At 37.4% G+C, this 72,089-nt stretch overlaps 3 protein-coding genes and 4 long non-coding RNA genes across 10 annotated transcripts in view; 1 reads left to right on the top strand and 6 right to left on the bottom strand.

Annotated features, from left to right (window-relative positions):
• The window catches only part of LOC144658383 (uncharacterized), a 2,543-nt gene extending 2,119 nt beyond the window's left edge, over nt 1-424 (top strand). For 2 of the 4 annotated variants that reach the window (XR_013571680.1, XR_013571678.1), the window contains one exon: nt 166-418. This is a non-coding gene — a long non-coding RNA (uncharacterized LOC144658383). Of the gene's footprint in view, nt 1-165 lie in introns of all 4 variants that reach the window. The other 2 variants (XR_013571681.1, XR_013571679.1) reach the window with 2 other exon arrangements.
• LOC144658398 (uncharacterized) overlaps nt 1-1,853 on the bottom strand; it is a 12,625-nt gene extending 10,772 nt beyond the window's left edge. Inside the window, exon 1 of the long non-coding RNA XR_013571690.1 lies at nt 1,687-1,853. This is a non-coding gene — a long non-coding RNA (uncharacterized LOC144658398). The remainder of the gene's footprint in view (nt 1-1,686) is intronic.
• A 4,333-nt stretch (nt 1,854-6,186) lies between these two features.
• On the bottom strand, nt 6,187-13,867 carry LOC144657969 (uncharacterized). The gene is made up of 8 exons (XM_078518300.1): nt 13,607-13,867; nt 13,200-13,299; nt 12,740-12,790; nt 10,953-11,075; nt 10,517-10,642; nt 8,212-8,334; nt 7,414-7,536; nt 6,187-6,572 (listed from the first exon to the last, which is right to left on the bottom strand). Exons 1-8 carry the CDS (start codon nt 13,865-13,867, stop codon nt 6,187-6,189), a joined length of 1,293 nt encoding a protein of 430 aa, XP_078374426.1.
• An 18,859-nt stretch (nt 13,868-32,726) lies between these two features.
• LOC144658407 (uncharacterized) lies at nt 32,727-37,297 on the bottom strand. The gene is made up of 2 exons (XR_013571699.1): nt 35,466-37,297; nt 32,727-34,132 (listed from the first exon to the last, which is right to left on the bottom strand). It is a non-coding gene; the product is annotated as an uncharacterized LOC144658407 (long non-coding RNA).
• A 2,088-nt stretch (nt 37,298-39,385) lies between these two features.
• LOC144658145 (uncharacterized) lies at nt 39,386-61,812 on the bottom strand. Its single transcript, XM_078518493.1, has 15 exons — nt 61,589-61,812; nt 59,728-59,981; nt 58,555-58,669; nt 58,299-58,421; nt 57,981-58,106; nt 57,752-57,874; nt 57,134-57,259; nt 56,916-57,038; nt 56,593-56,718; nt 56,387-56,509; nt 44,359-44,481; nt 42,711-42,833; nt 41,844-41,966; nt 41,502-41,624; nt 39,386-39,711 (listed from the first exon to the last, which is right to left on the bottom strand). The coding sequence occupies exons 1-15, from the start codon at nt 61,692-61,694 to the stop codon at nt 39,491-39,493; spliced, it is 2,058 nt and encodes a 685-aa protein (XP_078374619.1). The 5' UTR covers nt 61,695-61,812; the 3' UTR covers nt 39,386-39,490.
• LOC144658386 (uncharacterized) lies at nt 45,508-47,961 on the bottom strand. The gene is made up of 3 exons (XR_013571685.1): nt 47,887-47,961; nt 45,843-45,965; nt 45,508-45,624 (listed from the first exon to the last, which is right to left on the bottom strand). It is a non-coding gene; the product is annotated as an uncharacterized LOC144658386 (long non-coding RNA).
• A 3,898-nt stretch (nt 61,813-65,710) lies between the features above and the next one.
• LOC144656408 (uncharacterized) lies at nt 65,711-69,785 on the bottom strand. Its single transcript, XM_078516629.1, has 4 exons — nt 69,693-69,785; nt 68,254-68,516; nt 67,337-67,457; nt 65,711-65,901 (listed from the first exon to the last, which is right to left on the bottom strand). Exons 1-4 carry the CDS (start codon nt 69,772-69,774, stop codon nt 65,711-65,713), a joined length of 657 nt encoding a protein of 218 aa, XP_078372755.1. The 5' UTR covers nt 69,775-69,785.
• Between the last annotated feature and the right edge of the window lie 2,304 nt (nt 69,786-72,089).

Here is a 72,089-nt window from a genome sequence, read left to right as displayed (position 1 = left end):
GTACAGAAAAATACAAGCACCATTGAACATTTGCAAGACCATTACAGCATTGCAATAACATTAACACAATGATAAGTGATGAGTGTCAAAAGTACATGTAGTTTGAAAAGCTTTGATTTATACTTAGTAACTTGTTTTAATGTCTGTTTTATTGATTTAAAATAGGATTTACATTGAAGAGGACAGGGATGCACTAAATCTACCATCAAGATAAGTCTCTGAAACAAACTTACCACACTTGACTGCCATAAAGGAATTTTATATGGAACTAGCTGAGCTCTTTATTCTTTTGAAAACCTCACCTGGCCATATACAGCCTATAGTGTTAGAAGATACTTAGTTTTCTCTTTATGTACTTAACTTTCTCTTTTTAAAACATCTGGTGTTGAAAAGGTTTCTACTTGACTTTTCCATTACTGGTTATAATAATAATTAAATCATTGAATATTGTTGAATCTAGATGTTTATTTATTTCTAATACTTATCACCGAGGCTGACGATGTATACTTTTAAGTCTGTTCTCCCAGTGGAATACATAATGGGTTGTCCTAACTCCCGAAATGCCAGAAACCCGAAATGCCAGAAATCCAGATAAGAAAGCCCGGAATCCTAAAACCCGGAATGACCTTTTTGCGTACGCCTTTTTCAAGATAAATACGTGGAAATATGTTATATTTTTGGGAAATTGGAAGTTTGTTACGAGTTGCCATTTACGTTGCGAGTTATTGAATCAAATTGTCAATTTCGATACAAAGTTCTCAACTTCGGCCCAGCTGAAATTCGCAATTCGCTAGTTGAGGAGAAACAAAACATGTTGTTTCAAAGTCATGGCGATATCTGAACTCCATAATTTTAAAGGAAACAAGTTGCGGCGGGAATATTCCAGCGATTCTTGCCGCTCAAGTTGAAAATCGAAAATCACAGTCCGGCTGTATTTTATTTACTGCGCCTCAGCGGTATTATTAAATTTGCTGTGCATTTTCGTTGTTAGTTTTAAAATTTGTTTCTTTTCACACTTTCTTCAATAATCATCTTTAAAACTGGTTCCTTGTTTCTCAGATTTTGCCAAGGTACATCGACAAAATTTTAAAAACTCAAAATCACAGCGCGCTGTAATCACAACATTACAGGATAATATACTAGCATTCCGCTGAAGTAATTACAGTTGATGCCGCTTGACTGATCCCCTCATGATTTTCGTTTGTTTTTTTTACAGGTTCTGGCCCTGTAAAAGTGCCCGTTAATTTTTAGGTTTTCAGATCTTCAGAATAAGTTCTGTGAAAAGCTCCAAAACAAAATTATTTTTCACAGGTTTTCTTATGTAGGAACTGCATTCACATGTTTTTACAGGTTTTGACCCTGTGAAACGTTCCCTGTTCACAGGTTTTGAGATTTTAGACCCTGTGAAAAACCCTGTGAAAAAGCTCCCCAAACGCTATTCTTTTTCACAGGGTTTTTCATAGGTTTTTTCACAGGTTGTATTTCACAGGGTTTTTCATAGGTTTTTTCACAGGTTTTGACCCTCTGAAACGTTCCCTGTTCACAGGTTTTCAAAATTTCACAACCTGTGAAAAACCTGTGAAGAAACATGTGAAAACTTGTAGTTCACAGGTTTCTTCACAGGGTAATTCACAGGTTTTTCACAGGTTTTTCACAGGTTCTCATCCAATAGTGATATAAGCTTACCTTGGAAAGAAACTTGGCTAAAACAGGCGTATTGATTGGAGATCCGGTGAAAGAAGGCTCCATGCAGCTAATTTGGAAGTTATAAGGTCTTAAAGAGAGGAAAATTGCCCTTTTTAGCGAGATAAAAGGCCTCTCAATGATCGATCCTCGAACCGTTGAACCGAGCGCCAAAAAGTACCAGAGAGGACGCCGAGATTAATTTTCGTTCGCGCCAGTGCTTCTCGGCCTTACCTCTCGACCAGGTCAAACACGGCAAACGACCAATTTTACCGCCGTTCGCGTGCAAAATTTCCTTGTCTATAATATAAAGAAAACCAAAACGCATGTCTCGAAAAATATATAAGCCAAACTGTTGGACGCTAGCGTTTTCCCCCTACTGCTCCAGATTGTTTAAAATATTGTTAGACGAAGTCATAGTCGCCTTCGTTTTCTGCATCAAAAGGTTTTTATTTATAATCTGTTTACTTTTTGACATTAGTAAAAGATTTGTAACTAAGAGCTTTTTTAATGAGTTATGTTAAAACTGATATCAGTCGCTTAATTTCGTCTTGCGCTTCGTTCATCTAGATAATTAGTAAATAATAAAAACCCATTCAGGCGGTTGCATATTGGAGGATAATGCCCTTGGCTGAAAAAATGAACAGTTGACTAAGCTTCAAAGGCAACTGTGAAATTTTGAGGATAATCTTTCAGGCAAGGAGTATTATCCTCCAGCAAGCCAGAAGGGGAAATATTTATTTTATACTTTCTTAAATCCCTCCGATTTCTTCTTCGTCGTTTGATTTCGTACCACGTGATGCGTTCTGTCTAACTAATGAATGCACGCGAAAGTTATTTGGTGGGTCTTTAAAAGCTCATGTTTACATGTTTTCAAACAGCCCCCTTTGTCAATTTCCAGGGTATTTACATGTTTCCAAACAGGCCCCCTTTGTCGATTTCCAGGGTATTTACATGTTTCCAAACAGGCCTCCTTTGTCAATTTCCATGTTTTTTACATGTTTCCAAACAGGCCCCCTTTGTTAATTTCCATGGTTTTTACATGTTTCCAAACAGGCCCCCTTTGTCAATTTCCATGGTTTTTACATGTTTCCAACCAGGCCCCCTTTGTCAATTTCCATGGTTTTTACATGTTTCCAAATAGGCCCCCTTTGTCAATTTCCATGGTTTTTACATGTTTCCGAACGGCGCCCCTTTGTCAATTTTCCATGTTCTTTACATGATTTAGTAAAGAAATTTACATGTTTTTTAGAAAGAAAGAAACTGTAAAAGTGGTTAATACATTTGACATGTTTTTTACATGTTCTTACAATTAGCGTTGTAATAAAGGACCATGTAAATCACTTTTTACAATACATTTACATAATCCGTTGAAGACTGTAAATTTCATGTAAATTTTGTTTTACAAAACTCCAACATGTAAATTTTAATTTACAAAGAATGTAAATAATATTTACATTTTGTAAATTGTAATTTACATGTGCATGTAAATTTTCAACTTTTCCAGTGATTTCAGGGTAATTATTCCAACAGGTCGAGAAAATTTCTCAGTCAGTGTCGATATTATAAAATCATTTCACAAAGGGCAATTGTTCCGAGTAACGCGTCACGCAAGGAATGCATGGTTTTATCGTTTTCTATTGCCGTGAACCAATCAGAGTTTATTTTTTTCATTGACAGTTTGACGAAGTGTAATCGAGCACGCGGTGTGAATTGACTTGTGATTTTCTTTGGTCCGGGTCAGTGTTGTAGGGAATTTTCCGATATTAACCGTTGTTGGAATCATTCCTTTTACTGTGGTTTATCTGTGATACAATCACAGCAAATCATCCCCAAAGCAACGCCTAAACAACTTCTGTATGTTTGCAATCTTCCATGTGACAGAAACCTCAATTTTATGTCACAAACTGTTGAGATTGACACATTTTTCCGCATTCTAATCGTGCTGGAAGAACATATTTTTTAACTTCCGGTGTTGCGACATACTGCTGTGATTGACACATTTTTTTACATTCTGATCGTTCTTGGTGGAAGAACAAAATTTCAACTTCCGCTTTGAGTTGGCTGTTTATAAACGTGGCGTGCACGCGTTATACGCAATCCGCTGGTCACTGTTAAGATTAGGGTTGCGGGCGCCATTTTGGGCCCGCAAATACAATAGTTATCTTACATAATTATTATGCATATTCAGAGAGCATTTTGTCTGCTGCTATTTATCTAGCAAAAAATTGTTATTTACATTTAAAAACTGAATTCGTTACTGAACTTGCTTAAACAGATTGTTCCCAAAACAATCATCATTGCCATTTCATTCATCATCATCATCATCATCATCACCATCATCATTATCATCATCAGTTGCTTAAGGATAACATGTGACTTCTCGCACCTGATAAAACAACTGTCCGTTACAGAGCGCGCTATGATCAACGAATGTAACATAGATCGTACGGCCACCAAATGCACTTGCTTACTAAAATGGTTAGTAAGCAGATTAACGCTTCATGTCAAATACGTAGGGAAAAATTCGAAATCAAACTCATGAAATTTGCCTCAAATGGTTAATTCTAATTCATGTTCTAACCCTAGATATATGCCAATTTGAATATTCTCGTTGAAGTTAAAGAAAGAAAACGTAAACAAAGTACACAATCGTAAGTGCCACGTTCTTAATTTGTAAATGTGCAATAATATTTAATTTTTTGCCCATACATTGGATAGCATATATGAAAGCATGACTGCATTATTGTACGTGACAGGTCTTTGACATTAAAACCGGTGTAATAACATTCCGGTGGAAAATAGATGCGTTTTCAAATTTACCCAGGTTAGTGTGGTTAGTGTGCCAATTTTGAGTGATGAATGAGCGAATCAGTGCTTCAGCCAAATCAGCCAATAAGCTTATCAGGTCACCAACCAATCATCCAAAAATTTAACAAATGTTATGTGATAAACAATATAGGTAATGAACATTTATTCGTTTGTCTCAGGATAGAATCGCTTTGAGATGTTGATCGCGTCGTTTCGACTGCAAAACTGTTAGTCTTCATCAGGCCATGAGGTCGATTGATTACGCGTCGCTATTTATGCACGTTGGTTCGCTGTGATTTGTGCATTTCGATCCTCATTATTATTCCGAATAACAGATGATGTTCCCTCAGAGGTCTATAGGTCAATATAGTTATTGAATTTAGTTAATGTACTTGCACAGTGATTTGCGACTGCTTGTTCAGAGTACATTACATTTAAATGACGTCATTCTACACGCGTTAAAGTTAATTAAGCTTGTATTACAATTATACACCTGATTGAAGAAACGTTGGCAAACCATAATCGATGCGACCCAAATGTTTACCGAGAAATCGGGGGAAACGTAATCATCGTCTGTGACAACATGAAAATTTTAATAAGACAGGTTCCATAATAATGCGCTTAAAGATCCCAGAGAAAGAAAATTTCTTGATTTCAAATAAATTGAAAAGTAATAAGCTTAACAGTGCTGTCTTCCCAGAATCCCATTCGGTTTTATCGTTCATGGTTTTTGCTTTTCACAGCGTCGACATTTCTTCAATTTGGTGTACCGTATTTACTCGAGTTAGCGCCGCGGCGCTTATTAAATTTTTGGCGCCTCAAGTGCGACCCTTATTCGAGGGCGAGGCTTATTTAAAATTTGGAGGCCGCAAATAATTTAATTTTTTTTTATTTATTGAAAATTGCGTCTTCTGATTTTCAGTATTCGCCTCTTGCTGAAGAGTGAAGTAGCACTAATTGTCAAGTTCGCGGCCTTCACAACATTTACAGAACTACGTATTGTAAGAATGTTGGATAAAAACTAGTGGGCGAGCGGTAAAACAATTTTTCTTTTAAATGCATAACGTCGCTTTTGATGGAAAGAAATGTCCAAGTTTGTTTTAGAGTTGCTTTGTAGTGCTGTTTTTAGTCAAACGTAATTTCTCAAACAAGCACCGCATCGTGACTGCGGCACTTATTCGGGGGCGGCGCTTATTAACTTTTTTTGTCCCAAATGCGGCGCTTATTCGAGTAAATACGGTATACATATTGGCCGTTAGTCACCCGCTCCCATCGACGTTTTCGTTTCTCAAATTTGACAAGAGAATTATTTTTTTAAATTTTGATCTGTCAACTATGCGTCTAAAAATTTTTAACATAACATTGCCAGTTTACTGACAAGATTCACTAAAATTAAAGGAAAAACCGATTTGTTTACAAGGCTAAAACACTATAAGAATATTTTAAAAATCGAACGTTCTCGACTGATGTCATCAGGGTATGTTGCCCGGTATCACCCTGATGTTGACAGCATGTCGAAAACGTTCAGTTCGAATAATATTATTGATATTTGTTTAGCCTTGTATAGAAATATAATTACTACCTAACAGAAAGAATAACCTATAACTGAGAGGTAATTAGATGGAGTAAAATAACACTTTTAAAGAAAGGATACCATGTCTAGCGTTCGGTTGCAAATTCGTTCAAACTCAGTTACTTTTTGCAAATACACCCTTTCCAATCCGTGCAGCTCCTGTCGTACCACTGTGCACCTGTATTTCTTATTGCGACACAATTTTCCCAATTTAAGCCGGTTGGCTCGTTAGAATCCCAGTGTGTGTATCCTGTCAATTGACTTCCGTCAGACCACTTCCAAACACCTTCAGTCTCAGCATCCGTCAGTCCAATCCAATAATCCCCACCAATTAGTAGAAAATTCTGTCTAATGAACTCGTTTTCGTCTGCTGATTCAATCTTTACCAACTGGGCACTCTCACTTTTGCAATGTGTGTCTGCGTCACTCCAACGTCTTGCTTGGGTGAACTGGGCATAACATGATCCTTGAAAAGCGATCCACGGGGATTGACATTGCACAAGGGCTTTGAACAAACAAAGTTAATTTGCGTTACTATTTAGTAAATCACCTTTTGAAAAATAATGAACGTTCCGCAATCCTGGTCGATAATAGCGCAACATAATAGCGCAATATAAGTCATTAACTTTTTTTATTAGTAATATTAAGTTCCATCAGTACGCCAAATTTTGCAGGATGATTAGATGACCAGCTGAAGGATTTTTCTTTTAAAACTTGCGCAAACCAAACCATTTTGGTGTGTGTGTGTGTGTGTGTGTGTGTGTGTGTGTGTGTGTGTGTGTGTGTGTGTGTGTGTGTGTGTGTGTGTGTGTGTGTGTGTGTATGTGTGTGTGTGTGTGTGGGGGGGGAGTAGATTTTTATTCTTTTGATAACTCGGGACTGTAGTATTGTATTGTATTCTTCGGACTGTAGTATCGAAAGTGACTAAAGTTTATGCTCAACTAAACTTTGCCAATATTTCCTGAATACGAACCTCGCGATCCAACAATATGTCTTTTCGTAACCAATGCAAAACGTTTCCATGGAATTTCCAAACATATACAGTCATACACAAGTTAACTTTAACAATGGAATTACATGATCCCTACGCAGCGAATATCAAAAGTTTCCAACTGTATAAAAAGGCCAAATTGAATATAAATTTCCCTTACTGCAACCCAAGGGTAAACAATTAGGAAACTTATGCAAACTATGACGGCAATGTAATTGAGGGCGTTATTAAACAAAACTCTAAGGTACATAAACGCTAAGTAAAAAACCTTATAAAACTAAGAAACTCGTTGGTATCAGTGAGCATGCCATTCTAAGAGAGCACTTCCTCTTCTTTCACAAAGCACCAAACTAACCTTGACATGTTTTACCATCGCCAATAAATCCAGGGTTGCATGTACACTGGAATGAACCCACATCATTACTGCAATCAGCGTCAGAAGAACAGTCGTGTGAATTCAGGGTGCACTCGTCGATATCTATATGTAATTAATGATGATTGACAGAATTAAATATTTGAAAATTGTGTTTTCACTAACTGTTAAGCTTAAAATCGCAATATTCAGTTTTAAACGGAGTTTGTATGAAACCCAATACATAACTCAAAACACTTCTTTTTTAGCAGTGAAATGTTTAACCTTGGCAGGCAGTGCTATCCTCGATGTAACCGTCGCGACAAGTGCATTGGAATGAACCGTCAGTGTTAGTACAAGGAGGTCCAGCTCCCAGTTGGCTTGTTAGTTCAATTGCTTAGAGCGCTGCACCGGTATCGCAGAGGTCAGGGTTCGAAACCCGGAAAGCGTGATTTTTTCGGGCTTTATTTTCGCAACTGCTTAAGTTGTGCTCATTATTGCGAGGATCTTATTTTTATTTATTGTTCAAATTTTATAGTAACGTACCGTTATAATGAACTGAGTATTAAATTTGCCCTTCGAGGGAAACAAATAACTTGGTCGCTTAAACACACAACAACCAAGCCACCACCAGAAATGACATCTGACATAAAGTGCAAGAGTTCAGTTGGCATTTGCGCTCCAGTTGGGAGGGCAACACCGCTCGCTTTAAACTCAGTAGGGGGGGGGGGGGGGGAAGAGGGTTATTACTATTTAAAATAATGCATGCAAATTGGCATTGATAAATTTTCTAATTTATACCTTGACATGTTTTCCCATCGCCAGTGAATCCTGGTCTACATGTACACTGGAATGATCCCACATCATTACTGCAATCAGCGTCAGGAGAACAGTCATGTGTATTCGCGGTGCATTCGTCGATATCTATATGTAATTAATGATGATTGACAGAATTAAATATTTGAAAATTGTGTTTTCACTAACTGTTAAGCTTAAAATCGCAATATTCAGTTTTGAACGGAGTTTGTATGAAACCCAATACATAACTCAAAACACTTATCTTTTAGCAGTGAAATGTTTAACCTTGGCAGGCAGTGCCATCCTCGCTGTTGTATCACCCATAATGTAATAAAAACCATTAATGTAATACCAACCATAAATGTAATAAAAATTGACCATAAATGTAATAACTTTTAACCATAAATGTAATAACTTTTAACCATAAATGTAATAAACTGCTACGACTTCCAAGTAAGGGGCAACAAACTTTTCGAGAAATTGACTATTCGATTATACCCCTGAATGCCTGGCTCAAGCTCTTTGTGACCCCTTAGAACGGAAGGACTTTAGGAAATGTAAAAGACTGTTTTCCACATATGTTAAAGTTATTTTAATCATTGTTAATCATCAATAACAGGTTATGATTGCAGTGCAAACCTGACTCTTTACACAATTTCTTTGATTATTAAGCTGCCGCTATTGTGTTAACGTTGTATGTAATAAAACGAGTTTTGTTTTATAGAATGTTGTTTAGTATTTTACCCTTGTATTGCCCATATGCCTCAAGGGATGTCTAACATAGCTTCTCTGTTTTTAAAAACGTACCAGTACTACAATAGTCTAGAACTTTGACCACCTGCCCCACCCAACAACGTGTAAAAAAGCAGTTCCAGCCCGAGGCTCTATGTCTGTTGATTATTCTGGTTCCAATAGGGAACATCCAACCCCCTTCCCCACCCTACCACCTTGCGTGACATTAGCTTGAAGGCCGAATAACGTCGGCATGGACGCATGGACGCGCGTAAGCGGAGAGCACAATTTTGCAAATCCGGGAGGATATATAGGAAAACATAAGACAAAATAAACAGGCGTATTCCTTGTAATGTGATGTTTGACTGAATTCGTCTTTACTCAGAGAGACCTGCAAGCTCCTTCAAATGGATGGAATGCCATAAACCCCCAGTACTTCAAACGCTCTGGTATATAGACTTTTTAATCATACTTTGGGTACTTTCTAAATGTTCGCAGACCATAATTATAGCTTCTTGGGTTTTGGTCTCTGGGTTAAAATACTAACTTGATGAACGAGTCCCGTGTCCTAAAGTAAGAAGTGCACAAAGAGAATGACAAGTTTTTGGCCCCTTACTTGCAAGTCGTAGCCAGTTTATTATGGTTGTTCAGTTTATTATGGGCAAATTTCATTACATTTATGGTTAGTGGGTTTATTACATCTGTGGTTAAAAGTTATTACATTTATGGTTAGTATTACATTTATGGTCAATTTTTATTACATCTATGGTTGGTATTACATTTATGGTTTTTATTACATTTATGGGTGATACAGCTGTAACCGTCGCGACAAGTGCATTGGAATGAGCGGTCAGTGTTAGTACAAGAAGGTCCAGCTCCCAGTTGGCTTGTTAGCTCAAATGCTTAGAGCGCTGCACCGTTATCGCAGAGGTCAGGGTTCGAGTCCCGGCAAGCGTGATTTTTTTCAGGCTTAATTTTTGCAACAGCTTAAGTTGTGCTCATAACTGCGAGGATCTTCTCTTTATTTAGTGTTCAAATTTTATAGTAACGTACCATTATAATGAACTGAATATTTTATTTGCCCTTCGAGGGAAACAAATAATTTGGTCGCTTAAACACACAACAACCAAGCCACCACCAGAAATGACATCTGACATAAAGTGCAAGAGTTCAGATGGAATTTGCGCTCCAGTTGGGAGGACAACTCCACTCACTTTAAACTCAGTAGGGGTAGGGGGGAGGGAGGGTTATGACTTTTTGAAATAATTGATGCAAATTGGCATTTAGAAATTTTCTAATCTATACCTCGACATGTTTTGCCATCGCCAGTGAATCCTGCTTTACATGTACACTGGAATGATCCCACAAGATTGCTGCAGTCCCCGTCAGGAGAACAGTCGTGTGTATTCGCGGTACATTCGAAAAAATAAAAAATGATTGACAAAAATTAATATTTGCAAATTGTGTTTTAACTAGCTGTCAAGACTAAAAGCGCAATATTCAGTTTTCATCGGAGATTGTTTGAATTATGAGATGTAACTCAAAATACTTGTCTTTAATCAGTGAACAAACTAACCTTGGCAGGCAGTGCCATCCCCGCTGTAACCGTCGCGACAAGTGCATTGAAATGAACCATCAGTGTTAGTACAATCTGCTGACTGGTCACAGTTATTTGTCGCAGCAATGGAACACTCATTTATATCTGCACAAAGGGAACAAATTTGGTATTCATGGAAGGGAAGAGTGCTCAAATTGTATAGTAATCATTATAATGAACTAAGTGTCTTTTATGCCCTTCGAGGGAAACAAATAACTTGGGCTAAAACACACAACAACCAAGCGACCAGAAGAAAAGACATCTGACATAAAGTATAAGAGTTCAGTTGACATTTGCGCTCCACTTGGGAGGGCAACAGTGCTCGCTTTAAACTCAGTAGGGGGGAGGGGAGTAGGGTTATTCCTTTTTGAAAGAATTTATGCAAATTTCCATTAAGAAATTATTTCATCTATACCTTGACATGTTTTACCATCGCCATTGAATCCTGGTCTACATGTACACTCGAATGATCCCACAAGATTGCTGCAGTCGGCGTTAGAAGAACAATCGTCTGTATTCTCAGTACATTCGTCTATATCTACATGAAATTAATGATGATTGACATAATTAAATATTTGCATATTGTGTTAGCTAGCTGTTGAGCCTAAAATCGTAATATTTAGTTTTGAACGGAGTTTGTATGAAACCCCATACATAACTCAAAACACTTTTCTTTTAGCAGTGAAATTTTTAACCTTGGCAGGCAGTGCCATCTCCCTGTAACCGTCGCGACAAGTGCATTGGAATGAGCCGTCAGTGTTAGTACAAGAAGGTCCAGCTCTCCCAGTTGGCTTGTTAGCTCAATTGGTTAGAGCGCTGCACCGGTATCGCAGAGGTCATGGGTCCGAGTCTTGGCAAGCCTGATTTTTTCAGGCTAAATTTTCGCAACTGCTTAAGTTGTGCTCATAACTGCGAGGATCTTCTCTTTATTTAGTGTTCAAATTTTATAGTAACGTACCATTATAATGAACTGAGTATTTTATTTGCCCTTTCGAGGGAAACAAATAATTTGGTCGCTTAAACACACAACGTACACTGGAATGATTCCACAAGATTGCTGCAGTCGGCGTCAGGAGAACAGTCGTGTGTATTCGCGGTACATTCGTCCATATCTACATGTAAAATTCATCAGAAACCGAATCGGGACTCGCAAGAGAATTTGATTTTTGATGTTATTCGGCATTAAAAAATACGAAATAAACTAATTTTACAAACAACATCAACAAGGGTAATTTTGTAAACAATATATTCAAACTTAAAGGAGCGGTGTCCCGGCTGTGTTTAGTCGTTTTCAATCAAATTTTGCCAAATACTCGCTATGAATCTTAATGTTAGCGAAAAACTAATTTCTATGGATCTAAATGACAAAAACCTTACCTCAGGAACTTATTTTAATTTAAATGTTATCGAATTTTCCTTTCTATCATACCGCGTGTTACTTATTTTATTTACTGTGGTAGACCAGCCCTCGGCTACTATGTCCAATGTAGGAAAATCGTCATAACCGCAGGTTTTTGCACGGGTTTCTCGAATAGATAAATCCGTAAGAATTTCTAAGTTATGTCAGTTCTAGTGTAGACTTCACTGCGTCAACATTGGGCCATAGTTTTTTTCTCTACACTCGTGGTTACCTACTCTATCGAGTCTAATTCAGTGCATGTGCAAACCAAAGTAAGTAATGTATTCCTTATTGTTAGATTTATTCTTAGTTTCCCTTGTTATTTGTTTTTTGTTAATTGTCATAAACTCCTATCCAAAATTAGCCGCCATATAAGACTTTATCGTTTGTAAGCTTTCTATAAGCAGTATAAGATTAGTATATGCGCAGATTATGTTACGTTTCTTCATTTGGACGTTATTGTGAATGTTAGCTATAATTATATATCTCGCGAATTGTTTAGCTATTATATTTCAGTTCGAACCGACATACGGTTTACGGCAATCATTTCAACAACACTAGCACGTGGTTTGAATCAATCATCTTTGTATCGCTCTCAATTGAACCTGTATGGAACATTGAACTCTGTCTATTAAACTCTGTAGTTGTCGTAGTCAGAATTTCTTGTCGAGTTCGTTTACGTCACGCACTTCTCTACCCCGTGTGATTAAGTTGGATTTTTGGTTTGGCATTCTGTCCTTGTGAATTACACTGTACACACAGTATATATCAAGGAAATTGTAGAGGTATAAACCTTAAGTTACCGTTTGGTAGGGGCGTGCTCTCTGGTTGGCTTGGAGTTGAACTTGGGGACTCTGAAAGAAGAAATATGAAGAAATAGTAGGTGATTTAATTTTACCGCGTAAATGTATTCCCTGGCTACATTGTGAAATTGCAAAGCAATGTTGAGAGTTAAACGAGAGAGGAAGATATCGAAGTGGCAAGAATGGTACTGACAAACCATAGAGCAAGAGGGAAAATAGAAGCATATATTTAAAGATTGAAAGTAATTATTAAACATCAATATCTAAAAGTGGCGTGCAACCAATTGCTTAACACGGAATTCTCAGAATAAAGACCAAATTTCGCAAAGGAAAACTTTCTAACCACAAAATACTGTTTCTTAGCATACGACCGGAATTTAAAGTACCAAACTCCAAAGTAATATGGTTCAGAAATAGTAATCTGCATGTGCCACTGCAAAACATTTAGTTGTAACGGTACCTTGGGGTTTTTGTGTGTTACTTATGCACCGGTATCCTTTATCGGTGAATCCATTTTGACATAACAGATCAGGATGGCAGGGACTCTTCAAACATGCGTTCTAAAGCGGAGCAAAATAAAGTCATAATATAATAAACTAACGTAGCAATAACACAATTCGTTTTTTGATTGGCTTCTAAGCGTGATTAAATTAACAATAAGTTTTGAAGGCCAGGATCTCTTTTGAATTCCGTCCCTTAGCTTGACTTTCCACCGGTTTTGAACCTTTGCGCGATCAGAAAGAATATAAGGACTGCCTGGCTGTTAAACCTGTCTTGTGGAGTACAAATATCGTGAAATATTTAACATTTTCCGAGCGTTATCTGTACTGCACTAAGCTGGATAACATCTTACTTAATCAAACTAACCTCAGTCGGTCGATAAGTGAATCCATTTCGACGTACGAGTGCCTCTGGGTGCATTTCATGATCAGAATCACTCAATTCACAGATGTAACCACCGTCCACGTGCGAAGCTCCAACATTGAAAGAGACACAGTTATGTTCTATAAAGCACCTTGCGTCACATGCGCTTTCTCTCTTCACAGTTAAATTGTTAAACACGTGACCCTGAAGAGAATATCCTTCTATAGTCGCCTTGAATTTCAAAATACGGCATTCTTCTGTCATGGAGAAAAGGAGCATTTATTAATTAGAGTAAATTTATATGTAATATAAATTTAAGTTAATGTGACAACCACGAAAAGAGATCAGAGAAGTAATAAGACCACGTCATTCAAATACGCAGATCTGTCACGCAATATGCTGCAAGGCTAACGCTTTTGCGTTACATTCAAAGGTCAAATTCACCTCTGTATCAGTATGATGTGCTAGTAGTTTTACTTCAAATTCTCTGAGCTCCTAAAAGGGTTCTTACATTAATTATTATATTTCAATAGAACGCGAAAGCATTAGCATTTTTCCAATACTTTTATTTCAATAGAACGCGAAAGCATTAATTGTTGTGATATCATTCGATTGTTTTCGCTTCAACATCGCCCTATCAGTACTTAAAGTTATCCTGGTTTCTACCCACGAACTACGTTGCAGTTTTACACAATTTATTACGTTGTTCGAAGATAAATATGCCGCTGATCATATGTCGAAGGCCTCGTGTTCAAACGACAGTTCAACAAGAGCACGAACCTCACAAGAATATCAACTCAAAAACTACGAAAGTTTCTCAGCTTATAGATTATTTTATGAAGACTCTGTAAATGTAAACAGTTTTTTGTTTTCATTAAATACAGGGAATTTGAGGAATTTAAGAGTGCCATTGTGACTGCTATTCTGACCAAAATCGGTTATAACTGAAAGGGGATTTGATCAGTTGTAGCAAGAATTTAATCCAAGACAAAAACTCAAATAACATGACTTTTAACAGGAGTATGTCACGGGAAATATAAAAGTGACGATATTTTTGCAACAAAACTTAAAACTTTGATTTGTAGTGAATACATTAACTTGTCACGCAAGAAGCATCGAACATTTTTTTTATGACGTACTCGTAATTACAACTATTTGAAGCCTTCCGTGTTTAGTAGAACAAAGATAAATGCTACAGGAGCCATTCTATCTACAATGAATGCATGTTTGTGTTCCAAGCGTCCAACTTGTTCAAAATATGCCACATTTTTCGCAACTTCTTCCCTGATTGATTCTTACATTGCGTGAGTTTATTATTCACGTTGTAGTAGTGAGTCCACCCCTGTTCCTAGTACTGGTCACTTCGATCTTTCGTTTATCGTCTATCATGTTTTAGGAATGCTATTGTGGATCAATTTAGGTTTCTGGGAAACTGCTCACCTACCACTCCCCAAACCTAACATTAACCCTTACTTATCGCTTTGGGCAAAATGTTAGGTTTGGGGAGGGGTAGGTGAGCAGTTTCCCAGAAACCTAAATTGATCCGCTATTTTTTTGCAGCCTCGCGCTGTATCGACAGCTGTCCTCAAATTGTCACTATCAATGCTACCCTGTTTTTTTTTTCTTCACGCCTAATTTAATTAATTTTTTTATGCTGCTTAGTTTCTGGAGTAGCCAACCGAGAAGAAAAAAATGCTTTCGAATAAATTGCACTAAAATTGTAAATGTTGTTTCTTTTAGTTAAATAGGTATACTCTTAAATAAAATATAATCACACTATGATGGCTTTCTTAAAATTGATTTAAAAAGGTGATTTTGTCATTTTCAACAATGGAGAAGTCAACATTTTTATATTTCAATAGAACGCGAAAGCATTAAATCTGAAATCTAAATTTGATCTTACGATAAGTGTAATGTGGTTATAATAAAAAAAAAAGGACGTATGCATCGTTGTAAACAATTTGCACAAGGCTTAAGAAGCTAAAAAACTAAATACCATGCAAGTACGTTCTTTTTTAACATTGACGTTATTTTTCTCTCGAGTTGTTAACCCTTTTAAGTGCTCGTGATCATTCATGAACACAATCCAACAAATATAGTATTGTGCTTAATTAAAAGAACGTTTTTGACCCCTTAACAAAACAATTGTCACAAAAATAAAGCTTGGGTAGGCAAATAGTTACAGACAATTTTGATGATATTTGGTATTTGCAGTACCTATCGCTTGTGACTGAAATATTTTCTCCAGACGTAATCTAGTTTCATTGCAAAGAAAAACTACCTAGTGCATCTTGATCCATCTGAATGAAACTGAATGTCAACGCGCTAGAAACTAACTTTGAAAGTTTAAGTTTTTTGATATTACCATCAAAAAAAGCTAAAAAAAAGGTTTAAACTATACGTATCATACCATCTTGTGCCAACGCCCACGAATGAAATAGCCAGGAGCAAAACAGACGTACAATCAATATTACAGTTGGCATATTTAGCCTGTGAAACAAACGAAGGACTGATAGACGCGACGAAACGCTCTTCAGCATACAAAGTCTTTCCAAAATTTGACGCTTCACCCTTATACTACCTTTTTTAAATAATTAATTGTTTTGTTTGTTAACACGAACGATCGTTGCTAAAAACAAAGTCGATCGAATGAAACCCTCTACGATTATGATAAGAATTACATTTATTTATCATTTAAATTTAAGAATACTGAAATATGTGATTGAATCAGATGTTAAGTCACAGTTAAACAGTTACGCCTATTTCTTGATGTCATTTTTCCATGATTTGTTTCAACAGTCTGTATTATTATTATTTTTTTTTAAGTTTAATATCTCAAACTTTCGGCGGTATATTTTGAATTCAAAGTTATTCAAGTAGTAGTAGTGAGTCCACCCCTGTTCCGAATAATGGTCACTTCGATCTTTTGTTTATCGTCTATTATATTTTTAGAATGCTAATTTGTTTTTTTGCAACCTCGCACTGTTTCGACAGCTGTCAGCAAATTGTTTTTCTTCCGCTATAGCTAGTCACTATCAATGCTACCCTGTTTTTCCTCACGCCTACTAAAAACAGAATGTCTTATATTGCCTTTTGTTACGCTGCTTGGTTTCTGGAGTAGCCAACCGACAAGAAAAAATGCTTTCGAATAAATTGTGCTAAAATTGTAAATGTTTCTTTTTTAGCTTGATAGGTATATTCTTAAATAAAATCTAATCACACTACGATGGCTGTCTTAAATTGATTTATGAAGGGTGATTTTGATTTGTTTTCAATATCAGAGAAGTCGATATTTATATATTTCAATAGAACTCGAGAGTATTAATTTTGAAATCTAAATCTGACAACGAGGTTGAATCTGACCTTACGGTACGTGTAATGTGGTTATTATAAAAAAATACAGTTTTCACTCGGTAACAGAAGGTTTGTCAAAAAAAGAAGAAATATAAAGCTTAGGCAGGTGAAAAGTTACAGACAATTTTGATGATATTTTGTACTTGCAGTACCTATCGCTTGTGACTGGAATATTTGCTCCAGACGTAATCCAGTTTCATTGCAAAGAAAAACTACCTACTGCATCTTATCTGGATGAAACTGAGTGCACTAGAAACTAACTTTGAAAGTTTAAGCTGTTTTGAAATATTGCCATCAAATAAAGTTAACTAAATAAAAAATGTTTAAACTATCCGTATCATACCATCTTTTGCCAAAGCCCACAAATGAAATAGCAAGAAGAACAACAGGCGTACAATCAATATAATAGTAGGCATATTTAGCCTGCGAAACAAACGAAAGACAGAGGCGACGAAACGCTCTTCAGCACACAATTTCTTTCTAAAATTCGCCGCTTCACCATAATAGCTACCTTTTAATTTTTAATTAATTGTTTTGTTTGTTAACACGAACGATAGTTGCTTAAGGTGGCTCAACTAAATTTTCAAGGGGTAACACCGCTCAAGTTTGATAATTAACTACGTCGCCATTAACAATGCTATCGAAAAACGATCACCACAGTTGTATTAGATAAAGATGAATTTTTTTTATGATCAGTGTTATATTGACATCAGAGTTGCCATAGCGACGAAATAACGTCATTACGTCTTTTACTTTCGCTCGTATTACTCGGCCCACCAGGAGATTTTTACGAAAATCGCTCAAAGGAGCTTGTACCTATCATAGCTGCCTCGATGTTGGCAAAGTTTTACAAATTCTATGAGAGCGTTTTCGAAATATTTGGGGATGAAGTTTTCGGGGCTATAAAAACAGTCAAAAACATACTTACGAGAAAATGAGGTAATATCTAAAGAAAACGACGCGCCTGTGAATTGCAATTTCATCTTATGGTAGTTTGATCTCGTTTAAAATCGTGTGTAAAACAGTGGTGGGGATTGCTTTGGTCGATTGCGAGAAAAAAAGAATTTGATGAGCGTGCGTTCTGGTGCTCTTGTTGCCATTTTCGTTTATTATTTGGTCTATGCCTACAAAAGTGATAATAAATTAAAAACCGCTCGATGATTTTTTTTTAAAATTTGACAAACTCGAGGTTTGTCATCTATTGATAAAGCTTGAAAGTTTCAAGCTCATTGAAAACATTTAAGGCAGTAAAATTGGGCCTCCAATGCACTGATTTTTTCTCGCAGATTTCATGTTTACAAGCGAGTGTCCTCATTATTCACGGATATTGTTTTCAAGTTTCATATCTTCGTGCACCACTCCAGTAAAATAATTCATTTGCATTAAACAGGACGCTCGATTGCTTTCCGAAACATTTTCCGAAGCATGCTTACATAGTTACTGACAATTTCGATGATATTTTGTATTTTAAAGTACCTATCGCTTGTGACTGGAATATTTGCTCCAGAAGTAATCCACTATCCAGCATCGTTGTAAACAATTTACACAAGGCTTAAGAAGCTAAAAATCTAAAAATCTAAAAACCATGCAAGTACGTTCTTTTTTTAACATTAACGTTATTTTTCTCTCAAGTTGTTAACCCTTTTAAGTGCTCGTGATCATTCATGAACACAATCCAACAAATATAGTATTGTGCTTAATTAAAAGAACGTGTTTGACCCCGTAACAAAAAAATTGTCACAAAAATAAAGCTTGGGTAGGTAAATAGTTACAGACAATTTTGATGATATTTGGTATTTGCAGTACCTATCGCTTGTGACTGGAATATTTGCTCCAGACGTAATCTAGTTTCATTGCAAAGAAAAACCACCTATAGCATCTTGATCCATCTGAATGAAACTGAATGTCAACGCGCTAAAAACTAACTTTGAAAGTTTAAGTTTTTTGATATTACCATCAAAAGAAGCTAAAAAAAAAATGTTTAAACTATACGTATCATACCATCTTGTGCCAAAGCCCACGAATGAAATAGCCAGGAGCAAAACAGACGTACAATCAATATTACAGTTGGCATATTTAGCCTGTGAAACAAACGAAGGACTGATAGACGCGACGAAACGCTCTTCAGCATACAAAGTCTTTCCAAAATTTGACGCTTCACCCTTATACTACCTTTTAATTTTTAATTAATTGTTTTGTTTGTTAACACGAACGATCGTTGCTAAAAACAAAGTCGATCGAATGAAACCTCTACGATTATGATAAGAATTACATTTATTTATCATTTAAATTTAAAATACTGAAATATGTGATTGAATCAAATGCGAAGTCACAGTTAAACAGTTACGCCTCTTTCTTGATGTCATTTTTCCATGATTTGTTTCAACACTCCACTGTATAAGTTTTTTTTTTAAGTTTAATATCTCAAACTCTCGGCGGTAAGTTTGAAATCAAAGTTATTTAAGTAGTAGTAGTGAGTCCATCCCTGTTCCGAACAATGGTCACTTCGATCTTTTTTTTAGCGTCTATTATGTTTTCAGAATGCTAATTTGTTTTTTGCAACCTCGCACTGTTTCGACAGCTGTCCGCAAATTGTTTTTCTTCCGCTAGTCACTATCAATGCTACCCTGTTTTTTCCTCACGCCTACTAAAAACAGAATGTCTTATATTGCCTTTTGCTACGCTGCTTGGTTTCTGGAGTAGCCAACCGACAAGAAAAAAATGCTTTCGAATGAATTGTGCTAAAATTGTAAATTTTTCTTTTTTAGTTTGATAGGTATATTCTTAAATAAAATCTAATCACACTACGATGGCTGTCTTAAATTAATTTATGAAGGGTGATTTTGATATGTTTTCAATATAAGAGAAGTATATATTTATATATTTCAATAGAACTCGAAAGTATTTATTTTGAAATCTAAATCTGACAACGAGGTTTAATCTGACCTTATGGTACGTGTAATGTGGTTATTATAAAAAAAATACAGTTTTAACTCGGTAACAGAAGATTTGTCAAAAAAAAGAAGAAAATTTAAAGCTTGGGCAGGTAAATATTTACAGACAATTTTGATGATATTTTGTACTTGCAGTACCTATCGCTTGCGACTGGAATATTTGCTCCAGACGTAATCCAGTTTCATTGCAAAGAAAGACTACCTACTGCATCTTATTTGAATGAAACTGAGTGCACTAGAAACTAACTTTGAAAGTTTAAGCTGTTTTGAAATATTGCCATCAAATAAAGTTAACTAAATAAAAAATGTTTAAACTATCCGTATCATATCATACCATATTTTGCCAAAGTACACAAATGAAATAGCAAGAAGAACAACAGACGTACAATCAATATAATAGTAGCCATATTTAGCCTGCGAAACAAACGAAAGACAGAGGCGACGAAACGCTCTTCAGTACACAATTTCTTTATAAAATTCGCCGCTTCACCATGATGGCTACCTTTTAATTTTTAATTAATTGTTTTGTTTGTTAACACGAACGATAGTTGCTTAAAACAAAGTCGATGGAATGAAACCCTCTACGATTATGATAAGAAGTTTATCATCATGATTTTAATTTAAGAATACTGAAATATTTGATTGAATTAGACGTTATGTCACAGTTAAACAGTTACGCCTATTTCGTGATGAATTTTCCATGATTTGTTTCAACAGTCTGTATTAGTTTTTCTAAAAGTTTAATTTCACAAACTCTCGGTGGCATATTTTAAATTTAAAGTTATGCCAATTTGATTTTTGCTACCTCGTGCTGCTTAAACAGCTGTCCGCAAATTGTTTTTTTTTTCCGATAGTCACTGTCAATGCTACTCTGTTTTTTTTTCTTCACGCCTACTGAAAACAGAATGTATTATCAAATTAAGTTAACTAAATAAATGTTTAAACTAAAAAGGACATATGCATCGTTGTAAACAATTTGCACAAGTCTTAAGAAGCTAAAAATCTTAAAACCATGCAAGTACGTTCTTTTTTTAACATTAAGGTTATTTTTCTCTCAAGTTGTCAACCCTTTTAAGTACACGTGATCATTCATGAACACAATCCAACTAATATAGTATTGTGCTTAATTAAAAGAACGTTCTTGACCCCGTAACAAAAAAAAAATGTCACAAAAATAAAGCTTGGGTACGTAAATAGTTACAGACAATTTTGATGATATTTGGTATTTGCAGTACCTATCGCTTGTGACTGGAATATTTGCTCCAGACGTAATATAGTTTCATTGCAAAGAAAAACTACCTAGTGCATCTTGATCCATCTGAATGAAACTTAATGTCAACAAGCTAGAAACTAACTTTGAAAGTTTAAGTTTTTTGATATTACCATCAAAAAAAGCTAAAAAAAATAAATGTTTAAACTATACGTATCATACCATCTTGAAATAGCCAGGAGCAAAACAGACGTACAATCAATATTGCAGTTGGCATATTTAGCCTGCGAAACACACGAAGGACTGATAGAGGCGACGAAACGCTCTTCAGCATACAAAGTCTTTCCAAAATTTGACGCTTCACCCTTATACTACCTTTTAATTTTTAATTAATTATTTTGTTTGTTAACACGAACGATCGTTGCTAAAAACAAAGACGATGGAATGAAACCCTCTACGATTATGATAAGAATTACATTTGTTTATAATTTTAATTTGAATATAATGAAATTTTTGATTGAATCAGATCTTATATCACAGTTAAACAGTTACGCCCATTTCGTAATGATTTTTCCATGATTTGTTTCAACAGTCTGTATTAGCTTTTTTTAAGTTTATTATCTCAAACTCCAGGCGGTATTTATTTTTTAATTTAAAGTTGTTCACGTAGTAGAAGTGAGTCCCCCGTGTTCCTAGTCTCCGATTCGATCTTTCGTTTATGTTTTTAGAATGCTTCTTTGTTTTTTGCAACCTCGCGCTGTTTCGACAGCTGTCCGCAAATTGTCATTATTAATGCTAACATGTTTTTTTCCTCACGCATACTTAAAACAGATTGCTTATATTGCCTTTTGTTATGCTGCTTGGTTTCTGGAGTACAAGAAAAACATGCTTTCGAATAAATTGGGCTTAAATTATAAATTTAATTGTTAAATTGTTTTTTTTTTTAGTTTAATATGCATACTCTTAAATGAATATATATTTACAATACGATGGCTGTCTTAAAATTGATTTATAAAAGGTGATTTTGTCATTTTCAATATCAGAGAAGTCAATATTTTTATATTTCAATAGAACGCGAAAGCATTAAATCTGAAATCTAAATTTGATCTTACTGTAAGTGTAATGTGTTATATTGAAAATTACAGATGCATCGTTGTAAACAATTTGCACAAGATTTAAGAAGCTAAACAAATAAGTACCATGCAAGTACGTTCTTTTTTTACCATTTACATTATTTTTTTTCCTCAATTGTTAACACGTTTATGTGCTCGTGATCACTTATCGACACAATTCAACAAATACGGTATTGTGCTTAATTAAAATAACGTTTTTAACTTCGTAACAGAAAATTTCTCAAAAAAAGAAAAATAAAGCTCGGGCAGGTGAATAGTTACAGACAATTTTGATGATATTTGGTATTTGTAGTACCTATCACTTGTGATTGAAATATTTGCTTTAGACGTGATCCAGTTTTTTTTTTTTTTTTTTGCAAAGAAAAACTACCTGATGCATCTTGATCCATCTGAATGAAACTGAATGTCAACGCATTAGAAACTAACCGGCTTTAAAAGTTTAAGCTGTTTTGAAACATTACCATCAAATAAAGTTAACTAAGTAAATTTTTAAACTACCCGTATCATACCATCTTTTGCCAAAGCCCCCGAATGAGATAGCCAGCAGAACAAAAAATGTACAATCAATATAATAGTAGGCATATTTAGCCTGTGAAACAAGCAAAGGACTGAAAAACGGGACGAAACGCTCTTCAGAACACAAAGTCTTTCCAAAATTCGCCGCTTCACCATAATAGCTACCTTTTAATTTTTAAATTAATCCTTTTGTTTGTTAACACGAACAATCGTTGCTAAAAACAAAGACGATAGAATGAAACCCTCTACTATTATGATAAGAATTATATTTATTTATCATTTTAATTTGAGAATACTAAAATATTTGATTGAATCAGATCTTATGTCACAGTTAAACAGTTGCGCTTATTTCGTGATGATTTTCCTATGATTAATTTTAACAGTCTGTATCAGTTTTTTTTTTTAATTTAATATCTTAAACTATCGGCGGAATATTTTAAATTGAAAATTAATCACGTTTATTTTTCGTACACAAACAATTGGTAATGATCAACAGTACAATCCTGCTTTGGAAAATAATACATAAATATGCCTATTATGTTTTTATCAAGCAAAATCGCTCAGAAATATGTTTTTATCTTTTCATCTATATTCATAAGAAATCTGCTTTTTATTAAAGCAGTAACTTATTTGCAAGCAGTTTCTTCACATAAAGTGATAGATGAGTCACAATAAAAGCCGGTTAAGAAATATTTGCAATTTCTTTATACACAGAAATCAATTCCTGGATTCAAAAAAGCCAAAGATCGTTTAACTCGGCTAGGTTTCAGAACGCCACAGAAACTCACAAAAATTCTGATTGGGAAATCAGCGAAGCCAAGATTCTTCGATCTAAAATGGAAACATGGATGCGCTCTCTGTGATTTACAAGTCGCAAAAAAGCCTGGATGAATATAGACATCCTTTATGAAAGAATTTGTGCCGGCAGTTGAAGTCCATCAAAGTTTGCAATTCTTCGACATTCTGCAGATTCACAACCTTGGATCTTCTCAATAATTATACAAAACCATCTCTCCTTAACCTTTCCCGGCATACTTTATATCACTCGTATTTTTATTATACTTAATGCTTTGCTATCCGGAAACGAAACACTATTTACTATTGAAATAGCTGCTTGTTGAACTTGTATTAACAATTAATTTTGGTCTAGTTTTTAGTTGATGGTTATTTGGAGGGGGGATGGATATGTTAATAAATGTCAGTAATAAATGCTTGTATTTTACCGTTTCAAAATGTGTACCTTTGATTGTTTACTATGACTGTTACGTAATACGATTATAAAGTAAAAATGAACTTCGTAAACAACTAGTACCTCGAAAGCTACATCAATCAAAACAGAGCCTATTACTTTTAAGGGCTTCCTGAGAAGAAGCGGGTTAATAAAGTGGAGGGCTTTGTAGAGTGAGGGCTCATTTAAAATCATGAAAAAACAAATAATTGGTCTTTTTGATGTTTTAATGCTGTTTAGTAACACAGTTTCGCAAAATAGCAGCAACAATTGACGATAAACTATTTAAAAAAGCACAGTGCGGGTTATTAAAAACATTGAGCACAAGGAGAGGAGCTTATAACGAGATGGAGGTGAAGGGGGGCGGCTGAATAGAACTTTTACGGTAGTTGGAAAATTGCCTGTCTTAACAGGGGGTTGCTGTACTGCCTTTCACTTGTGCAAAACGCTCAAAGCGTAGAAGGGCTCCTTGGGGTACTTCAATAACATTTTCTGGGAGGGGTGCTGTTAGCAAGTATTTTATTTCATATTTTATTTTAACCCCAGGATATTTAGGGGAGTTGAGGTTAGCAAATTAAATATGTTAAGTATTTTATTTAAACAAACGTTATCGACAGTTCTCACAGCTTTCTCAGTGTGATTGTCCATATTTCCGATTTTAATGTGCTTGTTTATATCCTTTGGTAGATGTAGCCACCCAATCCACCCTTTACCCCTAAATCCCCCCCTCCCCCCCCCCCCCTGTCCTGAGTTGTAGTCTCATCGTCCTGTAAGGGTTCAATCTTTTCTGATTCCGTGTATGAAAAGTCTTTGTTAATATGAAAATTGCCCAACTTTAAAATGCAGACAGTCCAACCATCTACTGCAGGCCAATATCCAGGATTTCTGACTTGTGGGTGCGTTAGAGGGTCGTAGGCGAGATGCCATGAGCACCGCAGCACCGAACCGCACAGCACCGCGGGTGCGACTTTATATCGATTTCCACAGGTAAGGTAATCGTCGCCTGGAAAACGTTTAGAGCTTAGTTTTCCTGACACACTATTTTTGGCGTTTTAAGAGTGAGTCCGCACGAGAACCATGCAGGCGAGTCTACAGCGCATCTCACCGATTTCCCTCAAATTTGGCACACTTGTGTAACTTCACTAGTACATTAACCATGTGCAATATTTTGGTTCAATTGTTTATTGTTTTGGAGAAATGTCAATCAAACTGTCAGACAGTGGAAAGTACTTAAATTTGACCTAAAAATATTCACCATGTTTGATCCCCTGCTACATGCTAAATATAAAAAGAAATGATACGAAACTTTTACATAAGACAAATCAAGTCCCGAACAATAGAAAAACGTTCAGTAAACTTGTGTCATTTGCTGCGTTTGGCTGAAAGCAAAATTCCAAATCTCCTTATTCAATTCGTATCAAAAAAGTGGGGTTTCAAAAGTCGTTGTTTGTGGACATGCGGCGTTTCTTCAATCGAATTTGAAAGTATCAATAGATTGCCAAGGAAATGGTGTCCCTATTTATGAAATAAAATCTCTGTTAAGTTTAAGAGGAATTACAGGTTCGCATCAATAAATGGTGTTAACTTCGTGACAATATGCAAATGAGCTCAACACGGAAATCGTGATAAGTTCAGAGTTTGTAAAATATAAACTAAATAGAATGTTGCTATAAGAAGTAAAACATCGTTATGAAGCTTTTTGCATAAAAATACTTTTAAATCGTTAGTAGTTTTAACTACTGGAAGTCGTTGGCTGGTAATAAGCAAATTAAACAAATTCAAACGAACACAAAGGTCATACCGACCTGCTGGTCGTACTGCACCAATTTGAAAGATATCCCCACAAGCAAGCATCATTGCATAAAAGTCATTTCCTTCAAGGGTTTTTGGCATCGCCCTCTTGGTGTGTAAGCTGCGTTTTGCCGTATTTGCCAGCACCATAGTAATTTAAGAACAGATGTTATCAAAACAAGTTGGCGGCGGGGCATCAAATATAATATCCACCGATCATGAAAACCGACTTGTTTTAGAATTCGGTCGCGTGTTTAGTCCACATATAAAAAACATGTTTCCACTGCAAAGAAATTATGTAGTCATCGTTTTCATCCAGTAAGAATCTGCGGCACAAGTGGTTTTTGGTGCTGTCGTTCTTCGAAGAACACCGACAATAGTTGATTGCGTGACAGACCGACTTGAGAATTTTATCTCAAATTTCATGTCTCAAATTTCACTCTGACTCAGATCATATTGCGATCGTCATGGCTTCGTTTATGTGCTTTCAAGAAGGACCTGACATTCAGGGGCCATGGGATATGTATTGAGTCATCTATAAATGATCCAATACGCCACAAATCGCCATGGCTTTAATTTTCCACCTTTTTTAATTTTGAAAATCTGAAATCGAAAAATTAGCCTTTAATACCGACTTACCGTAAATAATCTTATAAACGCCAGGGCTTTTTAATTTAAGGGGTACATGCGGGAGTTTTAAATAAATATGAGGCGTTTAGTAGAAAAGGGGCATTCATTTCACCAGGAGCCCATGATTTCACTCTACCTGTAACGAAACAAATAGACAAACAAGTATGTAAATATGACGCGTAGTTTGCTCCCGGATAAAGATAGGAAACAGATTTTGTGAGTAGGAGACTACTCTAATCTTTTCTAATGCAAAGCCTAAAGATGTCGTTCACAGATTGTTCGATATCGATGTCTTCATCGTCATCGCATCGGGGTTAACCATGTTGGCTAGCTAGCTCCTTTGGTCCCTTCGATGTCCGAGTGAATCAATTAACTAACTAAAGAAAAAGGCGTGTTTTTTACTCCATGAAACGTTTACTTGAATTTTGAGGCGAATATATTTTTTCTTTTTTTATTGAGGAGGGGGGGGGGGTGATGGGGGGAGCAGGGGTGTCTATTAGACACGGGACGTTTATTAGTAGAGGCCTCTAATACAAATTTTACACCTCATTATTTGAGAGTGGGGCGTTTATTAAATCATTTACACTATTTCACTCATTTACATTTATTCTAAGGATTGCCTACAGGAAAGATAAAATAGAACAAAAGATTATGATAATGAGTGTCATTGAAAACGAACTTTCAACAACCTGGTCAAGGCAAAGACGAATCATGAGTTGTAAAAAGGCACGCTGATCTACACTTATACAAATATTTAATTCCGTCGATACGTCGGCCCGTCATTCTAGCTTTAAATTTGGAAATCAGTAGGAGCACTATCAGAGATACAGGTGATTCCAAATTTGTTGAAATTGTTCTGGATCCTTGTTCCCAGGGTCTTCGTTCCCCTAAACCAGCGGTTGATAAACGAGTTTAGATATTAAATTTCGTTCCAAGAACTTGCGCATTTTACGTCAGCCTTGACCTTGGGCCATTTATGGTTCCGGTTTAATTGTGCGCATGCACCGGAGACTTGAGATGGAATGATCCGTTCTCGCTCCCAGAGTCTACGGTCCTTCTGTTCTGCGCCAGGGATCGAGACCTCTGCCGTTAATGTCTGTTAAGCTACGCAACGAATTGAAGGCGAGGTTTGGCTGGGAATGAAAAGGAATGAGGCACCAGCGGAGTGGCCCCGAGGCGAAAGCGGAAACCCGACTGAGAGGTAAGTGCTTGGACGGTTGCTATAGAAAACGGCTCCACATCGAGGCCCTTTGAGTCACACTGTCGCACTGCCCGAAGCCAGTGGAGAGCACGGATGAAAGAAAGAAGGATATAGTGAAGGCTAGAGCAACGAAAAAGAAACTACATGCAGCAAGCGAGCAGAATGCAAATATACGCGTCAGCATGACGACATGTCGACAGCGCACGAAAGACATGATCCACGAGGGCGAGGCTGCACCAGGCACGAACTCAAACCAGTTTAAATTCGTGCGACTGATCGCAGTGACAAAATGAGTGAAAGCAGCCTTGTCGCAACGTGTGTGCACTTCTGCGACAAAATATAAACTAACAAATGAGAGAGCTTCATGTATTGAATTTAAAAACTAGTTTACATTCTCCCTCTTCCAAATTCGCTGCAGGTGCACCGAACAAACGCCTTGTTGCAGGGACTTTTTGAAGTAGTACACACGAAGCGATTTGTCGCAGAGAACCTCACTTAAGGTTTATTAGTACTTCATTAGTGTTTTCCTTAATTTGATAGTAATATTGTGTATAAGCTACTTTAACTTTTTCATATATCACATTGATCTGCAATATGGTACGAACAGGAGCTAGAGAGATGGTGGATATAACCCCAGTGTATAAAGATTGAGTAAAGTCCAATTGGGTATGTAATTACAGTGGAACCTCGATATAACGAAGGGCCAAGGGACTGGCAAAATGTGTTCGCTATATCGAGGTTTCGTTATATGGAGGTTCTTTTCCATATATTTTGCCATTACTGGGACGAAAAATATCGTTCGTTATATCGAGGACTTCGTTATATAGAGGTTCGTTAAATCGAGGTTCCACTGTATACGCGTTATTAACAAAATCGAACTGCGCGGTCGTTCGATTTTGTTAGCAAGGCCTTTGAAAGACCTTTCAATTGGCATTAATGGTTTTGACATCCACACTATAAATCAAACATTCAGTTAGGGAAGCAAAATTATTTTTTTGGAGGAGTGGCCAAGTGGGATCAAAAATCCTGAAAAAAAAGTTGTTTGCAATAGCAAAATGCCCACATAAATTGTTTGAAGACATCAAAAAACATTGTCTGCAGAAAGATGCAGCTGGAAAAATTGTTTGGACAGAGAGCGCCACGGAAAGAAATCGTCTGTACTGTACTATACTACGCTTCGAGTAAAACAATGGTCCATTCCAGCGTTTCGATCGAGCACTGAGGCAAGTCTTGAGAGACTGGGTACTAGTCCAAAACAACATGGCGCCCGGGTGAAAAGTAACTTACCAGGCTTATGAAAATGTGAAGTACTGAGGCCATCGCTTACGAGAAAAGTGGAAACTAAATCCTTGCAGAATTGTTTGTGAACATTATAACTACCAGGTAGACAGGAGTGAGCGACGTTTTCTCTTTCCAATCTGCACGTGAAGATACGCTTGAATTCGATCGATGATGAACATGTCAAGTGGCTTGTTTACCTTTTCTCACGCTGTAAGTCTGTATTTATGGGCACTAAATAGCCGAATAATTAACATCACGAACCACTTTAGATGCTAAAAAGTTTATTGGATTTATGTAAGCGGTATTTCTCACGTCCTCAGCCGACCTATCCATCATGTTATGAAACTCGTTCTAAAACTTTCAGAACTTTGTTTTTGTTTTGCTCACATGTACCACATTTTTGTACGCTAAAATCATACGTGCCGATTGAACTTAACATACTTTTTTTGACTTTAATTTATTATTTAGTAAATGTTTTACAAAATAATGGCTAATGGAACCATCAGAATAACGCCGCATCGGCGATATTCAAACGTAATTTTACCCTAAAATCTCTAGTGTCACGCATTGCCCGAAATACCTTATTTTTAAAATAGGTTTACTACTAAACGTGAGAGCGATGAAAAATCTTGATGATATCATTTAAATTGTACTAGGTGATACTAATTACAGTGGCATTTTTATATGGAAAGCTTCAATTCTTGCAGAGATATTTTGGTCAAAAGATGGGTCAAAATTTAGGTATTTTTTGGCTCAAAACCGACCATGGGCACGTTGACCACGATATCTTCCACACGTTAAAGAATTTTGCGATAATATTCTACCTACAGCATTATCATCTCAATATGTAGCCCCATGCAAAATAAAAAGGAAATCTGAGAGGGTCGATGTAGACTCAAATTTTAATATTGCATGGATTTCATATGGACCCTCTCTTAAAGACAGTTTTTTATGAAACAAGGCAGCCAAAAGCAAACGTAAAAACAAGAAAGTTTCAGATTTTTTTAAAAAATTCAAAATTGAATTTTTAAGAAACAGAACTTTTATGAAAGTAAATGAAGAAGCGTTCTCAGGTTGAATACTCGGAAAAAAAGATTAGAATCTTTTTTCCGAGTATTCAACTTGAGAACGCTTCTTCATTTACTTTCACTTATCCAAGTTGCCATTTCACTTTAGAACTTTTATGACTTTCAATTTACAATTTCAAAGAATACAAATGACATAATCAAATCATCACTGATAATTTGTACCGCACATAAAGAAAAGACAGGTGATAGGTATCTTTATTGCTAATTGCAAAAGTCCAAAATGTGTCACTGGACGAAGAGGTGATTCAGACCTCATTTTCAAACTACACCAGTTAGCGATTTTGAACACGGGCACAACTTAATTTCAGTCTTTTTTTAATAATATCACTTTCTGTCTACGATAGACAGACTTCCACGGCAAGGACACCTATATATCCTGGCACTGTCCAACATCCGTCGCCTGCACTGTGTTAAGGTCTCCCTGCAGTTTTTTTCTAGATCATACCTACAGTTTTTAATTCGCCTTTTAGTGCCCTATCCTTACTCGAATAGATATGAAAATTATACTAATCTTTGTAATTAACTCAAAACGCTGCCAAAGAGTTAAAGTTTACTCACAACAACTTACAGGAAAATTCCCTTCCGTAGATTTTCTGAACGAGCAACTTCTTTATTTTGCCTTTTTAAAGGCAAAATAAAGAAAACCATCCAGTTTTTAAAAAAAACTGTTGTAATATGCGTCTGTCTTGACAGTCGCATAAATGTGATATTTATAATAACCCAGTAACATCCAGTTTGAGGCTAATGTTATCTTAAATGTGATATTTATAATAACCCAGTAACATCCAGTTTGAGGTTGATGTTATCTTAATCTTGTGTGTAAAAGTTTATAACATTGTGTATACATCAAATATAAGAAGTCAATAAAGATGGATGGTTTTCAGCCGAACGTTTTGAAATATCAAACAAATGACGTCATTTCAAAGTGCGAAAAAAATTTCGAATTGTTCTGCATTTTTTTTAATGTTGCAGCTAGAACAGGATATTGCAAAGGATTGTGCCAAATGTCGGAATGTTCCTTTCATACGGTTTGAAGAATTTCCGTAGAAAAGCCAGTAACATTTGCTTTCCAAGTTCTTGTCCCTTCGTAAACTCCGCATTTCGAATGAAATTATTCTGTTGTTGTTCGAAGAGAGGTGTTACTTTTAAAATTCCGCACGATCTTCTGCCGGCAGGGAAAACATGTGCGGGAACGATAATTAATTAATTATTTTATTTCTACTATCCGTTTTTTTCTCTGAGATTCATGTACGTGTTCATGCTTTATTTCTTGAGTCTTGAGTAACTGGGTCAGTTACATGTACGTACGTAGTGTTCAATATGGATCGTGTTTATTGTTCTTTAGACCTTCACGTTCATATTTGGTCAGTATTCTAGACTTACAATTTTTTTTTAAAAGACCTGAGAGTTCACTGATTTTAATAAGAAGAAACCCCCTGTTTTCGTATCTACGACTGAATTATGCACTTTGTTTTGCGATCTCCAAATCGTAACGATAATATACGAGATAGACCTGGCAAGCAGCGACGTTCCCACAGAAAAAAAAAAGTTCTTGTTGACCCAGAGCCACATAAGTAGCTTCACAGCTGTAGCTTCAATCTTGATTTTCCCAGTAGCAAGTGCTTGTGGGCATTATTACCACGTTCAAATAAAGTTTCTTTTTAAGAATTGATTTCAGCCTCTTGATATGACATAACATAACATAACTTTATTATTCTCACACTTTTTTAGAAAACATTACAAAAAAAACTACACTACTTTTCTTATGTTTACAGTTATATATTTATGCCATGGAAGCTATCTAAAGCTATCTAGATATTAAGCACGAGCCAATTTTTAAATAATATATAGATTTAGGCAAGCCTAAAAGCGGAGCTCCCCGGTTAATTATTTTGCACATTATTGAACTCTGAATTCTGGCCATTGTAAAACTTTAAGGCTGAGAATTTTATATTCGTTTTATTTTTTTAATAAATAATAATTAATATTTTTCCTTATTTCTTTTTTACCGTGTCCGGGGTGGGGGTACTCCCTAAAATTTACTATGGGGGTGTGCCGCTGAGTTGCTGAGACTCTGGACCTGTTCCAGAGACTAAAGGTTCAATTTGCGACCCTGTTCCAGACAAACACTGCAAAGTAGGTACCCTGTTCCAGCAATATCCACAATGGAAATATATGAAGATAGATATAAAAACACTAGCGTACACCACAAAGCTCTCACTTGACTTCGTCTGTGGCTTGGAGATAAAGCGATGAAAGGAGCGGAGTTTCATAGCTATACTTGATAGTGTTTAATCAGGACTCTGGGAAAACAATCAACCATGTTCCATAGTCAAAAGGGTGATTTGTTTACCCTGTTTCAGAGTCAGAGAGGCAAAAAGCATACCCTGTTGAGTGGCACATACCCGTATAGCTCTTATATGGGAGTACCATCCCCCCCTCCGGGTACCGTGTACAGCAACACCAAATAAGAGAACAAACAAAATCAATCAAAATGTTATAATTCCACCGAAAGCACTATCATTAAGAAGTCTGGATGGGAAATTATGTTGCAAAACGGGCAATTACCGGTATGTTACCTTCATGTAGAAAAAAGGAGGGAGGAGTAGGGCTGCATGTCGGGGTAGATAGGCATATCACATGGCAAATTAGGCATTTTTGTTGTTGCTTTACCAGCTTTAAAAGAAAGAAAAAATCACTTAACATTTAGAGTATAAAGGAATAACAAACATCTACATTTATAATAAGGTTGATTTTTTTTTTTTTTTTCATTCACTCATTTATTCATTTTCATTTTCACTATTTGCCTATATTTTAATTTTGAATGGAAATGGCGGAGGTTATAGCTAATGGTTTACAGCATATTGCCCAAACCAAGCTAACTCCAAGCAAACCGGAGTGAAAGCTAACCACAAGCAAACCAGATGAATAAAGCTAACTGCGAGCAAACAGGGGTGAACCTAACTCCGGAAACAAAGAAGTGACATTCTGTCATTCCACCGAACAGGGTCACCCCATCCCCAACCCCCCCCCCCCCCCAAAAAAAAAAAAAAGAAGAAGATAGCACCTTATTCACTTTTACATGTCTTTTGACTCCCCTTCCTCTTAAGGGGTTTTACTTCACTTACAGAAAAAAAAGCAAAAATTCTGGGAAGCTAGAATATTGTTTGTGAGTCTCAAATTCAGTTTTGTTATTTGATTACCCAGAAAAAAAAAATAGAATCATGTCTGCTTGTGTATAAAACTATGCAAGAAAAAATATAACATCAATACTTTGACTACTCTTTTAAAAATTTGTTTGTATTATTGTCCACATTTTTATGGAGTCATGTTGCCCATTTGTCATGGAGTTCACAAAGTAGGCAAGTGAGTCACAATTTGGTTGCTACATGGTACCTTATGGATACTGCTAATTTTATCTGGCTTTAGAATATTTCACTTATTTTAAAAATATAGCTGTTCTTATAAATTGTACACAGCATACAATACATAAGAATGAAATTGGTAATGCATATTGCTTGCAATAACGGTTTTAAACTCACCTATACTTTAGAATTACAGTACCACCAGTTTCAGCATAACTAATCCAAATTCAAATAATTACATTGCTTTGTAACTCCACTACCTCCCCCAAAGTCAACCAAAGATCTTATCATATAATTAGACAACTACGTGTAAGTCCTGTGTAGTTGAGGGCTCAAAACATTTGGACACTTGCAGGTCATGTTAACTGGCCAAACAGATTTTAGCTTGGTCACATGTGGTTTCTTACCAGTCAAAACATTGAAAATAGCAATTTTAAACTACCATCATTTCTGCTGTTACTGTTTTCGCTGCATATTTTTGAAAAGATCACTTCATAATGTCCTTGTTACATCTAACAAGATGTGAAAGTGACAGGTCAATCAAGAAGTCGTTTTCTGAAGTACACTGTAAATAGGTTAACATTTAAAATCTAAATTTTGCTTATTTGCAGCTTTTCTTGATTTTAATTTACATGTAATTTACTAGTCTCTTAAAAATAGCATCATGACGACACCCAAACATCGAGCTGGATTTAATCTTTCCTGTTTTCTATTTATGTCCTTGTCCTTGTCGGTTTTTGTGTCTGTGGCACTGCAAACTCTGCAACTCATGTTAACCCTGAAAAAAGTCAAATGCCACAGATTAAATTAAAATTAATTAATTGGCATCAATATCAATAATTTATAAAACAAAACACTTAACTCGAGCTTGTTTAACTGAAGACAAACCACTGGATGCAAAAGGATCCATTAGATATTTAACAGAGATGGATCAGCACAGACTATTGCTGATAACTGCAAAGTCAACTAAATATTTTAATAAACTCAAAGCATCACTGCAAACCCTAACACCCCCTCTTAATTAAAAGGTTTGGCCTTTAATCAACTCCCCCCCCCCCCCCTCCCGCTAGCCCTTTTGGAACTTCCATTGACCTTACATGGGATGGATCTGAATATTTGGGTTTTCCTTGGTGTAAGAACCTGTGGAATATTTCTTTGTTTTGGAGCTATTGTTTTCCTGCTCCATGTTGTTTTGAGGCTCTTTGATGCCTTGTTTCACTGCTTCATACACTGAGGATGAGCTGGCCATGGATTTCTGCCATAACCACACATTGGAATTTGTGAGGGGAGGTGACATTCAAACCATTTAACCTTCCACAGTGAGGCTAGGGTATAGATATTTTCTGGTACAAGATCTAGGCATTTCATGAAAACATACTTTTAGTGAAATATTAATTATTTAAATTGTCTACTAATACATTGTAGTTGTTTTGAATGTCATTGAGGAGAGACAAACTAACTCCCGAGTTAGGATTTCGAGTTGGATTTTCGAGTTGAATTTCGAGTAAGGATTTCAAGTTGGATTTCGAGTTGGATTTTCGAGTTGGATTTTCGAGTTAGGATTTCAAGTTGGATTTTCGAGTTAGGATTTCGAGTTGGATTTTTTTTGACAAAGCAAAACCCATTACAATTATTGAAAGCTAACCATAAACAGGCTAACTGGAGTGCATAGTAGGCTAACCGAAGTGAATAGTAGGCTAACAGGAGTGTGTAGTAGGCTAACCGGAGTGCATAGTAAGCTAACTGGCATGTATAGTAGGCTAACCGGAGTGCTAACTCGAAATCTAACTCGAAATCCAACTCGAAAATCCAACTCGAAAATCCAACTCGAAATCCTAACTCGAAATCTAACTCGAAATCTTAACTCGAAATCCAACTCAAAAATCGAACTCGTAAATCCAACTCAAACACCTAACTCGAAATCCAACTCGAAATCCTAACTCGGTGAATAGGCAACCTCCATTGAGGAGTTGAATAATGAATGCAATTAAATATTTCACAAAGTAAGAAGATCAGCAGCAACCAAATGCAGATTAAAGCAGCTGGGTAAAAAAAAAATGAAACTGAATAAAAACATATTTCAATTATAACTAAAATATAAAACTAGATACCTGATTTACTTTGCTGTTGTCCACTTTGCACAGAGCATTCTATACCAAGTTCAACAAAACTTGACTGTAGGTATTCTTCATTCATTGCGGCTTAATGGCAGAATATAACACTACCTAAAAGAAGGATTGACATAATAATCTATTAAAAACCACCACACTAGCTCTAATTAATGGCCCTGTTTATAAAAATAATTTATAAAAAATTCTGTCTTATTTAATGGATCTCATCAAATATAATAATATTAGCCTCTTTCGTTTATACACTCAGTGTAATGACCCTTCCTTCCTACAATGGGATATTTAGCTTTTCTACTTGGGGATTTCTTGTTAACTTACCTGTATAAGAAAAACATTCATTGCCATTGCAAAGATACACATTCAACACTGTCATAATGATAGTCAATGTATTAAAGTTTGCATACACAGCTGCATACAGTGTCTAAAATGGCATGAATTACAAGGAGAGCGAACAATTGTGTTTTATAAAATTACTCAAAATAATTAACTAAGATAGTTTTATGTGGAAATAAACTGAGTTTTTTGTTTGTTTCTGCTAAGGTGTGGTAAAAACGTGTCAACGCAAGAAATTCGCAACGTAACGATCTCTTGGCGTATTCGTCCACGACTCTAAAATAGTTCGTTCAAACGAATTCCAACAGCGAGTAAATAAGAATAAATAGATGAATTAAAAAACTACATGTAAAACACTAAGTTTAGCTGGGAGTTTGAATAAAAACATTTAAGTCATTAGATAAACAATTCAACTTTATAAAAGTTCTGTAAACCAGAACCACTAAACCGACGCAAATTCACTCATAAAGCATATAATTACAGATTTTCACAAAAAAACATGGACTTAGTGTATTCAGTAAAGTCAAAGTTTGTTACCTCATATTTGAAGTCGAAGAATGCTTGTCAATTCAGCAGGGCAAAGCTTTCAACCAGCTCATGAATTAATCGGAGGCGAAGCGGCCGCAGTTTTTCGTATTATTATATCCAACCGCGTAGTACATGTGTAAGCTATAAATTATAACTTACTCCAGCACCGCCGACCTTTGAATTATCTGCGAAGGTCTATTTCAGCCTTTTCCATCCGTGAAGCTATTGACACTTCTTTTTTTCCTACACTTCAGTTAATTGCGTTTAGCTCAATTAATTTCCTAGAGCTGGTCAGCCGCCGAAACGGTAGAAACTCGCTCGCTCTCCACCTGTGCCATTTTTTCGGATCTCCCCGTAAGCCCTTATCGTTTGCCATAACTTCCATGATGTGTAAAGCCTTTAGACGGGGTAGACCGAGAAATATTTACGAAGACATTTCTTTTTCCTGCTCGGTTTCTCCTTGTGCTTCGTTCAGCTTACAAACTGACCGGGTTGTTCACTTTGTCCTTCATGTAAATCTAAATGGACTGAACATGGAAAAGTACTTGCGCCCACGGACCAATAACAATGCTATCACTTGGTCAGCGGTCAACTTAAAAAAAACACGCGACCTTGACTAGTTCTAAACCTGAGCCCGCGATATGGTCATGTGATACTGGTCAGCGAATGCCTTGTTTTGACAGCTGTCAATTGACCATAAAATGGATGTCCAATATCAAAGATCTTAGTTGATTACCTCACTAATCAGAAGATTGTCTCCCCTCCTCCCCCTGCTTGGGTTGCCTTGGGACTCCCCTCCCCCTCCCCGAGAGTCTGTACGCGATTCGGCGCGCGTACGCACCAAATTTTTTCGGCCTCCTGGGTTTACAAAATTTCTCTCGTACCCGCATTACCCATGGTGCTCTGCTCCGCGCGCTGGCGCGCGCTGGGGTGCTCCGCTAAAAACTTTTAAATCGAAATCGACGGTTTCTTAAATGCCAAACCCGTAATATTTCTGCAAATAGAGGAAGACAACTTACTGTTGCATTTCAGAGCGTTTTTCGAGCAAAATGTGTTTTTTACAAGCTGGAGCATTCCCACTAATTAGCTATTTCTTTGTGGAATGATAATACTATTGTGGAACGACCTGACCAGGTGTGTTCTTTTCAACGCTTCGTAGCTGTTTTCTGAATCGCTCGCGGAGAGAACGTCCGGTTTCCCGAATGAACAGCTGTCTTGGACATCGACGACACGATGCAGTAAACAACGTTCTCCGATTTGCAGGTGAAGTGCTCGCGGATGGTAGCTGAGATCTTTGGTCCGCGAACATGTACATTGGACGTGGTGTCAGCTGGCAGGTGCAGCAGCGTGGGTGTTCACGCGCATTAGTCGACGTACTACCACGTGACACCGTGCGTCAGTGACTGGCGGGAAATTTCAAATCGGTTTTTCTTAAGTGATTTAATCAGGGCTCGTCATCGACAAAATACACAACAATTTAGATTGCCGACAGATATTGAAGTAAAATCACGTTTGAGTATCATTTCCACTCATTGTTGTCTCATTTAATGTCAAATGTAGAAAGTCACGCCTTTATACATATTTTAAATAAACAACAAATGCAATCAGTTTAATTAATAAAGCCACTATAACACAAAGTTAAGTGTGCCCGTAAGTGAACCCGTAAGTGACCCCGAAAGCAGACACTTAACGACTGCGCTAAGTATGTTCCATGCAACACCCATAAGTATACCTAAAGCAGATTCGTAAGTGCCTTACTTAAGGGCCCCCCCCAAGTGAGCACCTGTGGACGCTTTATGCAACCGGGCCGAAACCGGGCCTTTATGCAACCGGGCCCAGCTTTTCTTTTCTAGTTTCCAGTTCTCCTCTAACTCTTCTCGAACAATGCAAATAATCAAAAGCCAGTTTGGTTTCAACAGCATTTATTATTGATCTAAATCTGATGTAACCTTCTCATTGATGTAAGCAATCACCATTAAGAACTCTACAGTTATATAATAGGGTGCATGACAGCTCAAATTTTTTTTGTACGATTCACCGTGCATTTAACAGGAGTAAGTGTGCAAATCAGTAAATACAAACATTAATTTCATGATTTCGTGCAATAAAGTTATAATATCCAGTTTAATATGTTCAGTGCACAGCAACAAAATAACAATCCACTTTTCTTTCAGATACCTGTGGAGAAGACAAGATTCTTGAGGTCAATAAATACTCGTGTATTCGTATGAAAGCCCCAAGCAGGGCCACGACCTTTTGGGGTTGAAATTTGAACGCCCCTTCAGATATGGCCAAGAGAAAATCCGTAACCATTTACAATCTTGAGCGGAGCGAGAAATACAGTATCGACTGAAAAAAAAAAACACAAAAGATGGACAACTTATGTTACCTTAGCAACCATACAGCTCCACTCTCATTGCTATCCACCCATGCCAAGCTACTGGTCGAAAACGGATATAACGTACCGTGATTGGTGGGTTTAGGTCATGTGACACAACCGTGACACGGTCTTGATTTCCAAAAAACGTCTAAGTTGGTAAGATTAAAAAATGTTACGTATGCACACAGCAAACATCTGAGCAGCATTAAGCCCTCGCCCCTCCCTCCCGAGGTGTTTTGGAATGTCTTGTTCCTTGCCAACAGTGATACGGAAAATTGCACGTCACAAAATCCATTAGGGCATCGGCATTATCTCTCTTTATAAAGTTTTCGGGCCGGATCTTATCCCAGTTTCCGTAGCATGAAGCGACTAGGAGTATTTCTTCTCCACCGTGGATGGGATGCTAGTCCATCGCAGGGTTACCCCCCGATGGTACCCACCCATTTATACACCTGAGTGGAGAGAGGCACTGTGAGAGTAAATTGACTTGCTCAACAACACAGCGCAATGCCCCGGCCAGGGCTCGAACCCGGACCACTTACCATTAGACCACCACGCGTTCTTTTATTTTCTAGACCTTCTCAAAATAAAACTGATTAAAATTTTAATTAAGAAAAAAATTAAGGTTAATCGATATTTTGGTGAAGTTACTAACCTTGTCTTGGGTTTGACCTTGTTCCCTGTAGTACTGGAAGTTCACTCCATCGTTACTGTGCGCCAGTTTGTAAAAGGTAACCCATTCGTCCCATGAGGTGTCGCCTTGTCCCTACGTTGCTACTCGTGTGACTATGGGGTTGTTACCATGGTTACCACCCAAATCAATCTGAAGCCATTCATTGACATTTCTTGTTTTAGACGACCAAGACGTTGACCCATGTAATCTTCCGTGACTGGCGGTGTATTCGCTTCTATATTCCGAAGAGGCAGTAATTTGAGCATCAAGGATTGCACCGCTTTCCAAACCGAGGGCTTCTTGTAATTTGCAGCCTTAAAAGTGTATAGAATCGTAAAAATATGGTTTTCTGTCAGGACCGTATACCAATACCTCCAAAAACTCACAACGGGTGAAACGTGTAACGCACGTTCACAGCGTTGAATAGTCAGTTTTGCCAAGTACCATATTTGGAAACACGACGAGTTTGTACGCGAATGCTTTACATAATACACGTAATGACACAAGAACATTTAAGAGGAGAATTTAACCAAATTTAACTTTTTTCAGGCAAATTTGTTCAAAAACAAAATTACGCCATCGAGCGCGAGCTAGCGTGCGCTGTGAATTTAATCCAAATAGTACAACTTTAATTGGTTGATGTTCTCTCGTGATTTTCCAAATGTACAATGTGAATCATAACGAGTTACCCGTTTCAACCCTTATAGGTTTCTGATATCGAAACTGATCTAATAAACGCCCGGGGCGTCTATTAAATTTTAGGGTTAAAGAGGGATCGTTGAATAGATCTGAGGCGTTTATTAGAGAGAGGTGGCTCGTAATAGTTTGGTCAGAATTAGACATGCTGTCTTTGGTATTCTTTCACAGCTATACCAATTATGTTAAGGAAAATCTTTTAGCACAGATGTAAACAACATTTACCAATGAACAATTTGAGGTCATAGTGATGTCAAAATCTGTTTCCATGGCAACATCATATGAGGTTAAAGATGCATTATTTTGGACCTTTCGAGGCTAATAACTCAAAAACTACTTGGTGAAAGTTCTTCTTTTTTATATATTTTTATCCAACTGACAAAATAAACATTTTTTGCAATTCTTTAAAGAAATCTGTCAAAAGGATTCGGAGCTACGTTATTTTTGCATAACTTTAAGGTGGCTCTGAACATTTCTGACAGAATTTTTTTAAAAATTGTCAGATTGTTTCTTTTGTCCTTTAGACAAAAATATATGAAAAACAAAAACTTTTACCGTCTAGTTTTTGAGTTATAAGCCTCAAATGGTCAAATATAAGGTATCTTTGACCACTTTTGCAGTTGCCATGGTAACGGATTTTGATGTCACAGTAACTCCAATTTGTTTATTAGACATATTTTAGGTGTCAGGGCCATTCTGGGAGGATGAAGTGAACTAATTTGGTTTATTTATAATTACCGATTTTTTTTACGGTTAACATATTTTACGGCTAACGGTTAAAATTATCCAATTTTTACGCCTGACAACTAAATTTTTGGCCGTTTTACGGCTAACGGTTAACCCCATTGAGACACTCAACTATTTCTCAACAGCTCAAAGTTTAGTGCAGTAGTAATGACCTTAGACAGAAGGAGGGTTGGGGGGTATTAAACGAAATGATGTAAATTACCATAATGATTAATCACGCGTTTTCCGTGCGGTAAAACGTAGTTAATGGAACATGACGACAGTTTGGTCGTAGCATATTTTAGGTTCGTCAAGCAATCTAGAATTATGTGACTAGACAACAAATGATACATAGTTCTCAATAGTCAAGGCCTTTTTCTAAAATAAATGATTTCTTATTTACGCAGTTAAGTCAAACGCCTTTCATGTCTAATATTATTTTGAGCTGTTACGTTGTTATGTAGTCTAGAAATTTATCTTAGCTTAATTTGGATTAGTTTGCGTTTGTATGCTTTATTCATAATAAATAACGTGAAATAAATCAAAATCATCCATCAACATCAGTGAGCACGTCATTTGCAGCCTGAGACTTTATCGCTGTCATATGTCTCAGTTGAAAAATTAATTTTAGTCATTGCTTTCGGTAAGCGCTCCCTCGTCTATCAGTAAGAACCTGACTTACCTTCACATATTTTACCATCACCAGTGAATCCAGGATTGCATGTGCACTGGAATGATCCCACGTCATTACTGCAATCAGCGTCAGAAGAACAGTCGTGTGCATTCGCGGTGCATTCGTCTATATCTAAATGCAATGATGATTTGACAGAATTAAACAAACACTATTACTGTGGCTACTTTTATACGACGGTTAATTTACCTTCATCAGCTTCTAGTTAATAATGAATTAACCCGCCGAATGAAACAGATAACTTCCACTTAAATTGTATTTCTCATTTCACACATTACTTTCAGTTATTATTCTGTAAGGGCGCTCTCGTCTATCAGTAAGAAGTTAATTTACCTTCACATCTTTGACCATCACCAGTAAATCCAGGGTTGCATGTACACTGGAATGATCCCACAGCATTACTGCAATCAGCGTCAGGAGAACAGTCGTGTGTATTCGCGGTGCATTCGTCTATATCTACATGTTATCAATGATTATTAGCGCGATTAAACAATTACTGTGTCTGTCTGTCTTTCCCACCATTTGACTTTTGCGTGGTTGGTTACTTTTCCGAAATTCGCTACTACAGTTAATTTACCTTTACCAGCTTTTAGTTGATAATCAACAAACCCAAAGAGAAAGACAGATAATTTCCACTAAAACGAATAACAACGACAACACAGCACTCTACAGTGGAATCTTGATCTAACGAACACTCATATAAAGAAGTCCTGGATATATCGAAAGATATCCATTGCCCCAATATAAATACCAAAATAAATGAATAAAGACCCGGTTATAACGAAACCTCCCTAGAGCAAACATATCTTGCCATTCCCGTATCCCTTCGTCACGTCTAGGTCCCATTGTGTAAAGCCGGGTTTACACCAACAAATTTTATGAGACAATTTTTATGCGACAAATAAATTTGATCGTGTAGATGGCACAACAACTATTTCTCAACAGTTCAAAGTTAAGTGAAGCAGTAATGACCTTAGACAGAATGAGGAGAAGGGTATTAGGTCTATTACGATAATGATTAACGTGGAATAAGTCAACATCATCAATCAACATCAGTGAGCCCGTCATTTGGAGCCTGAGACTTTTATCGCTGTCATATCATTTCAATATAACTTATTATCCTATGTCTCACTTCACAAATTATTTTAGTCACTACTTTCGGTAAGCGCTCCCTCGTCTATCAGTAAAAACCTAACTTACCTTGACATGTTTTACCATTCCCAGTAAATCCAGGTTTGCATGTACACTGAAATGATCCCACATCATTACTGCAATCGGCGTCAGGAGAACAGTCGTGTGTATTCGCGGTACATTCGTTCATATCTACATGCAATGATGATTTGACAGAATTAAACAATCATTGTTACTGTCTGTCAGTCTGTTTGTCTGGCTGTCTGGCTGTCTGTCTGGCTGGCTGTCTGTCTGTCTGTCTGTTTGTCTGTCTGTCTATCCGACCGTTTGTGTTATGCTGGTTGGTAACTTTTCCAAAATTCACTACTACAGAGAAACAAGAAACTTCCACTAAAACAAATAACAACAACAGCAACAACAACACAGCACACAGTGCAAATACGTGAAATCTGAAATTATGCTGGTTGGTAACTTTTTCAAAATTCGCTACTACACAATAAATTTGATCGTGTAGATGGCAAAACAACTATTTCTCAACATTTCAAAGTTAAGTGAAGCAGTAATGACCTTAGACAGAATGAGGAGAAGGGTATTAGGTCTATTACGATAATAATTAACGTGGAATAAATCAACATCATCAATCAACATCAGTGAGCCCGTCATTTGGAGCCTGAGTCTTTATCGCTGTCATACATGTATCATTTCAATATTTAACAATTATTCTTTGAAATCGAGGTGAATATTCTGCCGCTATTCACCTCGATTTCAAAGAATAATTGTTTTAGTATATACACACGAAGTGATCTCAACAACAAGCGATCTCAAAGTTTTCAGAAGGAAACCATTTAAAGTCGATTTAATTGACCTCTCAATTCATGCGTGGAAAACGTACAGATAAGCGGCACTAACCGACATGCGCGAAACAGTTTACAGAATCTTCAAACATGGCAAATCTAGTTAATCTTTGATAAAATCCTCGTCACAATCTAGCAAAATGGTCCTTTAACACCACTCAAACCTGCAATCTGATCAAAAACCTGCTTGCAAAACATTTTGACCGTTGAATCAAAGCTTTTGAAGTTCACTTGAATTGAAAATTGAAAGAGCAGTTGGCGAAGGATTCACCTGAAAGTTTTCAGATTATAAGCTTACTGAATGTCTGCAGAACTGTGGTGAAAACTTGATGTTTTCTTTCACAAAGACTTTTTCCTGAATATTTGTGGAGTATCTTGGTTGAATAACACTTGATGTTGCTGCCGATAAATCTGCGGTATTCATTTCTGCCGATGCCGGGAGAAGAGTGACTGACGGTAAGCAATTGTTTATCGTTTTAGTACTCGAGTTGTGTGGACATTGTGCTGCAAATTGCGAAATATGTAGTCTTCTCTTACTTTGAAAACCATCACGCCAAATTTCTTAGCCTTTTTTTGTCTTTCTGGTTCTTCTTGTATTCTTAGTATTTGCGATTCAGAAACGCCGGCGAAACGCGAGATTACGCCGGCTATTTTGTTTCAGTTTGGATCAAGCATTATTCACTCCGTAGGGAGTGAATAATGCTCATTAGCCCGAGATAGCGAACCAATCAGATTGCTTAAAACACCAAGATCACTGAGTGTGTATATACTAAAACTTATTATCCTATGTCTCACTTCACAAATTATTTTAGTCACTACTTTCGGTAAGCGCTCCCTCGTCTATTAGTAAAAACCTAACTTACCTTGACATGTTTTACCATTCCCAGTAAATCCAGGTTTGCATGTACACTGAAATGATCCCACATCATTACTGCAATCGGCGTCAGGAGAACAGTCGTGTGTATTCGCGGTACATTCGTTCATATCTACATGCAATGATGATTTGGCAGAATAAAACAATCATTGTTACTGTCTGTCAGTCTGTTTGTCTGGCTGTCTGGCTGTCTGTATCTCTGTCTGTCTGTCTGTCTGTCTGTTTGTCTGTCTGTCTGTCTGTCTATCCGACCGTTTGTCTTATGAGTGGTTGGTAACTTTTTTAAAATTCGCTACTACAGAGAAACAAGAAACTTCCACTAAAAGAAATAGCAACAACACAGCACACAGTGCAATTTTGAACTAACGAACCTGTGTTTAACGAATTCCTATAACGAAAGATATTCACTGCCCCACTATAAATACTAAAATATATGGAAAAGAAACCGGTTATGACAAAACCTTCCTAGAGCGAACATATTTTGCCATTCCCGTGGTTCTTCGTTATATCGTATGAAGCCGGGTTTACATGGGCAATTTTTATGTGACAAATTTATTTGATCGTGTGGATGGCACAACAACTATTTCTCAACAGTTCAAAGTTTAGTGCAGTAGTAATGACCTTAGACAGAAGGAGGATTGGGGGATATTAAAATAAATGATGTAAATTACCATAATGATTAATCACGCGTTTTCCGTGCGGTAAAACGTAGTTAATGGAACATGACGACAGTTTTGTCGTAGCCTATTTTAGGTTCTTCACGCAATCTAGAATTATGTGCCTAAACAACAAATTATATATAGTTCTTTATAGCCAAGGCCTTGTTCTAAAATAAATGATTCCTTATTCATGCAGTGAAGTCAAACTCCTTTCGTGTCTAATATTATTTTGAGCTGTTATGTTGTTATGTAGTCTAGAAATTTATCTTAGCTTAATTTGGATTGGTCATTGCGTTTGTATGCTTTATTCATAATAAATAACGTGAAATAAATTAACATCATCCATCAACATCAGTGAGCACTTCATTTGCAGCCTGAGACTTTATCGCTGTCATATGTCTCAGTTGACAAATTAATTTTAGTCATTGCTTTCTTTAAGCGCTCCCTCGTCTATCAGTAAGAACCTGACTAACCTTCACATCTTTTACCATCACCAGTGAATCCAGGATTGCATGTGCACTGGAATGATCCCACATCATTACTGCAATCAGCGTCAGGAGAACAGTCGTGTGTATTCGCGGTGCATTCGTCTATATCTAAATACAATGATGATTTGACAGAATTAAACAAACACTGTTACTTTGGCTACTTTTATACGACGGTTAATTTACCTTCATCAGCTCCTAGTTAATAATGAATAAGCCGACGAATGAAACAGATAACTTCCACTTAAATTGTATTTCTCATTTCACACATTACTTTCAGTTATTATTCTGTAAGGGCGCTCTCGTCTATCAATAAGAAGTTAATTTACCTTCACATCTTTGACCATCACCAGTAAATCCAGGGTTGCATGTACACTGGAATGATCCCACAGCATTACTGCAATCAGCGTCAGGAGAACAGTCGTGTGTATTCGCGGTGCATTCGTCTGTATCTACATGTAATCAATGATTATTAGCGCGATTAAACAATTAATGTGTCTGTCTGTCTTTCCCACCATTTGTCTTTTGCGTGGTTGGTTACTTTTCCGAAATTCGCTACTACAGTTAATTTACCTTTTCCAGCCTTTAGTTGATAATCAACAAACCCGCAGAGAAAGACAGATAATTTCCACTAAAACGAATAACAACGACAACACAGCACTCTACAGTGGAACCTAGATCTAACGAACCTTCATATAACGAAGTCCTGGATATATCGAAAGATATTCATTGCCCCAATATAAATACCAAAATAAATGAAAAAGACCCGGTTAAAACGAAACCTTCCTAGAGCAAACATATCTCACCATCCCCGTATCCCTTTGTTAAGTCTAGGTCCCATTGTGTAAAGTCGGGTTTACACCAACAATTTTTATTAGACAATTTTTATGCGACAAATAAATTTGATCGTGTAGATGGCACAGCAACTATTTCTCAACACTTCAAAGTTAAGTGAAGCAGTAATGACCTTAGACAGAATGAGGAGAAGTGTATTAGGTCTATTACGATAATGACGTGGAATTAACGTGGAATAAATCAACATCATCAATCAACATCAGTGAGCCTGTAATTTGGAGCCTGAGACTTTATCGCTGTCATATCATTTCAATATAACTTATTATTTTTTTCTTTATTCGTGAGCGGGCGGTATTCTACAAATCCTGCGATCTGATTGGTTCCGGGAGCGGGCGGTATTCTCCAATCCGGCCCGCTCACAGCGGGCGGTATCCGTTGCGAGATCAATCATCGAGTGTACTTTCCGCGCGAAATCATTTAAAAGCGTTGTACGAACGAACACATGAAAGATTTGCGCAGCAAAATCGAAATAGCCGCTCACCAACTGTTGTAAATGTAAAAAGACAGAATAGAAGTGAAATTAAAGGCCTCGAAGTTCTTCTAAAGGCGAGTATTAATTTGTTTATCAACAAATCAAGTTCTAGTTGATAGTTTGTTGAGTTTGTGGTTGTTTGTGCATTTTGCAATCATTTTCACGCCATAACGATAAGCTGCGCCGGTTTTAAACTTCAATTTTGAGTAAAAACTGTCTTTTTATCGGCCACTTCTTTGCCAAAACAAAACACTAGTTGCCATCATTTAAGAAAATGAGATTCGTTAATTAGAAACAGCCAAAATAATTCTCGCAATATTGTGCCGTACGTCCAAACTTCGCATTATGCTGGGAATCAACGCAGAGCTTTTTAATTCGTTAAATACAATTGTGTATAGCTATACCAAAACTGTCTTTCAGTCAGATAGTATTTTCTAGTCAGAGAAATTCTCAAACTTAGCATCCTGCGAACAGAGTTCTTTATCAAAACATTCATCGGGAAGCAGGAATCGGCGTTTAGTTTTGGCTCGATTTTTCATTTATGATAATTATTTACTACTTCAATTTCTTTGATTGAATCTCTTCAGTGTAAATTTAATATGCTGAACCTTTCTGTAAATACGGTTCATTTAAGCAAGGCGACTATTTATTAATTTATTTCCAACTAAATAACAAACAACATTTTACACTCTTGCTAACCCGTCGATCGACTGAACATTGAAATTAAATGGCGCGCGTATACAAACAAAGGTTTTTTGACACAATCTTTCTAGGTTTCTTTTAAAAACAAATAAAGTAGGAAAAAAATAAAAACGTTATTCACCAGCCTAGGTCGGTCCGTATTGGGAAAAACTGTGCCCTCGGTCTTGGAACCGCCCTCGGCCTGCGGCCTCAGGCGGTATCCAAGACCTCGGGCACAGTTTTTCCCAATACGGACCTCCCGGCTGGTGAATAACCTATATTTATCCTATGTCTCACTTCACAAATTATTTTAGTCACTACTTTCGGTTAGCGCTCCCTCGTCTATCAGTAAAAACCTAACTTACCTTGACATGTTTTACCATCCCCAGTAAATCCAGGATTGCATGTACACTGAAATGATCCAACGTCATTACTGCAATCGGCGTCAGGAGAACAGTCGTGTTTATTCAGGGTACACTCGTCAACATCTAAATGTAATGATTTGACAGAATTAAACAGTTACACACTGTGTTTATTACTGCCTTACTGTCTGTCGCGTGGCTGGTTGGTTCTGATATTACATATTCTTTGACTGATTTGTCGTTTCGATCGATTTTTTTTCTCTTTGGTTTTATTAAGCATTTTTTCAGCTTTGGCATTTTTTTGCGGTATTGGCACTCAACATGGGGAACTCCACAATGCAAAAAGAAAAGCAAACTGATTAATTTAGTAGCGACGTCTTTAAAGGTGTTATAAGTAATAGTAATACGAGAAAGCGTCTCATCATGTTTTAGTATATTTTCCAAACATTAAGGCTTACAGGCTTACAGAGAATTAAGAATACGAAAAGCAGCAGACCGGTTTGAAATGCGATAAAACACTGTCTAAAGTGTTCGAAATATTCCTCAATTGAGACCAATTAAGAACAAATTTCTTAAGATCATAACGTTTATATGTTTTTATGTTTTAACGTGAACTTTATTGCGGTCAAATAAAATTGAACTGCAATTATAAAGATTGTTTCTGGCTGTCTTTCCTGTCCACTAAAACGTTATTTGTATTAGGTAAAAAACGTGTGGCCAAGAAAAGAAGGCTACCTGTTCTAGTTTAACATCCAACAGAGCTGATCATTTTTTATGGAGGCCGATTACAATTTAACCTACAGTTGAAAGCCGCCATTTTTGTTTTACAACGCATATAACTCGTGACATCTGTAAATCTACGCTTTCAAATCATCATCATCATCGTCATCATCATCATCATCATCATTATACCCTCGAATTTTGCAGAGTAGCTTATACAGCTAGTATCTCCGAGCATGTCACAGAACACAGCACAGTGGCCAAATACCAGAGTACAACACTGGGAACTCCATACCCTACTCTTTACGATAAGTGAGTTGGTTCTTTTACGTCCCCTGCTGACTATGACATGTACTGAAGATGCAAGAGATGTGGCCTACGGTTTATCGTCCTTATCCGAGAAGACTAGATTATCTAATGATTTGCAGATGTCATTGCAACGGCAGCATATTTTCCTTCACAGCGCGCGAGCGGGCAAGATGAACCGAATCCTGCAATCTGATTGGTTCCGGGAGCGGGCGGAATTTTCCAATCTTGACCGCGGTCAACGGAACGGGATGCAGTTTTGCGCGAAATCAGTTTGCAGCGCGAGTCGAACGAAAACATAAAAGTTTTGCTTTCCAAAATCGAAATAGCTGTTCACCAACCGTTGTAAACTTGAAAGGACCAAAAAGCAGTGAAATTAAAGGCCTCATAGTTCTTCAAAAGGCGAGTATTTATTTATTTCTCAACAAAATTGAGTCGTAGTTTAGCGTTCGAAGATTGCCGTTATTTGTGCATGCATTTTGCAATGATTTTCACGCCATTGCGGTTAACTTCACCGGTTTTTGAACTTCCTATAAGAGTTAAACTGCCTTGTTTATTCGTCACTTTTCGCTAAAAACAGAGCACTATTTGCCATCATTCAAGGAAATGAGATTCTTTGATAAAAAACGGACAAATTAATTATCACCATATTGTGCCGTACGTAGACACTACGCATTTCATTCAGTTTGGCACTGTTTATCAGAATATAATTCTGCTAGGAATCATTGCAGAGATTATTAATTTGTTTAATACAAGTGTGAATAGCTTGTAAAACTGCGTTTCAGTCAAAGAGTATTTTTGAAAATAGAGAAATTGGATTAACACCCTACGAGCAAAGTTTCTTTCAAGACTTTTCAAAACATTAATTTATCGGCAATTGTTCAGGAAGCCGAAATTGATTTAAATGTGTTAAGTTTTGTGGCTAATGTGTGCTATATTTATGATTTTTTTTGCTTTTCTTCATTCTCTGCAGTGTAAATTAAATATGCTGAACCGTTCTTGAGTATGGCTCATTTTAAATGAAGCTATTTTATTCCGAAATAAATAGCAAACAGAATTCTTCACTCTTGCTCGTCGATCGAGTCGGACTCAACATTGAAGTCGTATCCGCGCGTATTCAAACAAAGATCTTGCGACGTATTTTTTCTCGGTTTCTTTTCCAAACAAATTAAAGTAGGAAAAAATAAAAACGTTATTTGCCGGCCTAGGTCGGTCCGTATTGGTAAAAAACTGTACCCTCGGTCTTGAGCGCACTTTTTCCCAATACGGACCTCCCGGCCGGCAAATAACATATATATATATGAGAGTCTGCTTTAAACTAATAAGAGGGACCAAACAAAAAATACATATGTTTTAGCAGTGCATTATCTAACCTTGGCAGGCAGTGTTATCCCCGCTGTAACCGTCGCGACAAGTGCATTGGAATGAACCGTCAGTGTTAGTACAATCTGCTGCCTGGTCACAGTTGCTCGTCGCAGTACTGGAACACTCATTTATATCTGCGAACAGCAAGCAAAGCACTCACTGGGACTGTTGCCTTGACGTGGCTGAGTGGCTTGTGCGTCCCAATGACTCCAAGAGCTATGCCGGCGGGGGTGTTTGCACCCCTGGTGAGGGCCTCCCAAGCCGGAAAGGTCAAGGAGTAGGGTCCAGACTAAAGTCAGTCCCACGGCCCTCCAGGTATGGGGGTTGGGTTTGAGGTTAACAACCTCATCCCGTAAAAATTTCTTGTTACGGAAACAGCAACGACGATAACCAACAACCTGCACACAGACCTTCAAGGGTCTTCAAACTGCCAGTGGTGTAAGCCAGAAGGAAACTACTGGCATGAAGTTGGAAGTGCTGAGTGCAAAAACCCCAGTTTTTGGAACGTACGTACTATGTACGAAACCGGAAAACTTGCTCAGGACACAGCCGAAATGAGAAGGTGTAGATTACACGTGTTGGGTGTTAGTGAAAGTAGAAGACTACAATGAGCTGGACACCTGAAGGCAAACGCAGAAGAGGGCGCCCAAAAACAACACGGCGCAGAATGGTAGAAACGGAGTTAAGGGAGCTCAATTACAACTGGAGCACCATTGAAAAACTGGCTAGAGATAGGCAGGGTTGGAGAAACTTCGTTGCTGCCCTATGTGCCACACAGGCATGATGAGCAGTAAGAAACAACAAGCAAAGTCGTATAGTAGGTGATAATGAACAAAAGGTTTCACAATGTGACAAATGTAGTTGGATAAGCCACCATCGTAAGTAAAAAGGTAACCGTTGTGTCTTGCACACAGTGCAACTCAAATCAGCCTTTTTCATGGTCGAACCGCTTACCGAATTAAGACATTTTATTTACGTAGTGCCGTGAAAACTCTTTATAACATAACTATCAAAAACGTACAGGTAACACAGAAACAAACAGCAAAGGCGACGACAACGAAGAGAGTGTCAAAGGAAAGGACAGACGACAACAATAAAAACTTTGTTGATTTGTCCCGACGAAAGGCTACCCTCGAAACGTCAGCTTTTCCAAATTTGATAAGGCGCTTAATCTACCTTTAACAACTTCTAGTCGATAATGAAGTTTATTATATGACTAGCTCCGTGAGCGGTCAAGATGAAACGAATCCCTTGCTCTGATTGGCTACCCGAGCGGTCAAGATGGAGCCATCTTGACCGCTCGGGATCGCCCGCTGCGTTCCCGCAAGCGAGAAAACTTTTCAGATCCGTCGAAGCTACTACAAAAAGCTTTTCCGTCGTAAACTTGAGCTATGAAACCATTTACCGAAACAAAACAAATATTCTCTGCCTGTTTCTAGCGAAAGAGAGTCCAATTACAAAGAAATAGGTCTTGAAGCGAACGAGAACAAACTAATTAAACAGCAAATGTTAACGAGTTTCGTGAATTTTATTTGCCACAACAACCAGCTATTAGCTTAAATACAAAAATTAAAACGCAAAGCGACTTGAAGACATGATATCGGTTTTGTTCGACGGAAAAGGGAGAGAAGTCAGTGACATACCTGAAGAATAAACAATTCGGCAAACTTGTCGTTTGTGTAAATCTTGATTGAAATCTTGATGGAGAAAGCGGTCGGCACGGCGAACCATTCATAGTCCAGCCATGTGGTGCTAAAAAATACTGGAATTGTGCACTTTGGGGTAAAAGCACCAAATTTGGCATGGTGATAGTATTTAAGTTGCTGAACAATATTAGCTATGGACCCCAGCCAGGGGGGTGATTTTGTACTAAGGGGGGTGGGGTGGTTACAATTTTCAAAGAAATTACTGTAATTCAAGAAAAAAGGTGTACAGTTGAGCCGAATTTGTTATATGTAGTAGTACTTACTTACTATTCAGGTTGCTGAACAATATTAGGTATTTACCCCAGCAAGGGGGGTATTTTTTGTACTAAGGGGGGGGTGGGGTGGTCACAATTTTCAAAGAAAGTACTGTAATTCAAGAAAAAGGTGTACAGTTAAGCTGAATTTGTAAGATGTGATATAACTTGCTTACTGTTCAAGTTCCTGAACAATATTAGGTATTGTCCCCAGCAAGGGTGGGGGGAGATTTTTTGTACTTAAGGGGGGAGGGTGGGGTGGTTACAATTTTCAAAGAAAGTACTGTAATTCAAGAAAAAAGTTGTAAATTTGAGCCGAATTTGTTAGATGCGATAGAACTTGCTTACTGTTCAAGTTGCTGAACAATATTACGTATTGTCCCCAGCAGGGGGGGGGGGTTGTACTTAGGGGGTGGGGTAGTTGCAATATTGAAACAAATTGCTGTAATTTACCGAAAAGGTGAAGAGTTGAGCTGAATTTGCCATACTAACAGTGCACAATGTCCTGAGATATGTCATCTGACTCCAACTAGACGTTCTTCACAAACGGGGTGTATAACCAGCACGCAGGGGGGGGGGGGGGGGGGGCGTGGGGTAGTACGTACCATGGTATTTTTTGACTTTGTAAAGTAAGCAAACTTAATCCTCTCACTAGTATGTCCCACCGCATTTACAAAGCACAGTCCAAGACATGACAGATTTCTAATATTTACAACGTTCTCTGTAACCCCAGCATTGCACCCTTATTTCACCAGCTCCCTGGCGTGCTGTTGATGCTTCAGGTGATGTGGTCCACCCAGGCTACCATACATCTGACTCGGATTGTGCCCATCCCCATTCACTAAGGGAAGGTAGTTCAGGATTAGATACAATGCACTGTTCTCAACAATGACCAGCTTGGTAGGCCACTATCTTGTTGTGTTGTACTAATGCATCAGCGGTAGAGGGTTGTTCTCAAGGGTCCTAACTTCTGTGCAAAAACTAACTTTCCTGGCATCATTGTCTCCTTGGCACGGACTTGTCTGGTCATACAACAGCACCACAAATCTTTCCAGAAAACGCATACTAGGCACTTTTTTGAGGACCATGAAAGCTATAGTGGCTTCTCCATAGGACATCCATGTGGCTTATACTGTGCTCTTCCCTCGTCCTTAGAATGCTGATCACAGCCTGTAAAGGCGTGGATAATGTGCAACACTTGTGATTTCTCATCTCCAAGAGGCCTGACGATATCAAGTATTGCTTACCAACTCCAAATGCAATCACATCTCACTATACTCTTAATTGATTTAGATTTAAGTTGGAAATAGCGAGCATTGTGACATTAATGTATCCTGTACGAAGAATTAACTTGCTGTGCACAATCAGATGCAATTAAAATTAGCCTTGTAGCAGCCTCCTTGTGCCTGCAAGGTGATATTTTAGGCGTAACATCAACTGAAGATGACAATACGAGAGTGTCGCTTGTAGATAGAATACATTTTGTTTGCTTCACATGGCAACGTGATCATCTGCTAAGCTAGATATGCTCTGTTTTGTTGGACTCTTCCTTCAGAAATTCTCCCCACTTAGCAGGAACCCTTACATCTGTTTCTACTCTGGCGACCTGCGACCTGCAAGTAAGCGTAAAGCCCGACTTGATGAAGTGTATGGAAAAACTGACACCCAACCAATCTATAACCCCAGTAGTAGATGTGATGCTTATCGATGGTACTGCCCCTGTCAACATATTAAAGCCATCTGGAACATGTAAAACATTCTTTGGCTATGCATATCAAGTTAACTTGCCGCAAATCAGTAAGCAGCTACCGAGTGTGCAGCAGATTGATATCATCTGGGAAAGATGCCTACCAAACTCGTGACAAGCGTGGAAGAGGTGTCCGTCGCAGAGTAGAAGCAGATGTAAGGCTTCCTGATAACTGGGGAGAATCTCTGAAGGAAGATTCAACAAAACAGAGCTGATTTTATATGTGCGTGCACAGCAAGGTATTGACAAGATAATTCTTTGTACAGTAGACACTGGTGTTGCAGTAGTGCTTGCTCTGGAGATATGAATTGAATCTGGAGTTGGTAAGCAATACTTGACATCGTCAGGCCTCTTGAAGATGAGAAATCTTAATTGTTGTACACCTTTACAGGCTGTGATTAGACATCGGCATTCTAAGGACAAGGGAAGAGCACAGTATGGGCCACATGGATGTCCTTAGGAGAAGCCACTATAGCTTTCATGGTCCTTAGCAAAATGCCTAGTGTGCAGGATGTTCTAAATGCTATGCATGTGCTGAAAGGATTGGTCGTTCTGTTGTATGACCAGCAAGACCGTGCCAAGGAGTCAATGATGCCAGAAAAATTTTTGCACAGAAGGGAAGAACCCTTGAGAACATCTCCCCTACTGCTGATGCATTAGTACAAACACAACAAGATAGTGGCCTACCAAGCTGGTCATTGTTGAGGACAGTGCGCTGTATCTAATCCTGACTACCTTCTCTTAGTGAATGGGGATGGGCACAATCCGAGTCAGATGCATGGAAGCCTCAGTGGACCACATCACCTGAAGCATCAACAGTATGCCAGGGAGCTGGTAAAATGAGGGTGCAAACCTGAGTTAGGTTGCAAAGACCATTGTTCAAGACTGGCATGTCTTGGACTGCGCTTCGTACATGCGGTGGGGAATGCAATGGAGAGGATTAAGTTTGCTTGCTTTACAAAGTCAAAAAATACCATGGTATTTACTCCCCCACCCCCCTCCCTGCGTGCTTGTTATACACCCCTTTTGTGAAGAACTTCTGGTTGGAGTCAGATGACATATCTCAGGACATCGTGCACTGTTAGTATGGCAAATTCAGCTCAACTCTTCACCTTTTCGGTAAATTGCAGTAATTTGTTTGAATATCGCAACTACTCCACCCCCTGAAGTACAAAAAACCTCCCCCCTTGCTGTAATATTGTTCAGTAACTTGAACAGTAAGCAAGTTCTATCGCATCTAACAAATTCGGCTCAAATATACAACTTTTTTCTTGAATTACAGTACTTTCTTTGAAAATTGTAACCACCCCACTCCCCTCAGTACAAAAAATCTCCCCCCCCTCTTGCTGGTGAATACACCTAATACTGTTCAGGAACTTGAACAGTAAGCAAGTTCTATCCCATCTTATAAATTCAGCTTAACTGTACACCTTTTTCTTGAATTACAGTACTTTCTTTAAAAATTTTGACCACCCCACCCCCCCCCCCACCCCCTTAGTACAAAAAATACCCCCCTTGCTGGGGTAAATACCTAATATTGTTCAGCAACCTGAATAGTAAGTAAGTACTACTACATATAACACATTCGGCTCAACTGTACACCTTTTTTCTTGAATTACAGTAATTTCTTTGAAAATTGTAACCACCCCCCCCCCCCTTAGTACAAAATCACCCCCCTGGCTGGGATCCATAGCTAATATTGTTCAGCAACTTAAATACTATCACCATGCCAAATTTGGTGCTTTTACCCCAAAGTGCACAATTTTTTCACCATATGGTCGGACTATCAGGCACTGTAAGCTGTTCGCTGTTGTCGCGTCGTTTTACTTCGTCTCGATTCAGTCAAGAATTTGACAGTCAGTCATTAAACTTTTAAACCAATGAGATGATTTTAGCGTGCGCCATTGAATGTGCATGCAACTGGCTTCCTTTTCAGTACTCGAAAAAAGTCATATAATAAATCCTTTATTGACCAAGCTTGTTCGGTCAAGATGGCAGGATATTGGCCTCGTTCTTTTTTGCGTGTTTATGGACCTCGACTTCGTCTTGGTCCATAAACACGCAAAAAAAAGAACTTGGCCAATATCCTGCCATCTTGACCTCACGCTTGGCCAATAACCCATATGTATTTCACATGTCCGTCGAGAGATACAAAACTTCGCCATAAAGCAATATAAAGCAATGTAAAGCAATATAAAGCAATGTACTTCGCCATTAAAAGCAATGTAGTGTATAAACAATACACTACCTCAACCACAACACGACAACTAGCAATGACATCTGACACAAAGTTTAACGATAAAGTTGAGATTTGTGTTCCGCTTGAGTGAATGAGTTGCGGATGGGAATTAAAATAGATTGCAAAAAAAGGTTGCACATTAGCATATATAAATTACCTAACCTACCTTGACATGTTTTACCATTTCCAGTGAATCCTGGTCTACATGTACACTGGAGGGATCCCACAACATTGCTGCAATCGGCTTTGGAAGAACAATCGACTGTATTCCCGGTGCATTCGTCTATATCTACATGTAATCAATGATGATTGACATAATTAAATATTTGTAAACTGTTTTGTTACTGCCAAGCTGTCTGTTAATTATCTTACCTTGGCAAGCAGTGCCATCGCCGCTGTAACCTTCCCAACAAGTGCATTGGAATGAGCCATCAGTGTTAGTACAATTTGCGGCCTGGTCACAGTTGTTCGTTGCAGCAATGGAACACTCATTTATATCTACGCATAGCATAAATACAAAAAAAAGTGTTCGAAATTCATGATAATAGAAGTACCATGTCTAAAATGGGAAATGGGATTACTGAATAAAAATGATTTGAATTCGATCATGTAGCTCACTAGAGATATCCGCTCCACCCTTGTAGCCAACTCGACACTAGTCCCTCCTCTACTGTGTCAGGATTTACCCAACCTACCTTGACATGTTTTACCATCGCCAGTAAATCCAGCCTGACATGTGCACTGAAACGATCCTATGATGTCAATACAACTGGCGTGAGAAGAACAGTCGTGTGTATTAACGGCACATTCGTCAACATCTACAGGTAAAGATGATTTAACAGAGTTAATCAATTAAACGGTGTGTCTTTACTGGTTGGCTGTTACTTTATGAGTTGACATTGAAATATCGTACCTTCACAAGCAGTACCATTCCTGCTATAACCTTCGCGACAAGTACATTGGTATGAACCGTCAGTGTTCGTACAATTTGCTGCCTGGTCACAGTTGTTTGTCTCATGACTGGAACACTCATTAATATCTGCGTATGACAAACAAAGTAGTATTCATAAACAATAAAAGGAATGTTTACTAAAAGGAATGTTTAGTTTCAAAATGCCATGTTAGAAAATGAGAAATGGAATTCCTGAATATAAGACTATATTTTTACTTGCGTAAGTCTATTATTTTGATTACAGCGTTTCGCATAACGGATTCGTCTGTGGAACCTTTCAAAATAGCATCCACTTAAAACATCATTTCCTTCAGTTTAAAGCTCAGTACCAAAAACAATGGTTAGATGGCGTTTGCTTAAAGAAATGCTACAAAAATAAACAGACGAGAAATTCGATTACAAAACGGACGAATTCGACAAAAATGGACAAAATCAAACGAAGAAAAACTGACAAACAAACAAACAAAAAAAACAATTTAAAGGACAGTTCATTGGCTCACTATATATATCCGCTCCTCCCATGTAAAGCAACAATACTAGTGTGTCCTCCACAGTAAGGAATTGACTAACCCAACCTACCTTGACACGTTTTACCATCGCCAGTAAATCCATGTAGACATTTGCACTGATATGTTCCAATAGTATTACCGCAGTTGGCGTGTGAAGAACAGTCGTGTGTATTCATGGCACACTCGTCAACATCTACATGAAATGATGATGTAACATAATTAGTAATTAAAATGTATGTCTTACTTGGTTGTCTGTCACTTAGTGATTTGATATCTTCTTAAGCAGTAAAATATCGTACCTTCGCATATGACACCATCCCCGCTGTAACCAGCGCGACAAGTGCATTGGAATGAGCCGTCAGTGTTGGTGCAGTTTGCTTCCTGGTCACAGTTGTTCGTCTCGTGACTGGAACACTCATTTATATCTGCACACATTAAAGGGAGACCAAGAAGAGGTTAGAAGGGACTGAATGTTCAGGAACTACTGAAGTGTTTGACTGCTTGTCTGTCTGTTTCACGTTCTCTTATGCTTTGGACGTTGTGAATTAACCTCCACCCCCACCCTCCATCCCCCGCCCCACCCTAGGAAAAAAAAAAATAATAAAAAACAATCCTACCTGTGCAATCCACGCCACTTCCGGTGTAGCCGGATTTGCAGTCACATTGAAATGAGCCTGGTACATCCACACAGATCGCGTCTGACGAACAGTTATGGCTTCCATCTGTGCATTCATTTACATCTGCAAGAAGATTTTTTTAATTATCATATAAATCAAATCGATTTTGTATAGAAATGTCTCAAATCGCACTTTGGCAGTGTGCAACCAACCACCATCCCCCACCGACCTTTATCCCCGCCCTTTACCCACTTACCAAGTTGACATTTATCTCCATAATATCCCTGTGGACAAACGCATCGATATCCTTGGTCACCAAATCCTTCTTGACATGTGGCATTTGAAACACATGGGCTGCTCTGACAAAAGGTCTGAAATAAATTATATTTCACGTCAAAAACAAAGAATGAGTGCATTTTTCCTTAGTCAAGGGAAATGACAGTATACTTGGAACGTATTGATCGTATTAACATATGGAATTTGAGGTACAATGCGTCGAAAATTAAGTACGTTTTGGTAAATACGAGACGCTTTAAACTCGTGCAACTCGTGCAGTGTTGACAGACCTTGGGAAATCGAGGTCTTCTTAGAGAAATTAGACCTTAGAACATTGCAATCTGCACAAAAAGGAGCTAAGTAAATAAAAAGATAAAAAATAATAATAAAAATAGAAATAAATAAATTGCATTTAAATTATGCTCAGGCCCTATTCTCCAAGAAGAAATTTAGGATTCAGATGATTTAAATTATCCAGCGCATCAACCAGGGTCGAAACATCCCCCCATCTGAAACAATAAAGCAGAACTACACCACTTCGTCGGTGTTTGGATGAGACCGCTAATGAAAGTAACGATATTTATAACGTGCGTGCAGAGCGTATGATGCAACTAGGTGGATACCAAAAACATAAGGCGCATAAAACGATATACGAACTCCAGAAGAGGCACGACGAACTTTACTGAACTGTGAAGCCGTTCATTTAAAATTTGTAAACAAGGGAACGCCCACAGGGCAAATACAGCGCTTATTTTATTAGAGTTATACAGTCAACAATTTTCATTTTCTAAACACATTGCAAGAATATGAATACACTTTAGCTCTTGTTACGAAAATAATTACGGTGGCTATGATATGTGACAATGTTTGAAAAAAACGCGGTTTTATTTATATCTTATCTTTACCTTCATATAAAAGGTAGAATATTTAGTTAAACAAATAAAAATACAAGTTTCTCCTTTTTAACTTTAACATTCAAATGTATTGAGGGTATAGGTGAGCTTAAACAAGCACTTCATATCTCCACACTCAATAGACAAATGAACAAGTTCTGAAATCGAAGGTTTTCCAGAATAAATTATGTTATCTTTTCAAAAAGACGATCTGAAGTAGGATGTATTAACCCATGTCTACATACTGTCTATGTACTCACAAATACAGGGCTATATATGAAGCCACTTCTTGCCAACATTTCACTGGAAGGGACCTGTAAGTGGTTTTTGTCATTTATTTCACACAACAATGACCCGTCCTCCAGCGGGCCGTAGTTGTACGAAACACATTTTGTTTCCATGTAGCAATTTATCTTGCACATTTCCTGGTTAGTCACTCGGTCACTTTTGATGACATGATTTCTAAGAATCGTATTTTTCCTTTCCTCTCTGAAGTGAATAATTCGACAATCATCTGAAAAAAAAATAATTCACGTGTTTTGTGGCCTACAAACTGCAAACAACAGCAATCATTTCATAGGCATCTAGAAAAGGGATCTTTGTCGTGCGTGAAAATCTTCTATGGAAATGGCTCTGCATAAAATTTGTTTCATCGACGATATCGATTATATCAAGAGAAATTAACTCTCTCGCCATCACACAGAAAAACAGCAAACGAGTGATAAAAACGTGAATAACCAAGTATCGTTTCAACTGACGAAGGTTAAGAAGGATTACGAACGACAAACTTGGAAAAACTTGCCAATTTTTTCAAGTTTAGTTGTCCGGGACGTTGCTATTTAAAACTCTTTCTTGTCACGCACGGCCACTTACCGGTCCTTTTGAACCGGTAGCGCGAACATTCTTAGAAAATTTGCCTTACTTCCGTTTTCCTCCAAATTTGGAGAACAGGAAGCTGATATGACTAGCCAATTACAGAGCGATTTTGGGCCAAGACACTTGAGTGTGCCTTACATGACCAATTTTTCCAAGCGTGACCCGTGTTTGTTTTAAAATTCAAACATGGCGAAATCAGTTAATGAGGAGAACACTGACCTAGTCTATGCTAATTGTTAAAAAAATTCACTGTTTCAGACTTATTTTTCTGTGTAGGTGTAAAGCCCCGGCCAAACAGACGCGAAATTTTGAACGCAACATATCGCAACATTGTTGGGTCATGTTCTGAGATGTTGTGAAGGAGCTGGCCAAACGGACGTCGCAACATTTTAACCCAAGTTGAACACAGTGCACGGTTGGATAGTGTTGTGAGATTATTAGAGGGAGCTGGCCAAACGCACGCAACATTTCAACGCAACATAGCGCAACATTGTTGCACACGTTTGGCCAAATATCAAGCTGGTTGAGCACAATTATTATCTGACACACACAGAAAGTTTTCGATAATTTATGAAAATAAAGATTTTAGTAAAATAATGCTTCAAAAATTTCCTCGACGTCGATTTCTTAAGATAGCGTACGAACAACCGATAAATTAAGTGGAATGTTGCTTTAAATGCAGGCAAACTGAGTAAGCAGTATTTATTTTGGAAAAGCCTTTGAATACTCAGTAAAATGTGTGGTATATGTTTTTACATGTATCAAAGTGTTACAGATGTGTAAGTTCAGTAGTTTATTTTTTTCTTTTTTTTCATCCGTAGTGTGATTTATTATCTGCATTTGGTGTAAATGTTTTGAGTTTATCTCCAAGGCTATGGACGCTTTGAAACACCTGTGTCTAAGTTCAGAGGCAGCCACCTAAAATGACATCCAATTTTGCACGTTTGGAAAAATAATATAACCACCTATGAGTGTGTACTAAAGTATACATAACAACTTGACGAAAAATTAATAGCGCATAGTTATTTTACCTTTTAGATTTATTAGAGGGCGACACTCAGAAATATGTCATAAAGACATTTTATCTTTGTGCACTTTCCTGTTTTATTTTTATTATATATGTAGATAAAGACTTACGATACTCGCATTCGCTGTAGTGTATTCACTAAACAAAAATTTGAGCAAAATATTATAAGAGAAAAAAATAACATAAGAAAAAACGAAAACATATCAGAATTAGCTTACCTCCTTCCACAAAGGCAAGGATATTGATCGATACAACGGCTGTAAAAATAATAATAGGGTGATCCAAGCCATTCTTCCCTTTCCTAGAGCCGCTTGTTAAACGCATCGTCACTTTTGTGGACGTTGAAATTTCGGGCAAGAAGGGAGTGAAAAGTCACATATCAAGGGTTATCAACACACTGCTGTTGTAATGGTGAAAATTCACTTAAGTCAACCTTTTTAGTTGTGTCCCACATGTTGGGATTGTTTACATAACAGAGCAACAAAAATAAATAACAGAAATGAAAACAACAAACACATAACAGAAAAAAATATATACTGTTTTGTAACTAATTAATGTTGTTAAACAAAACTGTTCTAGGTAATTTGTTAAAACAGCGAGAACGTGAGTTGGTTACGTTCAAAATGTCACATGCATGTCGTGTCACATAGCATAACAATTCTTGTGCGTCAATCTTTGTGAATTATACCGTTCAAGAAAAAAATAACAGCACTACCTTTACACGAACAAAACTAATTTTAAAACTCGAACATTCGATTGTCAATAACATTACTGACGAGAGTAGAGATTATTTTCACCATGCATTGTCTTATGTTGGCGTCAGTTTGTTAATTATCAGCAGGGAGTAATTGAATTTCGGGCACAAGACACGATACTAAAATCAGCAGCTGAATAATTCTTATTTAGCAAAATTCACAAGCTTGGCCGAAAAGACTCATCTATTGAAAAAAATGGCCAATACAAATAAAATGCCAAATAAACCATTTAATTTTATTTTTACGGTGCGAAGTATAATCCCAGCTAAGCGTATAACGAGCAAGTAGAGAGATATTGGCTGCGGCCGCACTTAGAGAGTTGACTGGGTTAACTTTTTAGAAACCTGGTTAAAAATTTCCACAAAACTTAACTCGGGTAAAGTATGGTTACCATAACTAACTCGGTTAAATATTTTTAGTGGCCGCATTAAGATCAGACCAGACTGAACTGATGTCATGATTAAGCTATTTCATAACAAGCAAAAACGGCCGGCTTTCATGATAATTCTATTACTTTGTCAATTCTTCCCCTGCTTTTTTTTTTTTTTATTTATTTCAATGCGTTCTCGACTTACACCGTTCGTTCCCTTCTTTATGCGTTCTACGCAAATTTCAAGCAAGTGTGCGTTTTTCCAAGGAATCAACGAAGAGCTAGAAGAGATGATCGCAACAAAAACCACGATAGCCCTGTCTGAGCCAAATAATCATTGCTCTGTTGGCTCTAGAGTCTCCTAGTAGCAAGTGAAATTATAAACAATTATTGGATGAGGTTTTTGTGATATCTAGAATAATCAAGGTCGAAGTAAGTGTTATCAGCCGAAGCCGAAGGCTGAGGCTGATAACACTAACCAAGACCTTGATTATTCTAGATATCACAAAAACCTCATCCAATAATTGTTTTATACATTGTTTTTTCTGGAAAAGAAAATAACGAAAAACGATTTCAACCTTTTTTAAAACTTGTGCTAATTCCGGCTGGTCGTCCTACTAAATCGTGGAATAGTTCCTTCCCAATTTTTGTTAGTCATTTTGTGTTTTCAGAGACTTAATTGTTCAGCAATTTTTCAACTTTGGTCAAATTATTTCTCGATTGAAGAAGTGAATCGACGAACTATGAATTTCCTTCGCCGCCAGATGCCTGACACATTGCTCTTGGAAATCATGCATTGCGCGCGCAACCTACAGATTAGTGAATAACCTGCTAGCAGATTATTCACTAATCTGTAGGTTGCGCGGGGTTGCGCGGATTCCCAGAATTAGCTGTAGGCTCTTGGCCAATGAGAAGACAGCTAGTTGCTTTAATGTATAATAATAGAATTAAGCTACGAATTGTGTCGGAACGCCATGTCTGCGTGTGATGGAAAAGAACATCTTTATGGTGATGATTGACACATTGGACAAATAAACAATAGTTGAATTTAATAAGAAACCATTAACCTGGTTGAAATTACCCAGAAATGTGGTCTAGAAATTAACCTAACCCGGTTAAAAAAACTATTGTTCTTTGATTAATTTCCATGGGAACCGCTAACTTGGTTAAGGGTCAGTTAACTTTCCAAATACGCGGCAGTACGCGGCCGCATGAGACATATTTTTAACCCAGTTAATTTTAATTGATTAATTGGAAATACCCCGGTTAACTCGCCAAGTGTGGCGCGGCCATTATTTAGCTAAAAAAAATATTGTTTTGAGCGACGCTCTTAGCATGACTTTACTAGCCATATGCTATAATTAATGCTGTACGTGTCAGGCGTATTCACTCAGTCAAATGAGTGGCTAATAACTATAATGGACATGGCGGTCATGGCGGTGCACCAAACAAAATAAGCTATTTAAATTATTTTATAAAGGTACATAGATATGGCGTGAAACTCAAGTACTGAAAAAAGTTCTAAAAAGAAGCCCTTGGGTTGCATTTGTTCAACATACTGATTTGTTAATTCTCTGTACCCTGTTTTGAAATGTCTTCAGAGAACGATAGAATTGCATTCAACTAAACATGTCCTGGATTTAGCAACGTTAAATACAACCACTATGATTACCTTTCATTATTATTATTTGAAATGTGTTTGCCACATAAACAAATTACTAAAAAGGATAAAATGATATGAATATGCTACAATGATAAAGTAGAAGGAAGACCGAAAAGAAAATCCCTAGGTAAATAAAGTTGATAAAACTAATATTTATTAAATTAGTTGCTTTCTTAATTCGGTGGTGGAATCAGCCTGCGCGGACTTTATTACGCGTTTTTGCATTGATATCTTACACTCAACTGATTTATTAGAATTTTCTTGAAATTGTGTATAACTAGCGCCAAAAATTACATTGTAGATAAGGTTTTTGACAAGTGATAGTTTATATAGATATATACCTTTTGTTTGACACACACGACGTTTACGCAAATTTATCGGAATCAGCTTGAAAATGGTCATTGAAATTTGAAGCCAAAAATGTTGGGGTGAACGAAAATGAAAAGTATCCAAATTCCAAATGGATAACAATGGAAAAATGCCCGGAAAGATTGCATTGGTTTAACTGCTTATACCGACACCTTTTCCCCATAAATCGTGAAAAACCTAACAAAACAACCTAGTTGCTTTTGTGCTCTACAATAAACAGAATATAAAACATCTCGGTTTGTGGGAATTGGCATGAGTTAGTTACTTAGTTGGTTGGTTGGTTGGTTTGTTTGTTCGTTTGGCTTTTTTGTATTGATATCTTCGAGCTCTATTTTACGCAAACATACTCGTGCATGTCGTAACATTTCACATCATTCCAGTGGCCGTCATACTGAAAACCAGAACCGGACAGTCCTGTCTTCATAATAGCACAATCCTGATCACCACCCGAATTATTTGGGTTATTGTTTCCCCAGTTGTCGTAGCTAGTTGGTTGACTCCCATCTGGCCACTTCCAGGTTCCTTCATTTACACTGTCAGAGAGTCCGATCCAAACAGAGTCACCAGATGCACCAAGGAATGTGGCCTTGATAAAGTCGTTCTCTATTGCTGATTCAATTTTTACCAGCTTGGCTCCAAGTTGCATACACCTTGATTCAGCGTTGTACCAAGTCTGTAGTTCGTCGATTCGTCGGTAACTAGAGCCAGATGGACCAGTAGTCCAAGCTAAATTAAGGAAATTGAAAAAGAGCTTATAATGGAATGGTCCAGCGTAGACTGCGACTGTAGCAACTGGCAGTTGAAACGTAGGTTAGTCGATTTAGGGAGCCTTAACTCGAACAGAGTGCGAAGGGGAATCATTTGTCGATTTCGTCTTAATTTAATGGTGAATTGCCAAATTTTACAAAAAAATTAGAATACTCATTCCCAATTACCTCGCATGACACGAAGTTTGCATGATTGACAGAAATGAAGAAAAATATTTTGAAACAAAAAGAAAGAATTTTTAACGAACAAAAGAAGCAACGAACTTGTGGGGTAGAAAAAGAACCCTTCTGCATTTTACTAGTCCTTTTTCACGAACCACAAAATTTAAAGGGTCTGTGACAAGAGCACGCACCGTACGTATGCTTGGCCTCCATATGTAGTGTCCTTTGCACCTTACAACAAATCACGACATGCTCTATTCATCAGCCTGTTTATTCATTTCTGTGGGTTTGTTAAAAAATATAATAAACTTACGGCTTTGGACAGATGTCACTGATGATGATGATGTTGTTGATGGTGTCGATGTTGTTGGTGATATTTCTGATGTTAATGGCAGTACTAGTGAAGGTGACGTCGTTGCCAATGGTGTCGTTGTTGACAATGCAACTGAAGACAAAAGAAATGTTAGGGACAGTTTATGAGCCCGCGCCCCTCCGTTCCCCCCTTCCCCCCCCCCCCCCCTCCCTCTTACAGGTCACTTGATCTTTTAACCCATGTGCTCTTCGCAGTTTGTGTGTTATGCGAAGGGATCGTGACTTTTGTTTATTTGTGCGCTTTTCTTTTGTTTCTATCCTATCGATGCTGGATATGAGGAAGCAAAATGCCCAAAACATATCTGCACCGACATCTCTCAGTGCCCAAAGTTTGTTTTTTAGTTTTATTAAACTGTTCCAGCTTTTGAATTTTCCTGCATCATGGATGGAGTAATTTATCTTTCTCGTAGCATTTTTTCACATTTTGGACGCTTTAAACGCTTGTTTATAGTTGTTTGATAACTTTGTTTATATAAGCTTAGTGACCTCATCATGCACAAAATATATACCTTTTGGACCTTTTTTTACAGCCTGCAAGTCCTATTGCAGCCGTCTTTGCACTCTTGTAAATACGATGGGAAGGAGGGGTCGAATTCCTCCCGCTCTGATATGAGTTAACAAATTGAGCTTTCCCTGAGGATATGTGCTACCCACTCAGGTATACGTATAGCAAGCTCTCGTCTAATCCAATCAATCAAGCATCAATAAACTTTATTTAAGCAATAAAATGCTAATTTCTCCGAATGAAAACAAAAACAACAAGAAAAAAAATTAAAAAAGATATGCTAAAACTATTAACATCAATTATAATAATAATAAAACAATTTAAAAACTATATACATGAATCAGAAGTTATACAATTGTCTAAAATAAATTACAATATTTCCTAAGAATAAAATTAAAACCATTTACATTAAGGGCAGTTCTGGCTATAGAAATATTTATGAAATCATCAAAGCCTTTGGAAAGGTAGAAATAAATAAATTAATTTACAGAAGGCTTTCGACACACGTCTCTGAAATGAAAGAAAAATTACGCGCCCCGAGCAGGATTCGAACCCGCGTCTCCCTGTTACTAGTCAGGCGTGATATCCACTACACCATCGGGTCACCACGCTGGATACGCGGCAACTTATAGGTGTGTATTGGATCGGACACGGTCAATCCACAGGGCATTTTTCTTTCGAGACATTTGTGTGTATAATGGCTAGACCCCCCCAACTTAATTAGGTTTGGGCTACAGACAGAAATATTTATGAAATCATGAAAGCCTTTGGCTATGTTCGGGATTAAATTCCACTTCTTTGAGGCAAAATAAGCAAATGAGTCATGTCCATATGTAGAAGTCCTTGGTTTCGGGAGAGCAAGCTTCCTGGCTCCCCTAAGAGCATAGCTTGAAATTCTTTCAATAAGCCGCGAACTCAGGTAAAACGGCGCAAGTCCATTCATAAAATTCAAGCTCATGAAATCGTAAATACTCTTATCAACAAAACAAAAAACTGCACACACCTAATTCACATTGCTCTCCAACGCGTACGTATCCTAGTGGACAAACACATCGGTAGCCTTTGGTAGAAAATCCCACTTGACAGGTGAAGCCACTCGGACAAGGGTTGACTTGACAGGGATTCTAAACAAAGTAAGTACAGGATTACAAAAGTGGCCAAGTTTATCCATTGAGATAAAAAACATATCAATAAACAAATAAAAAAAACAAACAACAACAGCAAATAAGCAAAGGCAAAATGTGGTATAGAATGCTCAAAGTATTTTTCTTTTCCCTTCTTACGATTTCGGACTGGGTTATGAAATTCTGATCAGCAGTAAAAGGGCCGAATTATCAAAATATGTGTAGAGTTATTGCTTTTCAAGAAGCAAATGGTGAAAAAAGGAGGCTAATTCATGGATTGCATTCAACTGAGGTTTTAATGTCCTCAGAATTAGTTTTTGCACTATTTCCAGAAACTAGAATGCGGTAAGACAAAACTAAATCACCAATAAGATTGTTCCATGCTTAACTATTATTTTTCGTTATTGCCACGAGTCATGGCATCGTCATCTTGAACATCGCAACGACGGAAGCGCGATTTTATGCTTGTGCGAATTATTAAGTTTATTGTTTACTCTGATATGCTTGTATCTATATATTAACAGAACAAATGCCGGAAAAAAAAATCAAATGCCCCGAGCGGGATTGGAACCCACGACATCCCGATCTCATGGAAGCTGCTCTAACCACTGAGCTACAGAGGCAACGGCAGTGGAGTGAGTCATTTGTTCGAAATATGCCGTACTACGTACATTGAGTTTATTATTAATTATTAAGTTTAATGTCAGAAGATTCAGCGAAGAAAAAGGAGGCAAAAACGGAAGATTTGATAAAATATTTACTGCAAGGAAACAATCATTAAAATTCTGGTTCTTACCAAAATGCTTCGGTATGTGTAGCCAACCTTCGTTATAAAATCAGCACTAGATACTTGCAAATGAGTGCGACTGTTCAAATCACACGATGGTGTATCGCTGTCTATTAGGCCAAAGTTGTAGGACACGCAGTTGGGTTCTTGGAAGCAGTGTGACTCGCATGCTGATTTCCTCTCAACCTTCATGCTTCTGATCATGTGATTTTCAATATACTTGTCTTTTGTTTCTGGCTGGAATTCAATGGTTCTGCAATCGTCTGAAAGAGCTAAAAAACAAATGGATTGGCACTGGAATGTTAAAATATAGCACTTAGAATGTACCCTCCTGGATGCACAAATTACCAAAATCACTACACCACACTACATTATCTTTCTCCTAGCCCTTTTTGCTTATCCTAGCCGGCGGGGCCTTGGCACGAAAAACGAAGGGCTCCGAAGACAAAGGAATTCCAGTCCTAGATTCTGAAGGACTTCCGGTCTTCGTGTATGCAGTCGTGATGTTTCTATATAGTGTGTGAGAGAATCATGAGGTTTTCGACTAACGTTCAAAATTTTATTGTTTTAAAACAGCCAACCAAAAAAAAATCGAATTAATTCAAAAATCCCATATCTCCAGAACCAAGGCTTCGCCGGATAAGAGAAGCAATAAGGGGTAAGTCAAATAAGTTTCCAAACCAAAAACAGGGCTCAACGAGAAGAGGTTATATTTTTCTATCCTTGTTAAGTGTAATTTTCGCTTCCTAAGTGCTTTATAATGGAACAAAGCGCGGGTAAGGAAAAAAAAAAAAAGAAAACGAAAAACAACATCGTCAACAACTACAAGACTCTCTGGTCTTGAACTCGAATTCACGGAAATGGAAGGAGGGAATCATACTTCTGTACCACCATATTTGAGAAGAGTAGGTAGGGGCCCTGGGAACGAAGTTGAAAGTTTTCGTTAAACGACTGATAAAAAAGAATTCAGCTCTTAGCACAGTGCGGAGTCCTTACACACAAACAGTGAAAAGTCACACAAAAAACGTCTTCAGCTTATATCATGAGGCGACATTGTCAATAAGCAACTCTTAATGAGCATTTATAACTTGGCTTAGAAGGCGCCAAATAAAAAAAATAGAAGCCAAAGCAAGCTGTTAATCTCGCTTAGTCTTAAGATTTTTTCTTTGCCTGGCGATTTAATTTATTTTTTCTTTCTTTCTTTTGACAAACTGTGAGGAATTCCCATGCTATAGTGTTAGACTGCGTGACTTTACTGCTACAGTTTTAGACGGCTTTCTGCTTTCTGATATAAATATTTTCGAAAGATAAGTTCGGGAAGCTTTTCAAAAGATTTAAATTTTATAATTAGCTCGATAATGACGTTATTTCGATTTTACTTTCGTTTATATTTTTTCTTCTTTATTATTAGAAAAAAAAAGTAAAAAATGCAACACAGCATCTCTTACCTGCATTCACTGTAGAGATCAGTAGAAATAAGAAGCATGGGTTAAGCTCCGACACATTCTTGAAGGCAACCTTGCAAAACATGTTTCTATACCTGACTTAGTGGGTGTGGAATCATACTGTCATATTTATAGATATAATTGTAACTGGCGTTGCCTTTGATAATTAGAAGTTTCAGTTTTACCCCCCAAAGGTTAGCACCTGCTACCTGTTTTACAAAGAAAATTCAGAGGCTTACGGAGATCACCTAAAACAATTTAACTTCACCAGTTCTCAAAATTGGGATATATTAAGTGTAATGTTTTCAACAAAAAAGATATCAAGTTAAACGAATCCAATGTTTTGCTAGCTTGGAACTTAATTGCTAGACCAAAAAAATCAATCAGAATTTTTATTGTTTTGAATAGTGCTGATTACCATGCATCAACAGTTATTTCGGAATTAAAAGGAACTTCAAAACAAACCTTAAAAACGGTCAAGTACTGCTGTTTTACAAAAATAAAATAAAATAATTAAAAGTCAACTAAAATAATAAAAGTCAACGAAATAAAATAACAGGCTTGTGGTGTTCACCCCAACCAAACAAAACGAATATCAAGTGCGGCGAATCCAATATTATGTAGGTTGAAACTTTCGAGAAAAGAAAAATAACCAGAATCTATACTGTTTTAAACAGAGCTTATGAATGTACGTCAAAAGCTTTTTTCGGAATAAATTAAACTAGAACTTCAACCAACTGCTTGATTGCATATCATATAATAATAATGACTAAGGGTAATGTCATTAAAGATGTGAATATTGTTCATGGTGGTGTAAGATAGGTAATAAACGTTTATTCGTTTGTCTCACGATAGAATCGCTTGAGATGTTGATCGCGACGTTTCGACTGCAATACTGCTAGTCTTCATCAGGCGATCAGGTCGATTGTTTACGCGTCGCTATTTATGCACGTTGGTTAGCTGTGATTGGTGCATTTCGATCCTCATTATTATTCCGACTAACAGATGATGGGTGTTTTCTGTTTTTCGCGTAGATGAGAGCAACTTAAAATTATTGTAAGAAACGTGCTAGCAATACTGGGCTCTATTGGCAAAATGATATACTCTTCTGGCCTGGGATTCATAGCTTTTCTACTTCCTGTCTCTCTGTAAATTTGCAGTCCAACCCTTGTTTTCATGTAATCTATGTAAATACATTCCAAGGTCAAGACCTTTCGCTAACTGATGATGCACTTAGGGTTAGGGGTATGACCACTGAAGCTAAACGCAGGTGAAGTTGTATTCAGAACAACCGTTAATGAAAACAACTTAATTGGTTGCCGTGTGAGCTTGCGAATGTTGACGTGATCGATCGCAAACATCAATCGCGAAAGTCTACCCAATTTTTACGAAGCAAATTCTTAAGATAATTTAGCGTTTGTTCGAGAGAGGCTTAAACTGAAAGTGAAGAGAAAAATATTTTCAAGTGATAAAAATATATTTATTTTAGGTACGATAGACCCCGCCACAGGAGACTTAGCTTGGGACATTTTTACATTGATCGTAGTTCTAAGCCCTACAGTAAAAAGTTTATCAATGAAAGAAACGACACTATTTTTAAACAAAAGCAAAACGTGCCATGTTGCCCAAGCTATCTTAATTTAGTTAGTAAACCACTATATTATATGGAGGAGAGTGTTTAACTGGGAACTAAACCACTCGTATATTCCATACGCCACTCCATCCCGAGTGGCGTATTATTCGTATGACACTCTTGCGAGTGGCATATCGCTCATTGACGTCACGATTCGCGCCTTTTCTACTTTGTTGAATGAACTTGGTTTCATGTCGGTTGTTGTTAGCAAGCATCGACACGAAGGTTTATCTGTTTAACTAAGCATCGAAAAAGAATGAGTTTTCCAAAAACGTTAAGAACGAGAACACGATAATGGAAACCTTGACAATTTCAAGGTTTTTAGAGGGAATTCTTCGCAAGGGATTTCACAAGTGCAAGATGTCGTAAAGAAGAAAACAAAAGCAGTTGAAAACTATCGGCCGTCAAGACTTTGTCGGACCGGATTCAGCTCAAAGTTTTTTTTTTTTTTTTTTTTTTTTTTTATACTTTAATGCTTTAGAAGATTTACACTACAGTACATTACATTTGTTTAACCCTACATATATTACATTACACAGTACATTATATTATGTTACACAAACATACTACATTACTTACGTTATACGTTACAAAAGTAATTACGGTACATGTTAAACACCTAATCTCCAAAAAACTTAATAATCTTATACATTATATTACAAAGAGTTGATAATTGGCTTCCACTTTTCAACGTGAGTTTTCAGTTTGTTATTTTTTAGGGCAATGGATCGCTCAATTGATTCAATGTATTTTATTTTTATGATAAC

This window comes from Oculina patagonica, chromosome 6 (genome assembly GCF_052425735.1).
Source record: "Oculina patagonica isolate OP01 chromosome 6, crgOcupat, whole genome shotgun sequence".
NCBI lineage: Eukaryota > Metazoa > Cnidaria > Anthozoa > Scleractinia > Oculinidae > Oculina > Oculina patagonica.
The sequence above is the reverse complement of the archived record's forward strand: the minus strand, read 5'-3'. Positions and strand labels throughout refer to the sequence as shown.

Excerpts from the sequence above, each read along its gene's own strand:
- LOC144657969 (XM_078518300.1), bottom strand. The coding sequence starts at position 13,867 with ATGACAGAAGAATGCCGTATTTTGAAATTCAAGGCGACTATAGAAGGA. Across the intron at positions 11,076-12,739 it reads GAGCACGCCCCTACCAAACG|ATATAGACGAATGTACTGAG; the intron begins GTAACTTAAGGT and ends AATTTCATGTAG. Across the intron at positions 7,537-8,211 it reads CGATGGGAAAACATGTCAAG|ATATCGACGAGTGCACCCTG; the intron begins GTATAAATTAGA and ends AATTACATATAG.
- LOC144658145 (XM_078518493.1), bottom strand. The coding sequence starts at position 61,694 with ATGCGTTTAACAAGCGGCTCTAGGAAAGGGAAGAATGGCTTGGATCAC. Across the intron at positions 58,422-58,554 it reads TGGAGATAAATGTCAACTTG|ATGTAAATGAATGCACAGAT; the intron begins GTAAGTGGGTAA and ends ATCTTCTTGCAG. Across the intron at positions 41,625-41,843 it reads TGATGGTCAAAGATGTGAAG|ATATAGACGAATGCACCGCG; the intron begins GTAAATTAACTT and ends CATTGCATTTAG.
- LOC144656408 (XM_078516629.1), bottom strand. The coding sequence starts at position 69,774 with ATGTTTTGCAAGGTTGCCTTCAAGAATGTGTCGGAGCTTAACCCATGC. Across the intron at positions 68,517-69,692 it reads GATCTCTACAGTGAATGCAG|CTCTTTCAGACGATTGCAGA; the intron begins GTAAGAGATGCT and ends TTTGTTTTTTAG. Across the intron at positions 67,458-68,253 it reads ACACATACCGAAGCATTTTG|AATCCCTGTCAAGTCAACCC; the intron begins GTAAGAACCAGA and ends TACTTTGTTTAG.